Source organism: Brassica napus, chromosome C3, assembly GCF_020379485.1.
Source record: "Brassica napus cultivar Da-Ae chromosome C3, Da-Ae, whole genome shotgun sequence".
Lineage (NCBI taxonomy): Eukaryota > Viridiplantae > Streptophyta > Magnoliopsida > Brassicales > Brassicaceae > Brassica > Brassica napus.
The window spans coordinates 23,568,852-23,624,139 of NC_063446.1; the positions used below are offsets into that span (position 1 = coordinate 23,568,852).

General features: G+C 37.8%; 10 protein-coding genes and 1 non-coding gene across 11 annotated transcripts; 2 read left to right on the forward strand and 9 right to left on the reverse strand.

Annotated features, from left to right (window-relative positions):
* Positions 1-7,932: 7,932 nt before the first annotated feature.
* LOC106450344 (RNA-binding protein 42-like) lies at positions 7,933-12,034 on the reverse strand. The gene is made up of 7 exons (XM_022702429.2): positions 12,023-12,034; positions 11,888-11,941; positions 9,149-9,326; positions 8,938-9,035; positions 8,542-8,638; positions 8,315-8,400; positions 7,933-8,210 (listed from the first exon to the last, which is right to left on the reverse strand). The coding sequence occupies exons 1-7, from the start codon at positions 12,032-12,034 to the stop codon at positions 8,154-8,156; spliced, it is 582 nt and encodes a 193-aa protein (XP_022558150.2). The 3' UTR covers positions 7,933-8,153.
* A 539-nt stretch (positions 12,035-12,573) lies between these two features.
* LOC106447634 (protein LIGHT-DEPENDENT SHORT HYPOCOTYLS 2) lies at positions 12,574-13,815 on the reverse strand. The gene has a single exon (XM_013889606.3). The coding sequence runs from the start codon at positions 13,355-13,357 to the stop codon at positions 12,803-12,805; it is 555 nt and encodes a 184-aa protein (XP_013745060.1). The 5' UTR covers positions 13,358-13,815; the 3' UTR covers positions 12,574-12,802.
* Positions 13,816-14,895: 1,080 nt separating this feature from the next.
* On the forward strand, positions 14,896-17,989 carry LOC106447633 (tryptophan--tRNA ligase, cytoplasmic). Its single transcript, XM_013889605.3, has 13 exons — positions 14,896-15,138; positions 15,211-15,449; positions 15,541-15,660; positions 15,746-15,931; positions 16,026-16,077; positions 16,169-16,234; positions 16,327-16,413; positions 16,592-16,684; positions 16,797-16,877; positions 17,076-17,147; positions 17,350-17,418; positions 17,553-17,663; positions 17,753-17,989. Exons 2-13 carry the CDS (start codon positions 15,229-15,231, stop codon positions 17,801-17,803), a joined length of 1,209 nt encoding a protein of 402 aa, XP_013745059.1. The 5' UTR covers positions 14,896-15,138; positions 15,211-15,228; the 3' UTR covers positions 17,804-17,989.
* On the reverse strand, positions 17,892-21,070 carry LOC125583351. The gene has a single exon (XM_048750092.1). It carries the CDS (start codon positions 20,024-20,026, stop codon positions 18,008-18,010), a length of 2,019 nt encoding a protein of 672 aa, XP_048606049.1. The 5' UTR covers positions 20,027-21,070; the 3' UTR covers positions 17,892-18,007.
* A 541-nt stretch (positions 21,071-21,611) lies between these two features.
* On the reverse strand, positions 21,612-23,797 carry LOC106450346. The gene has a single exon (XM_022703086.2). It carries the CDS (start codon positions 23,795-23,797, stop codon positions 21,767-21,769), a length of 2,031 nt encoding a protein of 676 aa, XP_022558807.1. The 3' UTR covers positions 21,612-21,766.
* A 1,120-nt stretch (positions 23,798-24,917) lies between these two features.
* Positions 24,918-28,229, forward strand: LOC106447635. The gene is made up of 2 exons (XM_013889607.3): positions 24,918-25,079; positions 25,983-28,229. The coding sequence occupies exon 2, from the start codon at positions 25,995-25,997 to the stop codon at positions 27,354-27,356; it is 1,362 nt and encodes a 453-aa protein (XP_013745061.2). The 5' UTR covers positions 24,918-25,079; positions 25,983-25,994; the 3' UTR covers positions 27,357-28,229.
* A 412-nt stretch (positions 28,230-28,641) lies between these two features.
* On the reverse strand, positions 28,642-32,507 carry LOC106450347. The gene has a single exon (XM_013891997.3). The coding sequence runs from the start codon at positions 30,932-30,934 to the stop codon at positions 28,880-28,882; it is 2,055 nt and encodes a 684-aa protein (XP_013747451.1). The 5' UTR covers positions 30,935-32,507; the 3' UTR covers positions 28,642-28,879.
* A 221-nt stretch (positions 32,508-32,728) lies between these two features.
* On the reverse strand, positions 32,729-35,702 carry LOC106447636 (protein ACCELERATED CELL DEATH 6-like). Its single transcript, XM_013889608.3, has 3 exons — positions 35,037-35,702; positions 34,304-34,821; positions 32,729-33,451 (listed from the first exon to the last, which is right to left on the reverse strand). Exons 1-3 carry the CDS (start codon positions 35,623-35,625, stop codon positions 32,825-32,827), a joined length of 1,734 nt encoding a protein of 577 aa, XP_013745062.2. The 5' UTR covers positions 35,626-35,702; the 3' UTR covers positions 32,729-32,824.
* Positions 35,703-35,928: 226 nt separating this feature from the next.
* Positions 35,929-39,936, reverse strand: LOC106447638 (flowering locus K homology domain). Its single transcript, XM_013889610.3, has 7 exons — positions 39,729-39,936; positions 38,869-39,526; positions 37,483-37,729; positions 37,049-37,197; positions 36,679-36,957; positions 36,388-36,585; positions 35,929-36,307 (listed from the first exon to the last, which is right to left on the reverse strand). The coding sequence occupies exons 2-7, from the start codon at positions 39,514-39,516 to the stop codon at positions 36,137-36,139; spliced, it is 1,692 nt and encodes a 563-aa protein (XP_013745064.1). The 5' UTR covers positions 39,517-39,526; positions 39,729-39,936; the 3' UTR covers positions 35,929-36,136.
* A 590-nt stretch (positions 39,937-40,526) lies between these two features.
* On the reverse strand, positions 40,527-41,824 carry LOC106450348 (uncharacterized protein At2g34160-like). The gene is made up of 5 exons (XM_013891999.3): positions 41,510-41,824; positions 41,221-41,269; positions 41,070-41,132; positions 40,919-40,983; positions 40,527-40,845 (listed from the first exon to the last, which is right to left on the reverse strand). Exons 1-5 carry the CDS (start codon positions 41,663-41,665, stop codon positions 40,699-40,701), a joined length of 480 nt encoding a protein of 159 aa, XP_013747453.1. The 5' UTR covers positions 41,666-41,824; the 3' UTR covers positions 40,527-40,698.
* Positions 41,825-53,100: 11,276 nt separating this feature from the next.
* Positions 53,101-53,207, reverse strand: LOC125584689. The gene has a single exon (XR_007321599.1). It is a non-coding gene; the product is annotated as a small nucleolar RNA R71 (small nucleolar RNA).
* Between the last annotated feature and the right edge of the window lie 2,081 nt (positions 53,208-55,288).

The window sequence follows — 55,288 nt, forward strand, 5'->3', positions numbered from 1 at the left end:
TCCATTTCATGATTTTCTTTCGTTATAGATATATATGAATCTATTAGTGCAATTCGAGTCTCACGAGAGTCTTATGATTCTTATAAAAGTATATTCTGATTTGATCTCTTATTCCGTAATGTAAGACTGATTTGAAAGCGTGATTCTTATCTTTTAAATCATGTTAACTTAAGCATAATCTTGTTAATTTCGTGTAATGTCTTAATATGAAACAGCTCGACCTGATTGATACCTCAAAGACTCTGATTATGGTTGGTTCTTATAGCACTGGAAAAGAATGTGTTTGTCTAGCCATTACAAAAGTACTTGCCATCTGTATAGCTCGACCTGTTTATCGCAGTCATTCTCTTTTCTTTTTGCCATCTTTTCTGGACTTCGAAGTTCTAACCCACATGTGACTTCTTTTGCCTTGCAGTTTTTTTTTTTCCAAAAAAGGTTTTGACTAAACAACTGGTACAAAAGTGAAATACTGTCTCAGTTTGGACTTACTACGAGAAGATAGGTGAACATCTTGATCTGATAATGCCAACTTCTTGGGGGGAATTTACCATTTAGAGTGAGCTTCTTTTTCGTAATATAGATTCTGTAGCTGCAATGATATATTATGCACATAGCTCCAATCATCAGCATGGTAGATTTGTCTGACTATTTGTACTTCTTTATCTTTGCAGGGGTTCCATATATGAGCATTAAAGCATCAGAAAAGCGATCAATAATATGGTTTCGGAGGAGAGAACGAGATAGATGTGAATTAATGAGAGCAAAATACAGAGAGTGGATGTGGGTAAAATATAATGTAATGTGTTATGAAACACTGGATTCTTTGCAATGTGAATGGCTGCTTGACGATCACAAAATAAACGCATAGGTCAAGAATGAGGGAAACCAAAATGCAGCAGGAGACGCTTGAGCCACTTCAGTTCGCATGTAGCATCTGCCATGGACCGATATTCATCCTCAGCTGAGGATCTTGACACAGTCCGCTTCTTCTTCGTTTTCCAAGAGACAGCCAAATCCCCAAGAAAACCGACATATGCACTGAGAGATCGCCGAGTAATAGGACATGCTGACCAGTCGGAGTCAGAATAGGCGGTCAAGGATAAATCACTATTAGATGTAAGCATGATACCTTGATCCGGAAAACCTTTTAGATATCAAATGACTTTCAGTGCAGCCATCCAGTGATCATGTCGCGGCCGTTGCATAAACTGTGAAAGTATGTGGACAATGTAGCCAAGCTTCGGTCGTGTAAACGTTAGATATATGAGACGTCCCACAAGTTGGCGGTATTGACTGGGATCAGTAAGGAGATGAGATTTAGACAGAGCCAATTTATGATTCAGTTCAGTAGGCACCGAGCAAGGCTTCGCACCCAACAAGCCACACTCAGTAATGATATCCAAGGCATATTTTCTTTGCGAAACAAATATTCCTTCAGGACCACGGGCAATCTCGAGACCAAGAAAGTATTTGAGTTTGCCTAAGTCTTTCATCTTGAAACAGTTGTGTAGGTAGTTCTTGAAACGATGGATAGTAGATATATCGTTGCCAGCAATAATAAAATCGCCGACATATACCAGAATGTGAAGACATACATCACCTTGAACCAAGGAGAATAAGGAGTAATCTTCGTAGCTTTGAGTGAAACCAAACGATAACAAAGCCTTGCTTAGTTTGGCAAACCAACATCGGGGAGACTGTTTGAGACCATATAGGGACTTGCGAAGCCGACAGACCTTGGATAGATCAGTAGTTTTAAAACCAGGAGGAAGTTGCATATATATCTCTTCTTCAAGATCACCATGCAAGAATGCATTACGGACATCCATTTGATGAATTTCCCAACGTTTAGCAGCTGCAAGTTTGAGGAGAAATCGTACTGTATTCATCTTGGCAACGGGTGCAAATGTATCCTTATAGTCCAAGCCTTCTTTCTGGCGATTTCCACGTGCGACCAAGCGGGCCTTTAGTCGTTCAACCGTACCATCTGCCCTATATTTATTAGAGTAGATCCAGCCACAGCCGATAGCCTTTTTACCCGGTGGTAAGGTTGTGACATCCCAAGTGTGATTGTCTTCCAAGGCTGTGATCTCTTTTTTTCATGGCTCCATTAAACCATGGATCATTAGCTGCTTCTTTATATGTTTTTGGAACAAAATCCGTTGTTATCGCAGAAAGAAAAGCCTGATGTTTAACATTAAAGGCAGTAGTCGACATATAATCAGCAATAGGATACAGTGTCTTACCTGAGACCGTGCTAGGAGTACTCTGATCTTGTGCAGGAAAAACGTGAGAGGGGTGTGTAGTGGTTGCAGCATTGGTGACAAAATTCTTCAGTAGAATAGAAGGTTTCTTAGAACGGTGACCGCGCCCAAGTATCTCAGCAAGACCTGGAGACGGAGCTGACTGTAACTAATCATTATCAGCAGTAGGAGACGAAGATGGTGATGTAGGAGACGGCGTAGGCTGATGTTTTTCAGTCGGTATCGGGTTAGGATTAGGAGTAGTAGAACTAGGATAAGGATTAGTAGGTGTAGAAGGTGGGGTTTGTGGCGGAGAGGATGTTGAAGAGATGGGAGGAGGGTTATTGGTCGTGGCTATTGGTGAAGGTGTAGGTTGTGGCTCGGATGTTTGTAGAGAAACAGGAAGCAATCAATCATCAAACGGCAGGTTAGTATGAAAGTCTGGAGGCGAGACATAACCAGAATCCTCAATACGTGGGAATTTATCCTCAAAGAAAACCACATCTCTACTCGTGAAGAACTCATTAGATTCAAAGTTGTACAGACGCCAAGCTTTCTTGCCAAATGGTACCTTGTTTGAGCAATAAACTGGATGTATTGCAATCTAAACTCTCGTGCTTTCCAAATGAGCGTGAAACACACTAATGGGCCTACGATAGTTATAATCTTATACTTTAGAGATTTAGGTTAATACCTAGTTACCTTGTACGTACCAAGAGTATCGTACAAGGTAACTAGGTATTAACCTAAATCCCTAAAGTATAAGATTATAACTATCGTAGGTCCATTAGTGGGTTTCACGCTCATTTGGAAAGCACTAGAGTTTAGATATATCTATGGGGTATATCTATATATTCAAAATTCATGCATGTTCACAATAATGAACTATGAATATTGTGTATGTACTATGTAGAAGTTAATTAATAGTTTAGTTAGACTTTTTGGAGTCAGATATTTGGACATCCTGAAATCAGTAATGTGATTGGTAAATTCTGCAAAACTAAAATGGCATTCATGATAATATTTCAGAAAACTAAGCTTAGCATTTGGGTATTAAAAGTTTCTCGATAAAGCAAAGGGTTGATATAATGAATTGACCAATGACCAAGCTCAGATTTTTAGATTATTTGCATCGAATTTAAAGTAGTTTATCATAGGGTCCCTTATAAGTTATAATATAAAGGAGAATTCCATAACATTGCTAAATATGTAATTGGAAGAATAACAATCTGACGCTTAATTGTTGAACAATTAATTAAGTTAACCCAAGATATCCCTGATTTTGGAGAGCCAGTCCAATTTACTGATATGCAATTTTGGTTTGAGATACTTACAAAAATTATCTTATTGGTGTAACCAAAGTTAAATAAACATATATCTAGATTGTTGCATAGAAAAATGGTTACATTGTTAAATTTACTGCCTCAACACTTTCAACAATACATTATTTCAGAAACTCCATTTACATTATCGAAAGTTTCAAACGACTTTCATTACCTTAAGGGTTTTAGTCGGGTTAGTACTTTTTAGTTACAGATATAAATCTAGTTTATAATAAAAGAGTTATGTGGTAAAAAGGGTCAAATTCCTAATTTAAATAAGCAAATAAAGAAAAAGTATATATATTCCGATAAACCGTAAAATATGACCACTAAATAGTAAATTTTAATAATAAATACAAATTCAAAAAAATAATCTATATAATAGTTAAAATGAAAAATTCTAGTCAAATTTAATTCAATCCAATATAATAATAATATTAAAAAACAAAAAGACATAATAATAATAATAATAATAATAATAACATGCCATCTACATGTGTTCAGATTCTAAAGAAATCATACTATGCATTAAAAGGTTAATTTAAGTGATTTTTAATAACATATTAAATAAAATTTCATAAAAATATATTAATTTGATTAAATGGTAAAAAAATTATTTATTTTAGTCAAGAAAAAAATTGTAATCATATAACCAACTTATATCAATAACCAAACACCCCAACAAGAGATGATATATAGTAATTAATTGTAGAGACTATATAAAATGTATATTTTTAAATAAATATTTTCACAATTATGTAATTATATAAACTCTAGAATGTAAATATTTCTTAAACTCATACATAATTTATAAATAATTTATATAAAAATTAAAATATTTATGTAATTTTATAAATTCATTTATTAATATCTCTATATATAAAATCACTTTTAATTTAATAATGAAATTTCCATTAATTTCTTCAAAAAATTACTAAAAATCCACAAAAATGAGTAAAACGTATATTTAATAGAGTAAGAAAAATATTAAATTGAATAACACATTGAGGATCTTAAAAGAATGTTTAAAAGCATTGATGAATTTAAAAAGAATTGATTGAATAACACTAATTAGTGAAAACTGAAGTTCCTTCCAATTCAGCCCAACTTCTATATTCAATACCTCCATCTTAGTCAATTTCATATTAAAAAAATATGTTCACATAAAAGATAATAATAAATCGTATTGTAGTTTTCCATTTCGTCAAATTTTTAATTTGTGATACAAATGCATAAAAAATATTTGATCCTTTTAGTGGTTAATGATGTGGTAAAAAGAGTTGTGACTTCATATAAATCTTATACCATAGTACCATAAAATTATAACTACAAAAGTTTAATATGTCTTCTAAATCAAATTGTATTTATAAGCATTTTTTCATTGCAAAAACTTTGATGTGGCAAAACTTTAATAATCTATATAAGTAAAATTAATTTAAAATTACGCAAAAGTTAAGCAAAAATTAAGTAAAGTATAACTTTAGTTTGGAAAAATATAATACTAAAAAGAGAAAATTTTAGCTTAATTATTTAGCAAGATAGAAAATGAAAACTCATCTCATAAAAAATACTTAAAATATAAAAGTGTTAGAATTTTTTCAAAAAACAAAGATAATTCATAATCTCTTTTTTTCTTGGACAACAGATGTATAACATTATTAAACTTTCATGAAGTTGAGATATATATTGAAATTATCAGAACTTAAACTGATACATGAAAGTTACGCCCAAACTGTATCATTAAGAGAGATTGTTTTCCATTGTTTCCAAACTTTGTCATTAAACTGATACATGAAAGTGACGCGCAGACTTTGTTATTCAGAGTTTAATATATAAAATTACGTAAGGTCAAAAAAAATATATAAAAGTACGTGACACGTAAACTCTATAAATGTTTAAAATGAAACTCAGTCGCGTGTATGGCGCAGATTCTATTCTAGTAATACTTACAAGGGTACAATTAAATCCTCAGTAATTACAAAATAATTCAAGTTTCATTGTTTTCTAAATATAAAATGACAGTCTGGTGTTGACAAATCTTGATTTATAAAAGCATGAAAAAACTGACATGTCAAAAATAAATAAAAATTGTAACTGCCAATCAAAACTTTTTGTTTCTCCACGTCAGTTCATACAACTAAGTAATGTTTGGCTGATTCTCAACGTGAAAAAAGCCACAGTGCTCTTCTTTGTTTTTTTTTTGTTCAGTTTTATTCTCTATGAAATTGAAAGGGCACTCTAATTTCTAATTTCATCAGTTGGTTGTTTAATTTAAAATGAGATAGTAGAAAGCACAAAAAAACAAACATCCCTCTGAGAGCCATAACGTCGCAAAAAAAACAAACATACGTGGATTAAGTCAGTATCCATCCATACATAATCTGTCAATCTTAATTGCTGTTTCATCAAATAAGGGTCCGTGATATTAAGTCAGTATCCAAACACTAGTGCTTTAACAAAACCAGCGTAACTAAAAATGGTTACACTTGGACAGCTAAGGTCTCACCACTTAATAAAGTCCTATGACTAAATTCGTGAATATTTCTAACAAATATCTCAAGGGACTAGTCAAGTAATATAATATAACTTACCTTACGGTAAAAATTAAGCAAAATATAACTTTTAGTTTGGAAAATATAATACTAAAAAGAGAAAAAAAAATTTAATTAGTTTTTTTTTAATTAGTTAGCAAGATAGAAAATGAGATTTTTTTTTTTTTTTTTGAAGAATAGAAAATGAGAAATTCACTAACGAGAAAATAAGGAAGTGTAAGCAAAGCCCCCAAGATCCAAGGATCGCCAAGGCTAACTCTGTATACGAGAAGCTTCTTGCCTCCAAACTCAAGGAGCAGCGTGATCGCCGTAGTGAGAGTTTGGCAAAGATGTTGTTGATCATAAATTTAAGCTTTTCTTTGTGCTCTTCTTTTATGTGGTTATTATGTGGGTCACTTATTCATGAATATTTTCATACAAGTATCTTATAAGGACTTCGAGTAATTGTTTTCTAAATATAAACATACAGAAGCCAGTCCTAAAATTCTTAAGGCTAGAAGCCAAAAATGAAAAATTGGCCAAAAAAAAAATGTTGTTGGGAGATATCGAAAACCGGTTTGGATAGAAGTACAAGGTCTAATCAACCACTACACTGAAGACATATTGGTTAAAAATGTGGCCGATTTTATTGATAATAGCTGGCGGCCGGAAGCCATTGCTTCTATTGCTTGGGCCTAGGGCCGGCTACTTCGAGTGAAACGCGACCACACTTGTAAAAGTCTGAACACGACAACTGCACATCCCGCTGGATGAGACCAACCATCGAAACAAAAGATCTAACGTTGGAAAGTGTGGCTTCTGCTTTCATGATATCAAACAGAGTCATGCCAAAAGCATTCTTGATGTTAATATCGATCAATTTCACAGGCATGAGCACAGAGGCGGACCCACGTTGACCAATAGTGGGTCAGCTACATCAGGTTAAATATAACTTTCAGCTGTTCTGGTATGTTGTCAATAGGTTTTATTAGTTCATTTGGTTAACAATCTCCTCGTCTGACCCACCTAACCAAGGTTCGATTCCATGTTACACCTGCTTTACACTAATTTTTTTCTTAAAATTTTTTTCGTTCTGGACCAAAGCCCAATCTTTGACACCCCTTAAATTTAGGGTTAGGTCCACCACTGCATGAACATATAAATAAACTCCAAACTAACATTCTCCGGGTTTTCCAAATAAAAAATATGTCTGTCCCTTCATTGTTTCTATAGTTCACAACATCTTCGGAGGATTTCGAGGCAGCGGATGCGATAGAAAGTGTATGGAGTCTAGAACATGAGTCTAGATCAATTGGTGACAACTCATCCTGGAGGAGTGTTGTTAAAAAGTGAGTCATCCTGGAGGAGTGTTGTTAAAGAGTGAGGTCTTGGGTTTGAGTAACGGCAAGTGAACCAACAACGTAATTATAGAGTCAGAGATAACTCATAATGGAAGGGTTGGGGTCGGTGCTCTGCATGACTGTGAACCGGATTCCGAGGGTGTTGTCACATGCATTGTTTCTGACGGAGAGAAAAGATGGAGAGGGCGAGCAAAAAGTTCCATGAGATCAAGGTAGCCACAGTTGTCTTCCGTCCCAAGTTTCGAATTATCTCAATTGTTGATAATTATTAGGAACTTCAGGGTCATCTTCATGGGTAATCATCAGATTAGAAAAAGTTAACCATTTCTGAATATAGCTTTACTTGACTATAAGAAACACGTGATACGTGTGATACACATAAGATGACAAACCATCACAATGAATGAAGAAAACACATTCAGATAAGTCTTATAACAAATTACTCAGATATTAGGAAACACTTTTTTGTTTAACGCTGAATCTTCATTAGAACTCATTACAGTACAAACCAAGCATAACATTCTACTCCTAAAGTTAGTGTTACCAGCCACGCTGACCCAAAACATGAACTAAGTTGGTTAATTGTTGTAATCCAAATAATGAACTATGTAAAACAAAAAAAAAAAACGTAGGAAGTACAATAATTATCCTCTGTTTTTTTCTTCTCACGTACTCCTTCAGAATACCATGGATTTATTACTTGTGGAGTACGCTCTTCTTCTTCACCGTCTTTTTTTTCTTATTGTTGTGATGCTGCATTTACCATTCAAGTTCAAAATCAAAAGTTTAATTGCTCATCGAAGAATTTTTTTTCTTTGCAAATTTATCTAACAAAAAAATGAAGTTAAGTTACTTGCCTTTTGTCTTTCTGCAGCCTCCTGGTCTGTTCTCTCTTTCCTGCTACTCTTTCTTAGTTTTATGGGACGGTTCCCAACATACTTACCTGTGTATTTATATGAAATCAATTGACTTCAATAAAATGTTTCAATGGCAATGATTATGAAACAAAATCATATAACTAGTTCTGAAGAAAAACAGTGAAATAAGATATCAAGATGAATCAACACATCAAACAGATGCTTACCATTCATTTCTTTTAGGGCAGCAGCTAGATCCGCAGGATCTAAGAAACTCACAAACCCATAACCCTTGGTTCTACCAGTTCGCTTGTCTCTAATGACCTGTCACGGTAGATGAGAATTTTATGTTCTGTAAAAGCTTTTAACCACACAAAAAAAAAACTCACACTAAATACTTCTCTTTGTGATTCAACTAGTAATGATCCGTGTATACTCTAAAAGGTCAACCATGTTCTGTACATATTGCAAATGCATCACAGTTGACGTTTTTAGCAATCTAACCAACCAGAAGGGAGAACAATTATTGTAATCATATGACGTCTTTCTAAACATATGTTCATAGTAAACCAAGCATGAATCATCACAAAACCCGAAAAGGAGGAGAGATATACACACTTAACTTTGGCCATATTGAAGGTTGGGAATCGAGCAAACGCCTTGGAAAGAACATCATCATTTACTTCATTCCCAAGATCACCACAAAACAGGCGATAGTCATCTGACACAAAAAAAATGTGGAAAACAGAGTTATAATAAATCCATTTTCACCCAAAGCCTAACAGTGATAACAATCAGGAACTCAGGGTAAAGAAGAGGAAGGGCATTGCTTACTTTCTGGCCACTCTGCAAGAGTAGGATCCTCCCAAGACTGTCCAGCAGCTTTACGAGGAATAGCTCTCTTCTTAGTCTCCGCTTTGTGTTCGGTTTCGCTACTTGCCAAAGCAGCTTTCACATTCTCAAGCGCTTCTGGTGTGATAGTTTGTGCATCTCTCTGGAACAACTGATGTGCCTGTGTATATGATTGTTATTTACACAACTAGCAAATTCTGGAGAATGGGCTTTAAATATATGGACCGAGCCCACTAGTTTCTGAACAAAATCAATACTAAACAACTAAAGACCAGGTGGAGTAAGTGGCTAAACCGGTTTAGAAGCGATTACTGGAAAGGCCAAAACATTCTTGAATAGAGCTAACCGATTTGTTCGCGATTAGGTCTGGAGTGTTGACAAAAAAAAGGGATCTGGAGTGAATAAAGATAGTGAATCTGAATCAATCATGAGAAATGGAATGAGATTCTGCTAAATCTAATCAAATTACAGTATATTGACAACAATTTAAACGAATATTAATAGATTACGGTATATTGACAACAAATTAAACGAATATTAAGTAGGTTTATAGTGCTTTAGTTTTACATTTTGGTTTAAGTCTGTTAATATTAATTCATTATTATATTATAAATCATGATTATAATTATTGCACTGAAGACTTATATAACCCATAATTTTATTTTATTTTATTTTTTAATTTATATTTGATGTTTGTTGTGTTTTTATGAAAATTTACTTGTGACGATTTAAATCTCTATTAAGATGCAAAGTTTCATACAAAAATTAGTACATTGACGTGATACAATTAAGATCATCTCCAATAGTTCACCCTATTTTCCATTTTAAAATATAATAAATTCTTTGAGCTTATTTATAGTTTTGGTTATGGTGTGGTAGTTTTGTTTTTTTTGCCCTAGCTGGAAATTGATTGGTATTGTATCGTGACTAGTAGCTTGGGTTTAGTTGTTTATATCATTAATAAATCCCGTCTCTTTGGACTTTGTCTCTAGAAATATCATATTATTGACTTTGTTTTTTTTAAGTTTTACGGCATCTCTAACCTCATTCTATTTTTCACTTTATAATAGAATAAAAAATGAGTTTATTTTATATATATAGTAGTAAGTTGTTTTTTTTGTTCATCACTCTATTTTTCACTCTAAAATAAAGTACTATTGAAGTATAACTGTAAAAAAAAAAAGATAAATCTATCTAATCTAGTGGCTAAAAGACGAATACGCTTGAATTGTATTAAACTGCTATAAACACTTATTCCCAGATTAGATAGTTCTGTTGGTAGTTCTGTTGGTAGTTTTGTTGGTAGATTAATTGTATTAAACTGCTACCGGTAGTTTTGTTGTTTTTGCCCTAGCTGGAAATTGATCGGTATTGTATTGTGATTAGTAGCTCGGTTTTAGTTGTTTATATCATTAATAAATCCCGTCTCATTGGACTTCGTCTCTAGAAATATGATATTTATAGACTTTGTTTTCTTTTAAGTTATAGGGCATCTCTAACTTTATTCTATTTTTCACTCTAAAATAGAGTTTAGAGTAAAAATGTTCCAATGAACTCTATTTTTCACTTTATAATAGAATAAAAAATGAGTTTACTTTATATATATAAAAGAAAGATTCCAATTAAAATTTAATGCGATTTCTTATAGATACAAAACATACCTCGTACGGACGCACCTTGTCCACGTTGTTCAATAGCTATAGCCTATAGCCAATTTTAAAATTCTGATGGCTCAACAACACAACTGACTATTCTAGGAAGCTTTTAGTTGAACTCACATGTGACGTAAAGCAGCTACACGTTCCCATTCTATTTGATCCCAACCGTTTTTTAGAGTCAAAACATCATAGTCTTTTTTTATAATGCTTGAACAGAAGCAATCATTTTCAGATACATCTCCCTTGGATACTCGATTTGTTTTCCCTCTTTGTTTTCGTCACAAGTGCAATGCAATAGGGGCGATTCAATCATATAAGACTAGCTAATTTTGTTTCAAATATGCAATTAACAAAAATATTTTAAAAATAGATGCTATTTGTTAAACTTTTTAATTATTTTAAAGGAAACTGAAATTATGTAATAAAATTGGGCAGTGCCACAATAGTAACACGAGTTAATAAAATACATGGTAAAAATAAATAAAAATTGCTAGGGAATGGTAAAAGTTTAAATATTCTAAAAGTGTCAAATCCAAGTTCGGCTAATAAGAATTTTGTGTCACAAGATTAGCTGTCATCAATAATTGACAATATTATCATATTTTGTTCTTTTGTAATAATAGATCGGTTTTAGATTTACCTCTACAATTTTATAGTTTGTGTAACAGTTACACTCATGTTTGGTGTAAAGAAAAACAATTACACTCATGTTTGGTGAATATCAAAGTAAGGGTACGTGTCGCATGACAAGACTAAGCAACATCACATCCATGATTTGTTGTCAACTGTTCAAACGGTATGTCATGTATCGAAATGTTAGTAGGTTAGATCTATACGTCACTGTAATTAAATCCAATTGGCTATTGAAGAAGTACTTATCAGCATCACAGTTTTAGGACAGGTTCAAACGAAGATGAGTGTGCATACATTATTTCAACATATATACTTCGCATTTCGAAAATTTTATAAATGTCTTAGGGTTTTATATGTACATACGTGATACGTATCGCTTAACCTACTCCCGGGTTTTATTCTCATCTTCATGAATCATGGGTTTTTTTACCTTCGTTATATGGCACTTACACGTGTATTCGCTGTTAGCTCTAGACTCTAGTATCTGTTCGTTTAATAATGATGACTAACTTATTACTTTATATCTAAATTATCACTACTATATAAATTGTTTAGCTAACCTAACCGAATTCTTCATCTAATATCACTTAGGGTTAGGGTGTTACTGGTGACAAAAAATGTGGAATAGCATTAATCTTTTATCATTCCTAAAATACACCATTTATAAGTAACAAATTTCTATTTCTATTTATTGTTCTTTTTATATAGAATTATACAGCAAAAATGTTTCTTGTTATAAATAATTTTTCATTTCTATTTTTGGTTCTTTTTTGTAGAGAATTATACAAAAAAGGTTTCTTATTAAATCTAGAAAACAATCATCTCTCTATTTTCATTATTTTATTTGTGGTTATTTTTTCCTATTTCGTAAAGTTCTTATAATAGTTTACCAGTTAGATCCTTAATCACTTAATGTTCGAGAACCCAAAAGTTAAACTTTTCTAGATATAGAAAAATTTTAACGATTGTTTATCATATTTTTAAAGAATTGTATATTATAATCATTTTGAAGTTTGGATCCTTCTTACAAAGATTACAGAGTCAAACGTCGTGATCGAATTTTATAAACCGTTGATCATGTATCACCTAGAGAATTCTGATGTACAAAAGAGGCCCTAATTAAAATACTCGTATATAATCTAAGTTCATACGTTAAGACCAGATACAATAATCCAAGCTTATTCCATTTTTTGGTTATAAAAGGACAAAATGATAGTCTAATAACAATAGATAACGGTAGATGGAGTAAAGTAGGGATATTACATTATACAAATACAAAGGCTGGTGCGTATAAATAGCTACAGATGATACGAGCGTACTTATTTGTCGAAGTTATATGACATCATTAAGTTTCACTGTGGTGATACTTAGCCATCATAGGCTGACCTTGCGCCAGTGCGGCTGTATGTTGAGGCGGCTGCAAACACGATTGGGTTATTTGCTTGTTATTGACCCTTTTCCTCTTCTTCTCGTAGCTAACGCCACGTGCTTTAGCCTGAAAATCTCTAACCTCTCTTAGGAAAATCCTGACTGAACTTGAGCCAAAAGGGCTGATCTCGGGAGCTCCACCATTCTCCTCGTAGGCGGCACGGAGACGACCGATAAGAGCGTCAAGTGAGCCCCAAGCTTGTCGGAGAGGACAAGGACAAGGCTCCGGAGGATCTGGGAGGCCAAAGAAGGCGCAGTTTTGGTTGTGGACTTTGGTTTTCCCAAACTGGTCAAGGTAACGCAGAAATTCTATGACGTGTGCGCCGCTGCATGACGTTAGAGAGAGCGTTGGACAATGGTTTCTGAGGTATTGGCAGAAAGTGTTCCAATCACGGCGTTTCTGGTTCTCGTAGCGGCTAGTGGTAGTGGTATTAGGGTACTTGTTCTTGTGATTTTTAGAAATCAAATCCATATTTTTTCTAATAAAATATCTAAACTAGGGTTCGAGAGATTAGGTTCTTTTCTGGATATTGAAATATTTAGGGCAGCATAAATTAAGTTTTAGTACTTTGTAAGTAAGATGGAGTGGATGGATCTAACTTCTTGGCTTACAAAATAGTTAAAAGAGAGAGACAGAGAGATGACTTAGATACTTCCTAGTATTATTGAGGTAGCGCTGCTACAGAAAGATGGATTCAGAAGATTGATGGTGATCGTGATGGTGGATGTTGCACAGAAATGGTGAGGCAAAGAGGACAAACCTGAGGAAGAGATCTATCTCCTGCTTCTTAATTAATTTGAAGATGAGAGATATAAGTGGAAGAGATCAAAAGAGAGACTTCTTTCCTTTACTTAATTATTCTTTTCTACTATTGTTTTGTTTGTGTGTTTCCTCTTTTCTACTATAGAGAGATAGATAGCAAAATGCATTCACAGTTGTCCATATATATAGCTGCAAAACACCACATGGTCATTTATATAGAGATAGGGAGAGAGAAATATAAGTCGTCAGACTGATCATCATACATCATGATTTTTTCTATTTAAGACAAAACAGGAAGAGTAAATAGGAGAAGAGGACTCATTGTTACACAATGTATAAAAAGATAAAAGGACAAAAATTTGTTATGATTTTCATATGTCCACATTTTCAATTCTTTTTTTCATATATATTATAGTTGAATTCGGACCAAAGTTCACATATGTGGAATATTGTGTATTTATCTGATTAAGATTCACATTTATTTTCTGCAATTAATTAACTGTGTTATATATTCCTGAAAATGATGTTTGATCCACATTTATACAAAGATAGATTTGGTTATACACTCGCTATGGATGCAGTCGATCCGAACCTATCCAAGTATTGGAAAATCGAAAAGTATTCATAGATTAATAGTTCTTGACAATATATACTCAAAAATTTTTTTATCTATATTATAGGATAAAAGAACAATATACTCTTTTTTTTATACTGTTATTTTTCAAACAATTCTAATATTGATATTCATGTTTTCAAACAACTCCAAAATTTCAGTTATACACCGTGAGGTCACGGATGCTCTTAGGGAAGCTGTCTTTCAAGTTAACAGACTATCGTATAACGACGTTCTCTTTTGTGGAGATTCTGCCAGTTAACCTCTCCAGGAAGCTAAAGAATTTTGTTCCATTCCCAAGGAACAATCAGTCTCTCAAAGATGCTCATATCCAAACTCAGTTGGATGATACCATGGAGCTCATGAAAATAAAAAATTTCGTTTCCGATATATCAATAGACTAGATAACGTTTTAGCTGATAGGTTAGCTAAGGAAGCTCGTGTAAAAACTAAAAAGGCCCTCTTATGTTATTTTCTGGTGTTAGCTCTCTTATGTACAAACTTTCTTTAGTAAATAAAATTTTCTGATGATAAAAAAAAAAATACACAGTGAGGCATAACCATTATCAACAACTGTTTCATGGTGAGAGCCATTATGAAGGGCTATTTGATAAATCAAAAACTTGATGGTACAATTGACTAAAAATAAAGACTCTTGACTCCGAAGTTGTAAGAAACATAATAATTTGTTTTTCCCAAGGGGCTGTTTGATAAATCAAAAACTTTGATGGTGCAATTGACTAAAAAGAAAGATTTCGACTCCCAGATTGTAATAAACATATAATAATCATTTAAAACTCATTTCTCTTCTTCTTCACACTCCCAAAATCCAGTCATCTCCGCCGCCGTCATACCATCATCGGAAACTCTCAAATAGGTACTTTCAGACGACAATGCCTCCACCCCTCTATCCCTCTGTCTTCCGAATCTGACTTCCTTTTTCTCATAGGCTTCTTCCTAGCGCGCGATGGACGTCGACAAGAAGGACTCGATAGCGTCCGATTCATCGGATCAAGTGGTGAATCCATGGGAAGTCTCCGCCAAAGACGGCGGCAAAATCGACTACGACAAGCTCATAGACCAATTCGGCTGCCAGAGACTCGACGCTTCGCTCATCGATCGCGTTCAGAGGCTCACTTCTCGTCAGCCCCACGTCTTCCTCCGCCGCGGCGTATTCTTCGCACACAGGTTCGAAACTCGTGTTTGACGGTTTAGCTATGCAATTGCGTTGATGGGCATGTAGAAAGTTATGTCCTTTATGGATTTTGATTTGAACAAGGGACTTCAATGAGGTGTTGGATGCGTATGAGAGAGGGGATAAATTCTATCTATACACTGGAAGAGGACCTTCTTCGGAAGCTTTGCATTTAGGGCATTTGATTCCTTTCATGTTTACCAAGTAAGTTAGATCTTGAAAGCTATTGTCTTTACTCTTTTAAGGTAGATGGGTGGGTCAATGCTTGTTCTTTATACTCTTTGTGTAGATACTTGCAAGAGGCTTTCAAGGTTCCTCTGGTTATACAGCTTACGGATGATGAGAAATGCATGTGGAAGAACTTATCCGTTGAGGAAAGTCAGAGACTTGCTAGAGAAAATGCTAAAGATATCATTGCTTGTGGGTTTGATGTCACAAAGACTTTCATTTTCTCCGACTTTGACTATGTTGGCGGGTAAGAAAACTCATTTGAATCCCATTTAGATTGTTTTTTTTTTTATGTTTACTGATGATGATGATGTGAGAAACCCCTTGTGTGTGTGCTGTAGTGCTTTCTATAAGAACATGGTGAAGGTTGCAAAGTGTGTAACACTTAATAAGGTGAGTTTACTTACTCTCTATCTCATTGAATTGCAACAACGTGGCTGGTATGCTTTATCTTCATTTTTTTTTGTATCTCCTTATCTGCTAGGCTATGGGAATCTTTGGCTTTTCTGGCGAAGATCATATTGGAAAACTCAGCTTCCCTCCTGTGCAGGCATGTCTTTCTGTACCTGTTGGCATGTGCAAGTGTAGTATTATAATGCATAATAGACTGTTTGATAAATAAGTTTCCATATGCATCTGCAGGCAGTTCCATCATTTCCTAGCTCATTCCCACACTTGTTCCCTGGCAAGGACAAGCTCCGTTGCTTGATCCCTTGTGCAATTGACCAGGTGTGCTGTTTTCTTACTTTCGATCTTGACCCGTTTGTTTTCTAGGATAAACAAACTGTTTGCAAGCCTAAGACATTTCTATCAATAACATGTCTCCTTTTCCATGATCTCTGTGTGTTATTGTATTATGCTGCTTTTGTGTGTTTATAATCAATCCTTTCTGTTTTGTTTTACTCAGGATCCTTATTTTAGGATGACTCGCGATGTTGCACCTCGGTTAGGCTATAGCAAGCCTGCACTGATTGAGTCATCATTTTTCCCTGCTCTGCAGGCAAGTGTACTTTCTTTAGTAGTCTTTTAACTGAAAGTGATAGAAGGTATGCTTACACCAAGCATTCACGCTTTCAAACTATTGAATGCCTTGGTCATTTATTTTCTCGCAGGGAGAGAATGGAAAAATGTCAGCCAGTGATCCTAATTCAGCGATCTATGTGACTGACACTGCAAAAGAAATAAAAAACAAGGTATATTCAGTTCTGTATTTTGGTAGTAAACCTTGTTTCCACACATATTCATTGTCTGGTTGGTCGACGCCTGAGTGAATACTGAGGGCAGTCACTTATGCTGTAAACTACAACTGAGTTTCGAACGTAAATTAGAACTCCAATCATAAACCAGATGATTGCTTCATGTATCTAACTTGATGAAGTTTCTATATACAGATAAACAGGTATGCTTTCAGTGGTGGTCAAGACTCCATCGAAAAGCACAGAGAAATTGGAGCAAATCTGGAGGTACTAACACAAACTATGAGCCAGTTTTTGGCATATATCTTCCCTCTGTTGGATACTAACTTGGCGTTGTTTGATAACTACAAACCATTACCCCTTATGGGGATTTTACCTAATTGCAGTTGAAATGACTTTAAAATTTTTCTATACGTTTCTTGATACTTTAAAATCTTTTTATAATAATCTTTTTTTTTTTTTCTCACAGGTGGATATACCGGTCAAGTATCTTAGTTTCTTCCTAGACGATGATACTGAACTTGAACACATAAAGAAGGTAAATTACGTCACACTTTCCTCTAGCTCTTGTTATTAGAGCATTACAGAGAATGAAAGGATGCTTATAGCTGTCGCAGTGTGAGTATGCGACATTAAAAAAAAAATGTAATACTCATTGTACTTTGTTTTAAGGAATATGGAGAAGGGAGAATGCTAACGGGAGAAGTAAAAAAGCGACTCACTGAAGTTTTGACAGAGATGGTTGAGAGACACCGCATGGCTCGAGCTGCTGTTACTGATGAGGTGAACACATCTATTTTAATAGAGACCGGTCAATCAGGTTTTGTTTTGGTTTGTTCTAACGAAAGAAATATAATAATAATAATAATCAGATGGTGGATGCGTTCATGGCCGTGAGACCTCTTCCAAGCATGTTCGAGTAACTCAATAAAACCCCTTTTTGGCTGCTCTGCTGCAACTTCTCATCAGAGACTTTGAATTATTCTTGAAAGGACGAATCGATTCTTGAAATGTTCAAATAGACGTTTTATAAATTTATGTATTTACAACGAGAACTTTTTTTTTTTTTTTTGGTGTTTAAAAATATGAAACAATATCACTCTCTATTACATTTCGGTCGTTGGAGTTTAACAAAAATCTATACACAAATAACTCGATAAACATGAAAGGGAACAGATGTATCTATTGTCTTCACCATTATCCTTGAAGATGACGGGGGCCTTGCATCGAGAGCGACAATGGCTGCAAAATGGCCGAGTGTAGAGATTGTTAAGGACCACTTCGCATTCTCTTTCCCCGACGGTATAGAGCTTTCCTGGCATGAGACGTGAGAAATCTCCTAGTGCACATTGAACATGTAAAGCTACTTCACAATCAGAGCATGCAAAGAACCATTTACTTGGATCTAACTCCACCTCACAAACGTCGCACCAGTTCTTGCCGTTACCCTTTCCACCACAGTATAAAGTGAGAGGGTGCTCATCGCTCATGTGGCGTATCTCCTCTGGCAAAGTAGCACAATACAAACACAAAGAAAAGTTACAAGTATCACAAGCGAGCATGTAGTCAGCTCGAGCTCTCTTACATGCATCACAATAATTATCATTTGTTTCAAGAAAATATAGTGGATGCAAATGCCGATTATGGACCAACGGCTCGGAAAGGGAAGCACAGTGCACATCTACATAGTGATATTGCATTCTAATTCCTTGCGATGTGTATCTGAAACCATCATTTAACATTCCACATAGGTTGCAATATATTATTGTATTATCATATCTCAACGTGTATGGTGCAGGATCAAAGAAAAGTCTTTTCTCCATAGGAAGATTAGCACACTTTTCATGGAGAGAAAAATAACATTCCGTGCAACTGTAGACAGGGCCAAATTCCACCAGAGGGAAGCAAGCTTCACATTGTATGAACTCGTCATCATGAATGACGTTATCCTTGAGGAGCCTTAAAGTATGTTCGCTATGGCTGAAATGACGTATCAAATTATGTTCCACCACCTTGAATGGCGCGATATCTTCGATCTTCTCATGTGTCCCTTCCAGTTCCGCAAAATTCCATATAGTATTATTTATTGCGCAACGTGTGTGAACTGTGTAGTTAGGGCAAACCGAGCAAGAATAAGCTCCATAGTACTGACTTACATTTGTCCGACAAACTCCACATCGCCCCCCACGACTATGATGATATGTGAAAGAGATGCGATGATCATGACGATTGATGTTTATGACGTGGGGAAAGCCGATACAACTTCCATGGATAACAAAATCACACTCTAAACATATATAAGGCCTTCTTTTGTAGCCATCAATTCCACAAACCTTGCAAGTAAAGGCGAGTTTACTTGAAACGAGCCTAAGTGTATGAGTGTGAGTCTTGGAATGATCAACAACAAGAGGTGGTGGAAGCTTTGTACAACTAAGGCACAGAGTGAAATTGCAAATAGAACAATGACAAAGCATCTCTTCTGGTCGTGTTGAACATAAACGGCAATCTTTTTCGGCATGATCATCATTTCTAAGTGACTCATAGGCAATGATCTTAAGAGGGTGATTAGAGTGACAAGGATGATTTACCTCTTTGGAGAGATGAACGCAATCCAAGTGAAAGTATACATTGTTGCATTCAGGACATGAATAAGAAGGTCCACTTATAGATTTCTTGCATACTTCACAGTGGACCTCTTCCTCCCTTCCTTTCTTCAAAAACACGAGTTGATGGTCATGACAGACCGGGTGTTCAATAGCCGAAGGTGAGGGTTTAATCCCACAAATGAAATCCACTTTGAACTCACATGTGGGGCATGTATAATATGGGGACAAAAGCTTTTGTCCACAAAAATCACATGTACCATCTTCCGTTGGAGAGTCATTAGTGAGCAAGAGGGGATGCTCCGGGTGATAAGGGTGGTGATTGATCTCTAGTGGAGCTTCCGCACACTCTTTATGGAGCCGAAACCTACGGGAAACCATTTTATGAAATAACCTACAGGAAACCTCGTCGCAAACGTAGCTGCTGTACATGATTCCTTCTAGGTGGCACCAAGCACATACACTAACGGTAAACAGAGCTGTATGGAAAAGAGGATGCTCGTGAACAGGTAGCTTATTTATTGATGATCTTGTGGTATCCATGGTGTATGTATGTGAATAAAAGAGATTTTGTTTGGTTAGATTGATAAAATGGGAGGTGAAGACATCGTCAACATATATATATATATATATATACCATTGTAAAAAAAAAATTATTAATACCCTTTTATCTTTTGAAAAAAGTAAAGAATCTGCAGATTTTTTTTTAATGGAATAAGTTAGATTTAGAAATCAATTTTCTATAGCTTTTATTTAATGTTTTCAATTTCTTTGATAACTTACGTAAAATATTAAAACCACATCCAAAAGATTTACAATCTAATTTTAAAGAAAAAAATAAAATTACAACACCAACCAATCAATCTATTTTTCGGAAGTTCAAAAAAAGAAGAAGCAAAGAATCAGATGATTCTTCCATCAAGACACGACAAAGGAAGGAATGTCGTGGATCATAACTAAAACCTACCTTGTACTCTTACTCTTTGCTATTCTTTTCTTGGATTTTAAACCCAACACACATAAAATTAACTTGTAGTTTTTCAATCATAGGATTCTTTCCTTTTCTTTTTTTTTTTTTTGCTAATTTCTATTCTCCTGAAAGGGAGAACAATATTTTATATTCTCAAATAACTATTTTTAAGTTTTTGTCACAAAAATTGATTTCAATAAAAAAAAATGACCAAAATAGTTCATTTTTATTTTGAAAATTTTAATATTTATATTTTTTTTTTAAATTTTAAACTATATGCTCAAAACTTTTAAGACATTAATATAAATATATATATATATATATATTTTATAAATAAATATATTTTTATCTTTTAATAAAATTTATTTTAGTCATTTTTTTTTATTCAAAAAAAAATTAAAAAGGGCTATCAATGTCTTCATGTCGCACGACTTCTTAGCATTAAAGCATGATTATCGCGGGAGATTAGTGGATTTCTTAACAAACTTTACGGTTTCAGCTCCACAAAAACTTCTAAAATCGGTCGCGAAATAAGGATCAACTTTGATCTTGCGGCCCACGATTGATGCGCTTTTTAATTTTTTTTTTTTAATCAAACAAAAAAAAAAAAAAAATTGAGCTTAAAAAACCGTGCAACAGTTATAGCGATAATCATGGTCTTACACCACTGAATCTACATAATGATAGTTTTTGGTTTATCTATACTTATGTCCAAAAACAAAACAAAAACAAAGTTTACTGTTGGATTATCTTTCTAACGCTGTGTATTAGTGTGGAAAAGTACTCCCAGAGGAGATACACAGAAACCAAACAAAGATGTTTGCGAAAGAAAACATAGAGAACTGAAAAACAAAATGAATTACGCAGATGCTACAACCACAAAGGATAAAAACGTCGGCTAGAGCCACAGCAAAATTTCTCAGGCGCGAAGAGTTTCATCCTGTAACAGGTGGTGGAACCATCTAGGACCCCCACGGGCAATGTAAGAGGACACTGCAATTCCTGCAGAGTTTCAGAAAATGAAAGATGCTCATAGCTGTTGCAGTCAGATTATTTGAAATGTTTAAATAAATGTTCTAAATATCTACAAGGAGAGAATCCTTTTTTCTTCATTTATGTTTAGATGTATGAAGCAACATATGAATTGAGATTCGGAGATGAATTGTCAACGTAAAAACTCATTTATATTGCAAAAGTCAAGAAGTTGCAACCCAGATTTTATAAGTGTAAGTTAATATATAACCAGTCCCCCTTCAGTACTCTTCACTAGAAAACAATATATACCACTCTCTATTACATTGGGGTCCTCTTAGTTACACAAATTTTATACCCAAACAACTGAATAAACATGAATTGGAACAAATGTATCCATTGTCTTTACCACTGTCCTTCAAGATAACTGGGACCTTGCACCGAGAGTGACAATGGCTGCAAAATGGCCGAGTGTTGCGATTGTTAAGGACCACTTCGTATTCTCTTCTCTCAAATAATGTATAGAGCCATCCTGGTTTGAGACGTGAGAAATCTCCTAGTACACATTGAACATGCAAGACCACTCCACATTCAGAGCATGTATAGAAGAACCATTTTCTTGGATCTAGTTCAGCCTCACAAACATCACACCAAATTCCGCCGCTCCCATTTTGGTCACAAGATAGAGTGAGAGGGTGTTCATCGCTCATATGCCATATCTTCTCAGGCAAAGTAACACAATACAAGCACAAATCAAAGTCACACTTATCACATCTCAGCATGTAATCATGTGGAAATCTCTTACATGCATCACAATAATTATTCTCTGATATAACAAAATATAGGGGATGAGAATGCGCATTATGGGAGAAGGGTTCGAAAAGGGAACCACAATTTACATCTATATAGTGATATCTCAACATATCTCTTTCCGATGTGTACCTGAAACCAGCACACAACATTCCACATAGCTTGCAATATGTAGCTGACCTATCACATTCCAACATGTATGGTGCGCGGTCAAAGAGAAATCTTTTCATCATAGGTAGATTAGCACACTTTTCATGGAGAACAAAACAACATTCCGTACAACTGTAGATCTGTCCAACCTGGACTGGATGGATGCATGCTTCACACCGTATGCACTCGTCATCTTGAATATCAACATTATCTTTGAGAAGCCTTAAAGTATGTTTGTTATGGCTGAAATGATTTATCAAATTATGACCCACCACCTTGAATGGAGAAATATCTTCGCTCCTCTCAGGTATCCCTTCTAGGTCCACACCATCCCATGCATTATAATTAAATGCACATAGTGAGTGAACTGTGTAGTTAGGGCAAACAGAGCAAAAATAAGCTCCGTAGTACTGACTTACATCTCTCCAACAAAATCCACATTGTGTACCCCGACGGCCAAGGTGTTGCGTGAAAGAGATCTGATGATCATGACGATTGATGTTTATGACTCGAGGTAAGCCGATACAATCTCCATGGACAAGAAAATCACACTTGACACATATATAAGGCTTACTTCTGTAGCCTTCAATTCCACAAACCTTGCAAGTAAACGCGATTCGGCTTAAAAGAAGCCTAAGTGGATGCTTGTGAGTCTTGGTATTCTCGATAACAAGAGGTGGTGGATTTTTGATACAACCAAAACACACGGTGAAGTTGCAAACAGAACAATGATAACACACCTTCTTTTCTGGTTGAACTCCACAGAAACAACAAATCTTCTCGGCATCCTGATTATCTGCCAATGACTCAGATGCGACGACTTTGAGAGGGTGACTAGGGTGACAAGGATGATTTACCTTTTTTGGGAGATGAACACAATCCAAATGGAAGTAGACATTATGGCATTCAATACATGAATAAGATGGTCCACCTATAGATTCCTTGCAAGCTTCACAAGGAACCTCCACTTCTCGTTTCTTCAAAAACACAAGTGAATGGTCATGGCACATCGGATGTTCAATAGCAGGCGGCGAAGGTTTCATCCCGCAAATCAAATCCACTTTGAACTCACATGTGGGACAAGTATAACACGGGGACAAAAGATTTTTTCCACAACAATCGCATGGACTATCTTTCGGCTGAGAGTCATTAGTGAGTAGGAGAGGATGCTCCGAATGAGAAGGGTGATGATTAATCTCTGGTGGAGCTTCAGCGCATTCTTTATGAAAGAAACCATAACAGTTAAGCTCATTGCAAATGTAACCGCCGTAGATGGGTTCTTTTACATGGCAGCCATCACATTCAACATAACGAAACATAGCTGAAGGGAAAAGAGGATGATTGTGAATGGGTAGCTTATATGCTCTTGTTATATTCATATTGTATGTGAATAAGAGGTTTTGTTTGATCATATTATATAAAAGTGGAGCTGGAAGACATCATCATTATATATATACACATTTGTAAACTAATAATAATTATTGTAATTGTTAAGATTCTTCTTCAAACCCCCTTTTTATCTTTTCAAGAAGTAAAGAATCAAATTCTTTTTCCATTTAAACATGACAATGGGCAATGACGTATATCATAGCTAAAACTTTATGCTATTTCTTATTCTTTTCCTCAATCTCAAACCCAAACACATAAAACTTGCAGTTCAAGTCATAGAATTCGATGGACGAAAATAGAGATCAATTTCTTTTACATAAGAATACTCCAGTCATACCATCCGCACTAGGTGCGCTTGAAGGCTTTATAGCAAAGGCATCTTTCCTTATTTCCTCTCTGGAGACTTCCCTTGTCAAGTCTTCATTCATTCTCCTAGTAACTACGGCAAAAAAGTAAAAGCACAATGCTTACTAATCATACCCAGTGTGTTAGAGCGTAAATATCTCTGGTTTCTAAAGGAGGTTTTTGAACTGTTTTTGGGTTCCACCGACACGAGAGTCCCACCAAAATTTTAAAAACAGTTCCCAAAATCACGAAATAAGGATCGGTCTTTGGGGAGTTTTTGTACTGTTTGCGGGCCCCACCGACACGTGGCGGTCCGCGACTGATTTATTTTTTAATTTAAAAAAAAAAAAAAAAAGTAAAGGACCTCATTTGAAGTTTTACCGATAATTATGGTTTTAGTGAAGTTTTTAATCAAAAAATAAAAAAAAATCTAAAATTTCATAATTTTAGATGTGATTTAGTAAATAGTTCAACTAAAATTATAGTAACTTTGATAAATCCATTTAAAATCATCTAAAAACTCAAAATCATTCCAGAACTGAAAAAGTTAATTAATATGTTTGTAAAAAGAATTATTCACTCTTGGGCTTTTGAATAGCTGAAAATGGGCCTTTTGTGATTGGACTCTGTAAACCCGTGATGGTAAATCCGTAAATAGGAGGGAGTCGGAAGGGTATAATATAAAGCGAGAGGAAGTGAAAGAAATAAAAGAAAAAGACAGAAATATCCCTATTGTCGGAGAGAAAGGGCATCACCACCATCTTCGAAACCTAATCTCTGCCTCTTCTGCCCCTTCTGTAATTCCCAATCCCTCCCTTGATTTCTCCTTCTTTCTTTTTTTTACCCGCCAATTTCAACTTTGTCATCTCCAACGGCTCCTTACTCTGTTCGATTCACTCGTTGTTCTTGGATTCCTCTCTTCTCTCGAGTTTCTGTTGATAAACCCAGATTTTGATCCTCGTGAGTTCTCTGTTTCTGAGTTAACAGTTTCAACTTTTTTTTTTCTTGATTCGTTTTAGTTTTAGCCAGGCCCGGGCTTGATCCAAAACGTACAATACAAACGTATGGGGCCTATTATTTTTGTCAAAATTTTAGGACCTATTTTCTTCAATGTCATTACTTATAATTATATCAATTTGATAATTTGTTATGTGTATATAAACGATAGGAAAAGAAAGTTGTGGGACATCAGTATAATACAAAAACAATTAAAATTTATATATTCTGTGTTATTAAATATGAGTGGATTAAAAGGCAAAAAAAAAAGAAGAAGAAAAATGTGACGACAACCAAAAAAGAAAATAATTGATTTTGAATAATTATTTTCTAGGTTAAACTTTTTTTCTTCATAGACGAAAGAAACTTCTCGAAGCTGAAGTTGATAAAGTCTTACCTACGGTCAACTATTTCATAAGAAAAGTTAAATAGTTTAACTATATTGTCGATTGAAAAAAATATAATCAAAAATCTTGATTACGAAAATTTGATAGATGATTTTGCAAGAAAAAATACAAGAAAATCTATATTTAAGAACTGATAATTTTTCTTAGTTTTGAGGATATTGTATTTTTTTATTATAAACTTAAGTTTTTATCGATATTTTTTTATATATTATCTAGGGGCCCTCAGTTTCGTATTTCGTATGGGACCATAAATATCTCAGGACCGGTACTGGTTTTAGCTCAGTTCAGATCTTTCTGTTGGTTATGGAGTGTACACTGATAAGGATTTGGAATGTTACTCACTTCAAATTGTTTTTTTTCTCAATTATGTTTCGTTATATCTTTTGCTTCTTTAGTCATTTCGAGTTTGTATAATTAGACCTTGTTGGTGTCTTTCTACGAGTATGTTTTCTTTTCAAAGGTTGCTTCTGCAATGGCGAATCGCGATTTAGTGCTTGGACAGAATCAATCATTGGTGCTTGGTCACAGCCACACTCTAGACCTTGGTCAAAACCACGATATGGATTTAACACAAGCTCATCACGATCATGAAATTGACTTAACACACCAACACGACGATCACGAGCTAGGCTTAGGAAACATCCAAAACCAAGATGAAGAAGAAGACCATCATCATCATCACGATTATATGAATGAGAACGATCAAAAGCCTGGACACCACCACGACGACGAAGATGTTGAGTTCTCCTTGTCAGACAACAATCAGTTAGTAGTAGTCGGAGGAGATAACGAGAACCTCGAGCTAGCCATCGACTCAACCCACGAGCTCGAGATCGATCACAACGGCGAGATGGTAATGGTCACCACTCTAGTTCAAGCACGCGCCCTCTCCGCCGAGCTAACTTACCAGCTCACGGTCGGACAAGAGTTCCCAGACGTCAAAGCCTGCCGCAGAGCGTTGAGAGACATGGCCATCGCGCTCCACTTCGAGATCCAAACGATTAAATCCGATAAAACACGCTTCACAGCCAAATGCTCCAGCGAAGGATGCCCGTGGAGAGTCCACGCGGCTAAGCTCCCCGGCGTGCCGACGTTCACCATCCGGACCATACATGAAAGTCATACCTGCGGAGGGATAAACCATTTGGGCCACCAACAGGCCTCGGTCCAATGGGTAGCTTCCTCAGTCGAGCAGCGGCTCCGCGAGAATCCAAACTGTAAACCGAAAGAGATTCTTGAAGAGATACATAGAGTCCATGGGATCACCTTGTCTTACAAGCAAGCGTGGCGCGGTAAAGAAAGAATCGTGGCGACTATGCGTGGCTCTTTTGAACAAGGGTATAGGCTGCTTCCACAGTACTGCGAGCAGGTTAAGAGGACTAATCCAGGAAGCATCGCTTCTGTTTACGGATCTCCAGCTGATAACTGCTTCCAGCGTCTCTTCCTCTCCTTCCACGCCTCGATTTTCGGGTTTTTAAACGCGTGCCGCCCGCTTCTCGGTCTTGACAGAACGTATCTGAAGAACAAGTACTTGGGTACATTGCTTCTCGCGACCGGGTTCGACGGAGACGGGGCTTTGTTTCCGCTAGCGTTTGGGGTTGTGGACGAAGAGAGCGATGAGAACTGGATGTGGTTCCTTTGCGAACTTCATAACCTCCTCGAAACCAACACTGAGAACATGCCGAGGCTCACTATACTATCCGATAGACAGAAGGGGATAGTCGAAGGAGTTGAGCAGAACTTCCCAACAGCCTTTCACGGCTTCTGCATGCGTCACTTAAGCGAAAGCTTCCGCAAGGAGTTTAACAACTCATTGTTAGTTAACTACATTTGAGTTTGTTGTCTTCTATCAACATTGAGTTATCATTCTGGGGGATCTGAATCGGACGTCTGCGCTCTGGTTTAGCTGAGTTCGAGGGCCATTTTCCTTTCTCCATTCTTGAGTATCTATGAGCCATACTCTCTTGTAGAAGCTACAGTAGTTTTTTACTTTGCCAAGAAGATCCTCAAACTGAGGTAAAATGCGAGTAACCCTGAGAGAAGAAGCTGTCTAGTTTAAGCTCTTAGTTCTTTGCACTGCTGAAAATCTCCAAGCTCTGTTTCCTTATCTTCTGTGTTTCTTGGGTATGAGGGGTTTCCTCGAGGGGGAAGACACAGTAGGTGAAGCACCATCTCGAGATCTATCAACTGATCGGAGTAGATTTTGATTTGCTGAGAATTAGGTCATCGGAGAAAGGTGGTTGCGGCGGGGCTCTTCTTTTCTTGCGGTGGAGAGTTGTAGGTGCCGTGGAGATTTTTAAAAAAACCAAGGTTAGGTGGCCGGACATTGGTAGTCGTGCCTGGGAGAGATCGCAAAAAAACAGGTGAGAATGGAGTAATGAGATGATACAGGTGGAGTAAAACACATCGGTTTTAATAGAGACTGAACTATCGGGTTTTGTCTTGTTCTGAACTATCGGGTTTTGTCTTGTTGATTCTTATACAACCTGTCTCTCTCAGAACATCTCCAATAGCTTCTTATCTTCTCATTTTCTGAAGCTTTTTGCATTCCAAAAGCTTCTTATCCTTTCAAATTTTAAAGGGTGAATTGAAGGTATACTATTCAACCCCTTAAAACACTATTTACTTTTTGCTTTTGTCCCTACAATTATATATGTTTGACAATAGCATGAATAACTTTTTATATATCATATTTTAGCACGTATCGTTATATTTTCTTTAAATTATTTTGATTTAAATTATTTTATTAACTTTTTTTGTATTATTTAAAGTTATATTTGACTAAATGTTTTTATATTTTCTCAAAAATATTTTATTTTAAAATGCTTCAAATAGTATGTTTTATTGATTTTTGAAAATTTAGTAATTATATTTAATTATTAATAATTTAAAGAGTAAAGTGTAAATTGTTACCCATTCATCCCTTTATTTTAAGGATGGACCCCGTTAAAAATGAGAGGGCTTGTTGGAGATGCTCTAATCTCAATAAAACTCTTTTTTTTTGGCTGCTCTACTGCAATTTATAGTCAAAGACTTTGAATTGTTTCCTGTTTTATTTAGATATCTTTGAAAAAGATGAATCGATTCTTGACATGTTAAAATAAATGATTTTTTTAATATTTACAAGGGGATTTTTTTTTATTGCAGAAGTTATAGAAGCTGGAACCATAATTGATTCTCAATTTGTTTGTAAATATATAAATAACCAGCCCTCTTCACTAGGAAACAATATCACTCTGTATAACTTTTCGGTCCTTGGAAGTTAACCAAATTTTATACCCAAACAACTTGAAAAACATGAAAGTGAACAGATGTATACATTGTCTTTACTCCATTGGGTCTAAATATCTTAAATATCTAAGATCCTAAGGATTCGGACCCACCAAGATCCGACCTGGATCCGAAAAGGCCCGATCCGAGGAACCGAATATTGCCCAAGCCTATTGAAAGACATGAAAGGGAACAGATGCATCCATTGTCTTTACTTTTGTCCCTTAAGATGAAGGGGACCTTGCATCGGGAGTGACAGTGGCTGCAAAATGGCCTAGTGTTGCCACTGTTAAGGACCACTTTGTAATCTCTTTCTCCAAAGTTATAGATGCGTCCTGGCTTGAGACGTGAGAAATCTCCAAATGCACATTGAACATGCAAGGCTACTCCACATTCGGAGCATGTATATAACCAATAACTTGGATCTAGTTCACTCTCACAAACGCCGCACCAGCTCGTGCCGTTGCTCTTTTCACCATAGTATAAAGTGAGAGGGTGCTCATCATCGCTGCTCATATGCAGTATCTTTTTTGGTAAAGTAGCGCAATACAAACACAAGAAAAAATTACAAGCATAACAACCGAGCACGTTGTCATTGGAAAGCCTCTTCTTACATGCACGGCAAACAATATTCGTTATTCTACGATTAAGTAGGGGATGCGAATGCGCGTTATGAACGAACGGCTCTGGAAGGGAACTGCAATGTACATCTACACAGTGGCGTGGCGTAACTCCTTGGGATGTATACTTGAAACCATCGCATAACATTCCACACATCTGGCAATATATTGCTGCGTCATCACCACATTCCAACATGTAGGGTGCGGTGCGAAAGACGAGTCTTTTCTTTATAGCAAAATTAGCACACTTTTCATGGAGAAAAAAATGACATTCCCAATTCCCACAAGCGTAAATCGGAGGGCCAAACCCGACCGGACTTACGCATGCGCCGCATCGTATGCTCTCGTAAACATCATGAATATTGACAATATCCTCGACGAGTCTTAAAGTGTGTTTGCTATGGCTGAAATGACGTATCAAATTATGTCCCACCACCTTGAATGGTGCAATATCTTCGCTCCTCTCGGGTGTCCCTTCGAGGTCCACACCGTTCCATACATGTAAATAAACTGCACAACGCGAATGAACTGTGTAGTCAGGGCAAACCGAGCAGACGTAAGCTCCGTAGTACTGACTTACAGCTCCCCAACAAAATCCACAACGTGTACCCCGAGGTCCCCGACGGCCAGGATGATATGTGAAAGAGATGCGATGGTCATGACGATTGATGTTTATGATGCGAGGAAAGTCGATACAATTTCCATGGACGACAAAATTGCACTTGACACATATGTAAGGTTTAGGGTCGTTGCTTTCAGTTCCACAACGATTGCAAGTAAACGAGATTTGGCTTGCAAAAAGACTAAGTGGGTGCTTGTGAGTCTTGGGATCCTCAACAACAAGAGGTGGTGGATGTTTAGTACAACCAAAGCACACACTGAAATTGCAAATAGAACAATGATAAAGCACCTTTGGTCGAGCTGCACAAAAATAACAACTCTTCTTGGATTCTTCGGCAACTTCGAGAGGGTGACTTGGGTGACAAGGATGATACATCTCTTTCGAGAGATGAACACAATCCAAGTGGAAGTACACATGGATGCATTCAAGACATGAGTAAGACGGTCCACCAATAGATTCCTTGCATGCATCACAAGGAACCTCCACCTCTCGTTTCTTCAAAAACACAAGTGAATGGTCATGGCACATCGGATGTTCAATAGCAGGCGGCGAAGGTTTCATCCCGCAAATCAAATCCACTTTGAACTCACATGTGGGACAAGTATAACACGGGGACAAAAGATTTTTTCCACAACAATCACATGGACTATCTTTCGGCTGAGAGTCATTAGTGAGTAGGAGAGGATGCTCCAAATGAGAAGGATGATGATTAATCTCTGGTGGAGCTTCGGCGCACTCCTTATGAAACCAACCATAACAACAAGGCTCGTTGCAAATGTAACCGCCGTATATATGTTCTTTTACATGGCAGCCAGCACATTCACCAAGAAAAAAACGAGCTGAAGGGAAAAGAGGATGCTTATGAATGGCTAGGTTATATATTGATCTGTTTGGATCCATATTCTATGTGAATCAGAGGGCTTTGTTTAATCATATATATAATAAAAGTTTGAGCCGGGAGACATCATTATATATATATATGCCCCTTTTATCTTTTCAAATGAAGCAAAGAATCAAATTCTTCTTCCATCAAAACACGACACTGGGCAATGACGAATATCGTAACTTAAAATCTTACACTATCTCCTATTCTTTACCTGAATTTCAAACTCAAATAACATGAAACTTGTAGCTTTACGTCAAAGAATTCTTTTCCTTCTACATAATGATAGTTTTGGTTTATCTATATTTATATAAAATAAATAAAATAAAACATGTCAGAATAACTATACTGTAGTCTTCTGCATGCACAACAGTCCAACCTATTTTCTCTTTGTCTATGCCAATAATCAACAATTTAATACTATCCTTAATCTATATGCATAAATGCATAATGTTTGTGTCTTAGTTGGATTCATGGATCTAATTAATGTGTGGATATTTCTCTGTGACAGGAACCATACTGTGAGTTACTCTGTTAATTCTACTATAGAAGATCAAATCGTTCTTGATGAGTTTCAAGATTTGAAGCAATAGATGGAAACAAACACTTAAAGAAATATTACCTTGTTTGTTATTTTCTTTCTCCATTTATTTTATGTGCTCAGATCGAGCAGTGTTTTTATGCATTCTGTTGTCGCTTAATAATTTTTGGGATTCAAGTTTGTAATCTCATTTGGAATGTAATTTTTATTCAAGTTTAATTTTATCACAAGGTGCAAAGTATATTGTGTAATTCTTACTATTTTCCCTCATGTTCTCGACATCTGAAGTTACATCATATGATCAACAAGCACATCAAAACTTGAAAGGAATCTAAAAAAGTTGCATGTGCGTCTCTTTGTGTAGTGTTCGAGCGTATGAATGGGAGACAGAGCATGTTCTTCTCGTTGATTACAAAACATTTTTAAGAGCAAACACCCCTCCGTTCCACAAATATACATTTTTTTGTGTTTTCACGCATATTAAAAAATACATTAACTTATTATTATAATAAATATATTAATTTTTGTAATTTTCAATAACTTTTAACCAATGTTAATTCAATAAGTTTGTTATTTCCTTTCTCTATTTATTTGAAAATGCTCAGCTCGAGCAGATGCATAAACTCTTTGTTTTTGTTTAATAGTTCTTGAGATATTATTTTCACTTGGAATGTATTTTATCTAGGTGTGATTTATCATAAGGTACAAAGTTGATATGAGCCAACCTTTTCTTGACAAAAAACAATAATATTTAGGCTAAGCTTTCCCTTAATCTTAAGTTTTCTTGGAAATTAAATTTAACTATTGAAAGTTAGATTTCACAAAGGTTGGTGTCTCATATGACCCTTTTAAATTGAAGGTAAGCTTCTTTTCAAGTTTTTGAAGATTAAAGTTGATGTTAGTTTATTGTTCACTATATATGACAATTTTTTATAAAGATACAACTTAATGATAAAAAACTGTTATAATGAAAAATTGTCGAAACTTATAGAGGTGTATTCAATTTAGAATTTAAATGATTTGTTTTTTAGTAAATTCTAAAACGATTTTAGGTAAATTAAATTTTTATTATAAACTTTGTTAAACGACTTAAATTTAAAACTATAAGATTTAGATATTAAATTCTTATTAACCAAAAACTGTACCAAAACATTAAAATGACTACAATAATTTTAAAACCCACATTTAAAAAAAAATTAAGAACAGTAAATTTCAAAGTAGTTTATCAAATAACAAATTCAGTAACATTGAATTTCAAAAGAATTTTAAATTCATATTTAAATAGCAGTATATTATCATTTTAATAAAAATCATCTCAATTTACAAGTGTAAAATGTTCTAATTAATTTCTAACAATGGTCACACATCAGTCCCAAACAAAAACATGAACCATTGAGTTTCTAAAGACTAGTTTCCTAAAAAACCGGCGAGGTCGTTCAAGACCTCGGACATAGCTGCCTCGTGGATCAATAAACCAGTAGAAGAAACAGTGCAACACGAAGAGACCAACCATCAAGAAAGGCACGATGGCTAATTCTCTACACTTGGACGAGATGAGATACATCCCTGACACAAAAGCAGAGGCCATTGCGATCAGCGACACAACCATTAGCAAAGTGGACATGTAGAGCAAAGCTGAGCGTGCGCGAAACATGTCTCTCGAAGCATAGAACAAGAGGTAGACTGTGGCTACCGAGAAGATAAAGGCGATTGTGTCAAACACCAAGAAACATGTGAAAGCTACTTCTTCATTCAATACAGGTGTACCGTCTGGTTTATAACCGCCGGGTAGTTGGAATGCCGCGGCAAATGCTACGGTTGCGACAAGAACCGCGACAAAAAGATGAACCTCGTACATTGCACAGTCATGTCTTGCGTTGCTTTCTTCAACATCTGCTTTTTCTTGCTTCTTTGTCTCTATGTTCTGTTGCTGAGAGGGTTGTTTGTAGTATCTTTGCAGTGCATAGTATGCCATCGCCACTTTAAAACTTATCTGAAAAAGAAACGAAATGATGACACATCGGTTAAGAGAGGCCTATGAGTTCGGTTTAGTTTGGTTCATCCAAATTTTTGCCAAATTGAACCGAACAAAAACTTGATTTGGTTCGATAATCAGTTAGTTCGATAAACAGTTAGTTCGATTTTTTGTTTAAAAAAAATTATTAGTTTATTGCACTAAATTGAAGTTTTCAATTTTCGATGCTAATTTGGTTAAAATATTGAGTAATTTCAATTTAATGTACTTAGTTCAATTTTTATTTTGAATATGATTTTTGGTCTAATTTGGTATAGTCAGTATAATTTGGTCATAATTATTTTACAAACAAAATGTGAAAACCGAACTAACCGAATACTAAACCAAATTTATTTTTAAAAAATTACAAACTCACCAAAAACCGAATTTCTGTTGTTTGGTTAATCTGCAGGGCTCAAAACAACAGGAACTTAAAAACCGCACTAACCGATTATTTATTACTGAACTGAACCAAAAACCAAAACATTTTTAAAAATTGCAAAACCGAACTAACCGAATACTAAACCAAATTTATTTTTAAAAAATTACAAACTCACCAAAAACCGAATTTCGGTTGTTTGGTTAATCTGCAGGGCTCAAAACAACAGGAACTTAAAAACTGCACTAACAGATTATTTATTACTGAACTGAACCAAAAACCAAAATATTTTTAAAAATTGCAAAACAGAACCAAACTATTAACCCAACTCTAACAGAAAAGTGAATTTTGGTTCGGTTTGGTTTGGTTAATTTCTGCAGGGCTCGTGAACAACAGGAACTTGATAAAATACTATGCTCAGCACACATAAAAAGTAGGTAATGCAATGTTACCTCTTGCTTCTGAGAATAAAAGAGCTCAGCAGCTGTTAAGTGATTACGGTTCATAACAAGCTTATCCACTCGCTTGTTACGCAAGAACAGCACCAGAATCGTGTGACATTTGTGAACAACCGAGAGATGGAGAGGCGTGTTTCCATCTACATCGCTTTCATTCAACAAATGAAGAGAGATCTCAGGCATATCTAGAATACATTGAATGATTCCTCGTTGTCCTGATATGACAGCAGAGTGAAGAGATGTTCTTCCTTTACCATCAACTAGTTCCCAAACATAAGGACAGCTGCCAACAAGCTCTCTATAAGCATCAATTTGACCAGTAGATGCCGCAAGATGAAGCGGACATTGTCCTTCCTTGTCTGATGTATAAGCAGCCGAGCTATCTTGTTGAAGCAAAAGTTGAGTTATCTCGATTTTTTCTAGCCATACTGAATAATGAAGAGGTGTCCATCCGATAACATCGACTTCTTTGATCATTTCCGACCTTGTCTCCATCAGTTTTCTCAAGAAATCTAACCAAAACAACAACAAAAATCAATAGAGCTCTACACACAGAAATAAACTTCGAACGAGAAAGAAATATTAATGAATAAATAAAGTCTCACATCGGTAATTGAAAAAAATATTTAACTAATATATAAGAGAATAAATCCGTTACACTTGTATCCAATTGGTTTTAAGATGAAAGTCCATGATAAATTCGAATGTAACAAGAAAGAAATTTCACCTGTAGTGACAATGTCAGAATCCACAGCAGCATGCAGAGCATTCATACCTTTAGGCCCTTTACCAGAAACCAAAGGAAACCTTTCTAAAATGTGACCAGCAACGTCGAACAGCCCTCTCTCAACAGCTAAATACAAAGGAGATTCGTTGTTGTTATTAGCCATTTCTAGCAATCCTGCGTCTAGTCCAACTATGAGCTTAGCTACATCGCCATGTCCATTCTTTAATGCAACATGTAACGCTGTATCCTTCTGCTTATTAGTAATCCTCAATAGCTGCTTGGTGGTTACTCCCAGGTTCTCGATATCTAAAGCAACTTCATTGACAAGAAGTTGTAAGATTTGAAAGGATCCTACACTTGCAGCAACGTGTAGAGGTGTGTCTCCGTTGTTGTTTTCTCTAAGGAGGAGAGATGGGCACAGGTCAAGTATGGCTGCAGCGAAACCACGCCTCTGATGCTTAGTTGCAATGTGAAGAAGGTTGTTGTTATGTGGCGTTACCTTGTTGAAATCTGAATGGTGCAACTTGGAAAGATCAAGGAAACTAGTATCTCCTTTAGCTGCAGCTTTGAGCAATCTCCAGTCCATCATGGGTTTGCACCAAACACAAATTTATAAAGCCTCGAGATATTTTTTTTTTTGTTGATCAAACGCCTCAAGAATTTATCTTAAGATCTAATGAAGTAATATAATTTCTACAAAAATCTGCAAGTAAATAGGAGTTCTTGGAGAGAAAGGAGAGCTGTTTGTTTAGTCTTCAAGCGTATGGAGGGGAGAAGAAAGGTCATCTAGTCTTCTAAACTTGTGTCATACGTCAAGGGTTGAATCATCTAGTCTTCCTAAAATTGTTTGATAGCTGATTTTGTCTTACGTCAATGTTTGTGAAACTGGAGATTTGAAATTTTGTTCTAGATCAAATTAATAAAGACAATAGTGAATGGTACACAACACCATGTCTGGAAAACAAATGATAACTGATTTCAAGAACCAGGGTGCTTGCTAATAAAAACATTACTTGATTAGGTATCATCTAGTGTTCTCTCACTCTTGCTTGACACTAGTAAAACATTCTAAACAGAAGTAACTTGATAATGATCCTTGATCAGTAACCATAGCCTGAGCTGTAATCCGTAGCGTATCCTCCAGGCGGGTTCGTAGGAGCCGCTGCATAGACTGAGCCATGAGTTGCGTAAGGGTTATAGCCTTGCTGCTCTGGTGCTACTACAGTTTGCGGTTGTGCTGGTGCCGGCGCTCCAGCTTCAGCCATGAAGTTCTGTCATCATCAACACAATCAACGGTCAGAACTCAAAGCTACAGAAGTGTATGGCTGCAAAGTTTAGTCGCTATAGGTACCTGGATAAGCTGAACAGCGGTTTGGACTTGTGAGCCAGTGCCGCTAACCTCAACAGTCATTTCACCAGGTACTCCTCTGGTTTCCTGAATGGTTACTGTTGCGCCACTAAGACGACGAGTGTAGCTTATGTTGGAACCTGATGTCCCAATCACTGCATCTGCGTAAGACAGTTGAATCTGCAATTGCTGCGTAACTTGCTGAAAAGACAAAACAAAAAAATCCCAACCAGTCGGATTCTGTGAAGAGGCTAAAAACATATCACAACATGTGGAAGAGATGGGGAAGAATACCTGAGCGGCCATAGGTGGGGCGGCTGATACATGCACATTCATAGGAGGCTCCCTTCCATATGCAGATATACCTTGATGAGGCTGTTTCTCCATTGGAGGTTGACGCATCTCAGGAGGAGGATAATAATTATCATGCCTTGGAGGTGGTTGCTGCATATATGGAGGTGGGTTGTGGCCATAGCCAGGACCTCCACCACCACTTGGGGCATGGCCTTGAGGTGGACCCCAGGCCTGGTGTGGCGGTGGCATATGATCCATCTGGCGAGTTGGCTTTTGCATCTGTTTCAGAAGCAGAGTAAGTAGACAAGTTGATACATGCTATGCAATTGATAAACATTGCCAAAGATCCGACGGAGAAAAAGAAGATAACCTGGCTTTCAAAATATGGGATGATGCTACGATCAACCAGAAACTTTCTGAGATGTGATGCAATCAGCTCCAACGATTTATGAACACTTGTTGGTTCCCCCACAACTTCAACAACCCTATCGTCTTGAAGAGCAAAAACAGGCAAATCCTCTACAAAAAGTCCACATAACAAACTTCGGTAAGAACTACCATTAAACAAGGAATTAACGAACCACACCAAAAAAAAAGGCCAATCTGAAATAGATAAACATAGAATCACTAGAGAGATTTAAATCAGGTTTTCAACTGGTTCATGTTATTTGTATCAACTAAGCATGAGCCACCAGTGGCCTTTTATCTAAAAGAAGGAATAATTGCATGTATGAAAGTTCACTGAAACCAAAAGCACCGAGCAGAAAACATGATTTCAGTATGTAAAATGTGAAGAGAAGGAACCTGATCCGAGGACTCTCACTATGCAACCAGCTGCTTCTTGGATGGCTTTAACTGTAGCTCCCTGTTTTCCAATCAAACTTCCAGCCTGAGATGCTGGAACCAGTAATCTTGTTGAAACCTTTGTAGGCGGAGGGGCCTGAGAAGCTTCACCATCCAGACCATCAACTATCCGCATGTGGACTCTCAGAAGGCCATCCATAGAAGGAGGTAGAGATGATTCAGGCTCTTCTTTTCCAGAAACCATAACCTGCCAACAAAGAGGAAACAAATAGACAACATCAGCAAACAACTTTAAACATGCCACAAACAGCGATCTTAGTATCTATACAAATTATTCATTTTGGTGCCATCATTCTCAAAGCATAAAGAAAATTCCAAAGAGTAAAGATTCTTATGCACTTTGACCAATTAGATGTTTATTTCCTCTTATGACTTCATTTCAAGTTTTTAACCATGGTAGTTAGGTTATCGGGTTTAGGATGCCATAGCAGCCAATACCAATCTTCTAGACTTATAGAAGCTTTTTATAGAGCCTCTTTCATGTAATCTTAAAACTTCTCTTTACTTAATTGTTGCCTAATCCATAATTTCATCTTCCACATATTGTTACATCCGGTTAAGCAGGTCCTTGCATGCTGCAGAAAGTCTGCAGCAAGACATCAACCATCCAGGTACTAAAGTTACCCGAAAGGACGCGGAGCTTCAAGGCACTGAGCTTTAGACAAGAAGAACCTTGCCTATTCGGATAAAGCTATCGGCACTATGTAGTGCCTCAAGGCTGAATTCCTTGCCATCTGTCTTTGGTTCTTCACTTTGAGACCTTACAGATGATTGATTTGTTGCCATAAAACTTGCAAGATGAAACCTGCACAGATTCATGGTGGTCACAGCAATAAAGGGAACCCTACTCACATCTTTTGATTATCTTCCTCCTTTCACTTGAAGGATATCTGCTAAGCAGACCTGCTGATTACTATACCCGATTTAAGCTTAATTTACTTACTAAGGTGGTATCTCTCGATGCACTACATTCTTCAACACATTTTCAGCAGCTCCAAGCCTTATCAATCATCCAACTAAAACACGTTTCTGGGATGACGTTAATTATAACTTCTTTCAGTTGGGGTGTTTAGTTTCCTATCTGTTTACTTAAATCTTTATTAAGATTAAGGGAAAGTATGCTCAAGTGTTGTCTTTTAACCAAAAGTTCATGGCCTTTACATTTTTTAACGCCTAAAATTTCAGATCAGTGAATTATACGGCAAAAAAAAGTGTGCATCTTCTACTATACTAGTTTCCCTATAATTAAGATTTTAGTTTTGTTTCAAGAGCATTTACTAATAGCTGCAACTTATATAGCATGAAAAAAAGGATTTAGAGACTCACAGCTCTTTCGGTTGTGCCTGGAGGACCATCGAGAATCTTTATACGAGCCCTTGTCTCCTCAACTATCTTCTTAATGACATCCCCCTTGCGACCAATGATGCTACCCACTTTCTGTGCAGGAACCAACATACGGAACACCGTCTCTCCAGGCCATCCTGGCCACCTCTTCTCCTCGCCTCCAGCTGTTGCATCACCTTCAGGCTCTGACTTCTCTAAATCCTCAACACGCTCAGGAACTCCTTCCTCGCCTTCACCTTGACCTTGCACTTCATCACCATCCTGATCTCCTGCCTCTCCTTCCACCTGATACTCAGCCTGTTCTTGCAACTGATACTCCTCCTGATCTTGCGGCTGATACTGCAGCTCATCCCGCGGCTGGTCTTGGACTTCTTCACTAACCTGGTCATCCTGCACCTGGTAATCATTGTACTCTAACTGACCAGCGAACTCCTGAGGCTCAAAACCCGGATCTTGAACCTCGTACTGCTCCGGTTCAAGAACCGGATCTTGAACCTCGTACGGTTGGTGACCGAGAGTCTCATCATCGACCTGGTACTGCAACCCGTTATGGACCTCATCCAACCCATCCTCTGGTACCTCGTCTCCATTGTTTGCGACGAAATTTTGCTGATCCTCAGCTTCAGCCATGACTACAGCACTTAATTAAAATAAAATAAAAAATCAGAATACACACACGCAAATTAGTAAGCCTAGCTTCTACTCACACATAGAGCCAAACTGCGTGAAACGGGAACCTAGAAAAAATCGATTAGAGCACTAAAGACTTTACGAACCCTAGAATTGCCAATTGAGAGAGGCGAGAACTACAGCACAGAGATATGACGGTGTGTACTACTTACGTGGTATCGGTAGAACCTTCGACGGGATTAGAGAGTAAACCGGAAACTCGCTTTGAACGAGGTGCGGCGGAGAAAGAGAGAGAGAGAGGGTGAGAGATTCCGGCGGTTATGGAGGCGCTGGTGAATTATCTTAAAGTTGAGATCCAGGAGTATTCAACTTCTATTTTATTACACTTCACACCTTCTGAATTTCGATAACTTCTAATTTTGACCAAAGTTTCTGGGTAATGATTATAACTGTAAGCCCAATATTATGGGCCTTTAGTCTGTTCGGCCTTTATGAATTCCTGTGTTACTAATTTAATTTTCTTTATAGCTACTTGTATTATATAAAATTGTAAAATAACGTTATACTCTCTCCGTTTCACTTTATTTATCGATTTAGGTTTATGTACACAGATTAAAAAAATAATTAATTTTGTATATTTCCAAAATAAAAACATCATTAGCTATACATCTAACCATATTTCAACCAACAGAAAAATGAAATAGAGAATATTGTTGTTAAATTTTGCATCGAAAACATAAAACGACACTTAAAATGAAACAAAATTTTTACTCTAAAACGACAAATAATATGAAACTGAAGGAGTATATTATATGGATTTTGCAAACCCATACAAAGTTTTTGTCCAAAAATACTTCAAATTTTGAAACATTGATATAATATTTGATTTTTATTTTGTTTTATATTTTTGGTTTGTTCTCATCTCTGAATGATTGCTTGTCACGAAACAGCTACCATCATTTTACTTATTATATTCCTCTAAGAAAATGAAAAGAATCAAATCACTGGAATGTTTTGAGAAAGAAAAAAAATCATATATTTCTCATACTAAACAACTACTATCATATCTAGAGTATTATGTTCATTCGATATGTCACACAAAATGAAACAAAAACAACAATGCACAATAAAAGAGTGATATCGATCTTTCTCTGTGGTGTGTTTTCTGAGACAGGCTCCTTCCTAGGCCTCGGTGGCTGCAGCAGCTTCTTCTTGTGCTTCAATAGCCGCGTCGGTCTCAGCTTTAGCTACCTCCTCGGGAGTTTTGCCGTTGGTCACAGGTGGCACCAAAGAGTCAAACTTGTCTGATTTGCCCAGCACAATCTCAATCTGCAGCAACAACACCCATATAAGAATGTAAAATTAACAAGTCACAAGTTCTTAAAAGGAGATGTACACTCGCCTTTGCCTTCTGAACCATCCTTCCTTTAGTCTCGTCTTTCATTCCCACAGTCGATGTCAACACTTCTGAACAAAAGATTAAAACAGTTTCTTGAATCAGACGAAAGCATTTTTTTCTTAATTCATAAAAAGAGAGACTCCTCTGTACTTACTCTTCTCTATAGCTAATCCATTGTTCTTCAAGATCTCAGAGATCGTTACCACAGTTGTGATCGCTATGCACAAACCACACAGTTCAAATAAGATTACACAAAAGAGAAAGATCTTGTAAATAATCCTAAGTAAATACTTAAAAATCTATACCCATTCCAAGTGCAGAGAGTTCGACCTCGTTGTGTTGCTGCATGTACCTCTACACATCAAACAATAAAAGAATCAAACGCACGAGATTGCATTCAGATTAGGAATACGAACAAACACTTGGTGTGCAGAGATCAAGACCGAAGATCTATTGTAAATCATTACTTCTACAATAAGATCAAGCAAGCAAAACTCAAATTCCGAATCGATGTTCAACTATGTAACGATCTACAATCAAGCGGATCTCACGCTTCCGTGATCAAATCGTAGATCCGGTGAGAAATTAGCATACCTTGGCGAGATTAACGTAGAAGAACAATGGTTTCTTCGTGTTGGAGACTTGGATCCTGTTCTTCTTGTGACTCTCGGCGGTGGCCTTCACTGACGGCGGCGCGAGGACGATGTTTCTCTCCGGTGCCGGAGCCGGTGTTGATACTTCCATCGCCATCTTCTTTCTTCGATCACTCTCTTCTCTCTCTCTCTCTCTCTCGTTAGCGGGAAAAGTTCTCTCTGATCGTTTCGGTTCGTTACTCGGGGAATTAGAAAACCGTTACGACGCTTAACGGTATTTATATAGCACCCGGTGCGTTTCTCGTAAGGCCAATAGAAATTAAACACGTGTTCGTCTGTGAGTGGTTTGTTGACCGAGTAAGAGCGAAAAACGGATTGGTTGATCTCGTTTCAAGTATATTCAATTACGAGATTACCCCAAGCTTTGTAAGGTTAGCGGATGTGCCAACCTAAATGGGCCAACAATATGCTAACCTAAATGGGCCTGAGGTTCTTTTAGTATCTACTTTCACGTATGTTACAAACAGTATGTGCGTACAAATACTCTCACTTTTGAACGATAAAGATTCAGATGGAAGTGTTATTAACTGCATTACAAAGACAGAGACTCCAAACTAAATTGGATTTTCCGGACTATAATCAAATCATATTGATATATTATACACAACATTATTGAGTGTGAATGATTTGGTTACATTCATTCATGTTTGACGAGTCAGTGAACATCCATCGTGTCTTTGTTTATCATAGTCTCCATTCTCCAACGTCAATGGAAAAGAGATGGTCCACTCCATATCCACAATACACAGACCAATCTCGTCGGTTGTTATCATTTTAATAGGCAAAATGTTATTCGGGACCATTTGTTGGACCAACCCACCGATTTGTCTTTTGTTTTATGTTTTCCTATCAATTTTGCCGCCAAAGGATAATCTGATTTTGAGTTGCGACGTGGGTGGCGGGTCCTACGCAACGTGGACGTCGTTTATCAAAAAGTTTTTTTTCTAATTAAATTTTCAAACAGTTGAAATAAACTCACTTTGTAAAAAGTTTTGTTATTACGAGCATTGAAATAATTAAAATTAAGAGCACATATAAGCAGAGGGGTGCCTACCCTTTTGATTTTGAGGCATTGGCCTCAGGTCCCTTCTCGTATTAGTTCATTTTGGGGCCCCGAATTTATAGATTATGACATAAACAACGTGATAATTAATATGCTTTCTTTTAATAATCAAACATCAATTTCTATTCTTTTTTGAGCATTAACTTCTGGTTTTCTTATTAATGTTGAAAACTTTTTGTCTATGTAGAATTTAGCTTATAACAAGACATATAATGTTTTCAATATAAGTTTTCAATAATTTTTTTAAGCTGTTGTTTATTTGTCAACGTATATTAAAATACTATTATCATACTAAAATTACTAGATATTTTTATTATTAAAACAAGATTAGCTATTTTGCCTTAGGCCCCTATTATGCTAAGCACGGCACTGCATATAAGCATACGTGTGTGTGTATATTAAAATATAGTGTATTGTCTGAGCGTATCAATTCACACCATGCTATATTCAAAAACAACACTTTACTAAAGCTGTAAAATTTAAATATAGTAACGAGGGAAAGCATGAACACTACTCTTGAAGTTTGAACTGGAAAAGGCAGGAAGCATTTTAAAGCGTTTTTCTTTTACGTTACAGAGTAAATGAAATACGTAACTTAACAAGATTCGAATGTTTTCTTTTTCTTTGAAAAACGTTTATTCGATTGATTTTTGTTTATTCTATGCGAATACATATTTGAACAAATTCAAATAAGCAGTTGTAGTAAGTAGCCGTATCACGTTTGTGGAGAGGTAGTTATTATCAGAACGAGTAACTTGTCGCATTGGTATTTATTATTGTTATCATAAATGAGGTACTTGTCATATTGGTGGTATTCAATCTTGTGACTTTAAAGGCCGTGTGATGGTTATTGAATACTGGATAGTGATTAGTTTGAATTCCTTTTATTAATTTTTGTGTTAGTTTGAAGTTGCTGAATGCTAAAGAAAACACATTTTTATTGTGATTGTTTACTAACCAAACTCAAAACTAACTGACGAGAAGTTGACTGCTGAATATGATTTTTGTTTACATCTCAAGTATTAGATTTCTATTGGTAATAAATATTATATTTCGAACTTTACCATAGTAAATTAATTTGTGATAATGATATCATTGACAAATTAATCTGAATAACACTTCAAGATATGATATGAATTTTATGTTTATTACTCCATTTGTTCCCGAAAGTAAGATTTTCTAAAGTGTTAACACTTATTAAGAATTCAATAAATGTTTATAATTAAATTTTTTTTACTTTATTATACACTTTCCAATAACTTTTCACCAATGAAATTTAGTCAATTCAAATATTTTCATTTCATGTTTCTTAAAAGTATAAAAAATACCTTAAACATATAGAAAATATATCTTTGTGTAACAAGTAAAAAATCTAAAACATCTTACTTTCGGAAACGAATGGAGTAGTATAATATGTATGGTCAATCGAAGGTAGTCATTTAGAATTAGCAACTATACATACACCTAGACTAGTCATTGTTTTCTTAACCAAGTACAGTTTTTAGATTTTTTTTACAAAAATTAAACTTTAGGAATTAAAAATAAAACAAAAAAAGTTTTGGATCAAAATGAAAATCATTCTAGAGAACGTGTTTATTACTTACCATCCCTGTTCGGAAACTCGTTAGGCGTTACGCGTGCGCTCGGCTTACGCCTAGCGCCGAATGAAGAAATCGGGGATTTTGCGGAAATTAATCGGTGATTTCTTTTGGTTATATAGTATATAGTTGTAATGTAATACATCGAAGTTTACTTAGTGTAGTGGTGGAGACTTCTTTTAAGCAGGAGATAAACTCGGGTTCGATACTGGGAAAAGGCAATATTATACAATTTTTAATGTTTATGTTAAATGAAGGGTAATTCTATCATTTATATATCATCTTCTTCTTTACACTTTAGGTTTTCTGCAATTATAAGCTCGACGGCTCTCCCATTTTGACGAGCTATAGATCATCTTTCTTTATTTTTTTGTTGTTTTCATGTAAACTTTACAAATCATATGTATATTTGTCGATTCAAAGGCCGAAATGAGTAATAACTTAAGATTTTTCAGAGATCCGATTTTTTCACCAAATTGACGAAATTCGCCACGCTTGATGGCCGGACTACGCTTTTCCGGCGAGTTTACGGTCCTAGGCGGCGCGTTTTAGAACATGGCTTACCATACATTATACAACAAAAGACAAAATAGTCAACTGAATAAGGTAAATGAATTACAATCCACTCATTACAATAAAGTGATAAACTGTCAAAAAACGCTAAAGAGAGAGAGAAAAAAGGAAAAACGCTCTCAGGCACCCCTTACAAGAAAAGTCCTTAACCTCTGGATCTTCAGTGGATCTACGAAACTGACCTCCTTCTTTTGGGCCTTTCTCACCTACCACTGTATTGCCTTTTCAAATTACCTTTCCTTTTCGGAAATATCCACTGGGTAATAAACGACCCTGCTCTTTATTCATCGGGTTCTTCCCCCCGACCATGTCGGAGAGACAGTCGTCGCCGACCTTTCTCACCGGAGAACCGTCACGCTCCTCAGCTATGTGCCCTCTCGCCAATACCATGAAGGTTCAAAAGTTCAATACTCAGTCTCCAACCTCTCCCCGTTTGGAATTGGGTGTTCTTAGCTACTAGAAAGTTCTTCTACAAGCTCTACCACCCTGTGTGGTTTTTTACTTCTTCTGTGTCCTGTGCTAGGAAGCATTACTCCTCAGAAAGCTCGGGCATCGGTTCAGGCTAAATCTTGAAGAAAGCAGGAGGTGGGCTTGGAAGCAACCATCCTTTGAGGAGACTATTGGTAGTGAGAGAAATGTCATCTAAAGAAAGTCTCTGACTTTGATTCTTATTATTCCTACCGGATATCGGTTCCTATCTACCATTGGTGGTAAAGCGAGAACTGCGAGTTCCTTTGTCGAAAGCCAGAAGCACATATCGCAGAAAAATGAGCAATCATTCCGCCCTTCGGTAAACATTCTGCAAGTATTTGACTACACCAGTTTCTTGCATCTAACCTTACTGTTACTACACCGTTGTAGTTGTTACGGCAAGACCATTGGCTTCTAATCTGCTCGTGATTGTGGTTCTTAGTACCGCTTGAGATTATCTAGCATGTCTCATCGCTACACAAGGGCCGAGAAAGGAAAATTGGAGGATGAACGGCTCCCCCTAAAAAAGCCCTTTGTGCGCATCCCGGCTTCAAATGTATCAGAACTCATTGAGCGCAATAAGTATACGCTCATTGGTGGAGTTACAAATCCCTCAATCCAAAAGACTAGAGCTCTGGTCGATTTCTTCCTCCAACATTGGAACGTAGTAGGAAGAATCACTGGAAGGGACTTGGGGCCAAATTTGTTCCAGTTTAGCTTTGAGTCTGAGAAAGATCTGTAAGTCATCCTCTCGAAAGCGCCATTCCATTTTTAAAAAATGGATGATGATTCTCCAAAGGTGGGAACCCATTGTATCTGATAACTTCCCAGCTCGCATCTCCTTTTAGATCAAAATTCATGGTATCCCTCTCCACTATTGGACGGATGAAACCATTGAAGCTATTTGTTTGGCACTTGGACCGATTGATACTAGGGAAGTTGATAAAGCAAGACTTAGAGTTCAGGTAAATGGTCTGAGGCCACTGATTATGCGCATGGATATCGAGCTACCATCGAAGCACGTTCTAGAAATCGAACTGGAATATGAACACTTAGAGAAACATTGCTTCCTCTGCAAAGCTCTATCCCATGAAGCGAGTAATTGCGTTCTGCGACCTCCCGATAGACGCAATAACGGTGAGAGAAGACACACTGACATCTCTCAACAGAACACTCTATAGAGTATTGAAGAAGGGAAACAAAGACATGCAGATAGGAAATTTTCCCGTTCTCAACAAGCTAATCATCAAGGTGGAGCACGCTGGACAAATTACAGGTCAAATGACCTAAGGAACGCTCGCTCTGATGACCCAAGAAATGCCCGATCAGAGGCTAGAGAAAACTCATACCGATATGGTTCGGCGAAAAGCTCTGGCTTTGAAGAGAACCGACGTCGGTATGATGAAAGGCTCATACATAATCTTGGGAGTTCATCTCTCTCACGACGCCCACTCCCTGCTTTGGCCTCCCACGACCAAGCAGCCACAGGACAAACTGCTCAACATCGCGACCAATCCATACCAGAGGTCACAAGACAGCAAAACTCACCATCAAAGGAGGCAAGTTCACAGTCGATGCACTCTCCACAAAGGACCATATCGGGTAGTCAGCGAAGGGGCATCCTTGCCTCTCGTCTTTCTGACCCACGCACTGATCATGGAACAAGTGAAGAGCGTAAATCAGCTAAAGAACATTTGTCTGTTCATATTTCGAGGACAAGCAATGCAAAACAAGGTGAATCAAACACCTCAGGAAGACTACATGATGTCGAAGTGCAATATTTGGAAGAAGTTAAGACCCCACAGGTCCAACCTGCAGCCATTACTCGTCCATCGAGTTTAAATGTCTTTGATTCAGGGAGATTAGGTTCATTTGAACGCTCGCCCATCAGAACCCTTAGTGAAGACAGACTTCATGTGTCTTTACGCCATGGACCTTTGGTTTCAGAATAAGAATTTGGAGACCAGGAGGGAGAAAATCTCCCTGACCTGCCGATACTCTCCAAGGCGGAAGGTAAAAAGAAGATGGTGAAACCGCAAGGACGTAAACGAGTAGCACGCAGCCCTCCACAAGGAGTGAACGTTAAGAAAAGAAGGATCACTAAGCCTCCAACCCCTCCTCATCGAAAGCTCCTGATGGATGCTATTGTTGCTGGTGGAAGGGGTTTGTCAGGAGTTTCTCGAGGTATGCCGAAGTCGTCAAGGATCATTCCACCAATGGCCAAAAAGGGGAAGGATTTTCACCCTCCCCAACCATCTCTTCCTTAGCATGTATCAGCTGGAACTGTCAAGGCATTGGGACCCCTTTGACAGTCCAGCGAATACGGGAGTTCAGGAAACGAATCTCCCCCGCGATCTTGTTCCTGATGGAAACTAAACATCAAGATGAAGACCTCTTCAAGTTTTTCAGGAACTCCGAACTATCAAATCACTTCACTGTCCCTCCAGTTGGTCTTTCCGGAGGTCTATCTCTCTCCTGGAAGGATGATATACAGGTCGATATCTCTTCTCTTCAACTAATATTATTGATACTTACATTGAGGCACATGGCACTACTTCCTTCGTTTCTTTCATATACAGAGCATCTCTAGCGGTAAATCGCCCAGCCTTCTGGCAGTAGCTGATGGAGATAGGGCAAGACAGAGATGACTCATGGCTAATCACTGGAGACTTCAATGATCTCCTGGATAACTCGGAAAAATTTGGTGGGCCGGCTTGTTGGGAAGGCTCCTTTCTGTCGTTTAGGAGCTTTTTAGCACAGATGGGACTCTGGGATCTCAAACACTCGGGGTACCACTTATCATGGAGAGGGACCATATATACCCACTTCATCCAATCAAGGTTAGATAGGGCCATGGCGAATTGTTCTTGGTTCGAGCGATTCCCAGCAGGATGGAGTGAGTACCTTCGGTTTGAAGGCTCCGACCATCGGCCCATTGTAGTCCATTTTGATATCTCCAGGAAGCGGAAAAATGGTCTCTTCCGCTTTGATAGGCACCTTAAGGATAAGCCCGAGATCCGACAGTTGGTAACGGAGCAATGGAAGAAGGAACCTATGGAGTCCGTACTGTCGAAGATAGGAAGAGTCAGGCATAAAATCATTCAATAGACGCGGGAACAGAATTTAAATAGTAATATTGCCATCAAACAAGCGCAAGCAGAGTTGGAAGCAGCTCTCTCTAGTCAGGAGCTATACCACATCGCCATTGCGAAGTTCACAACATCGTTAGAGACAGCATATAAAGAGGAGGAGCTTTATTGGCATCAAAGGAGTCATATTTTATGACTACAGAGCGGAGATCGCAACACTGGATTTTTGCATGCATCCACGCGTGGCCGGAGAGTTGTTAATAAGATCTCGGTTATAGAAGATGGTGAAGGAAAAGCGGTGTATAAGGAAGAGGAAATAGTGAAAGCCATCACTGATTTCTATTCTCAAATATTCACAGCACAAATGTTTAATTCCTCTCTACTGGTTCAGGAAGTTATCTCCCATGTTATTACCGATGAGATGAATCAGACATTGATCGCCCCTCCCCCACCTTTGGAAATTAAGGAGGCACTTTTCTCTATCCATTCAGATAAGGCCCCGGGACCTGATGGATTCTCGGCCTGTTTCTACCAAACTTTTTGGGACGTAATCGGTGAAGATGTCTCTCGAGATATACAAGCCTTCTTCGAGACAGGGGTCATGGATGCTCGACAAAATGCTACTCATGTACGACTAATTCCGAAGATTACTGGCGCACGCAAGGTAGCGGAGTATCGACCTATAGCCTTGTGTAACACACACTCTAAGATCATTGCAAAGCTCTTTACCCGAAGACTGCAACCCCTTCTCCCTGGTTTGATATCTGACCAACAATCCGCGTTTGTAAAAGGTTGGGAAATATATGATAATGTGATGATTACCCACGAAGTACTCCATTACCTGCAGCAGTCAGGAGCCACGGTTCGATGCAGTATGGCTATCAAGACCGACATAAGTAAGGCCTATGACCGAATTGAGTGGAGTTTTCTTCGACACGTCTTAACTTGTTTCGGTTTCCATAACGTTTGGATAACTTGGATAATGGCTTGTATCTCGTCAGTATCCTACTCATATCTAGTCAATGGAGAAGCACAAGGAAGTATCATTCCGTCGAGAGGATCAGACAAGGTGATCCGCTGTCACCGTATCTGTTTATCCTATGTACGGAAGTTCTGTCCAGCCTTTGTCGAAAGGCACAACTACAAGGAGAGGTTGTGGGAATCAAAGTAGCCCGCAACAGTCCGACCATTAATCACTTGCTCTTTGCGGACGACACAATGTACTTTAGTAGGACGGATCAGAGAAGCTGTGCGGCGCTGCTTGAGATCCTAAGGAAATATGAGACTGCTTCCGGACAAAGCATTAACCTGGCTAAGTCGTCCATTACCTTTTCTTCAAAGACACCGGACGAGGCAAAGCGACGAATCCGAGAATAGTTCCGCATACACAATGAAGGAGGGGTTGGCAAGTATCCCAGATTACCGAAACACTTTGGACGCCGTAAGAGAGACATCTTCGCAGCCTTGGTGGATCGTCTGCGTCAAAAGGCCCATAGCTGGACCTTAAGATTTCTCTCAGGGGCGGGTAAACTGGTCCTCTTAAAATCGGTACTGGCTGCGATGCCAGTTTACTCGATGTCGTGCTTTAAGCTACCCCACTCGCTAGTTAAACAACTCCAATCTGTCCTCACGAGATTTTGGTGGGATCTCTCACCGGAAGTGCGAAAGATGTGCTGGGTATCGTGGGAGAAACTAGCAGTACCAAAAAACGTGGGGGGACTTGATTTTCGAGAGCTCGCTCAATTTAACGATGCCATGCTAGCTAAGATCTCTTGGAGGATCCTGAAGAACCCATCCTGTCTTTCAGCAAAGATACTCCTTAGAAAATATTCTCACAAGACACTGTTCTTGGAAACACTCACAGAAAGTGGCGCCTCCCATGGATGGAGAGGCATCTTGATAGGGCGAGGTTTGCGGCGAGAGGGTCTTGGATGGGCACTGGGCTCAGGTCACAATGTTGGTATATGGAACGAACCTTGGTTATCTATAGAAGCTCCCGTAGCCCGATAGGCCCTCCGACTTTAGAGAACCAAGCATGGACGGTCAGTAAGCTAATTGACCCGGTAACGAAAGAGTGGGACTCTTGCAGTATCAGAAATACATTACCTCATTATGAGGAGCAAATCTGTAAGCTGATTCCAAGCTACTTCACACTGACGGATGAAAGAGTGTGGCTCCTAAATGCCTCTGGTGAGTATACAACAAAATCGGGCTATGTGGTGGCAAAACTTTGCAAAGGGGATCATGTTACCCAGATCTTCAACTAGAAGACCTGTATTTGGCAAGTCCAAACATCGCCGAAAATTCAGCACTTTCTCTGGAAGGCTAATAGCAAAGCACTACCGGTTGGTGCGCTGCTAGAGAGTCGAGGTATCTCTGTTTCCCTTGTTTGTAAACGTTGTGGCGCAAAAGAAACTGAACTACACGTACTTCTCCAATGCCCGTTCGCGGAGAGAGTCTGGGACTTAGTCCCCTGCCTCAACAAACCAACTTCTCTTGGCATCAACTCAATCTCATCTATGCTCCAACATTGTTGCAAGATGATTTCCCTCCCACCCTTGGGACTGGGAACGACACCACTTGATATCTTGCATATTTACATTGTTTTATCCATTTATTCATGTGTATTTTCATCATATAGATTAGGATTTAGCCATGTATAGGTTGTATTTTGCATACATATGTCTCTATTAGGTATTGGAGTACCACATGGAGTTCCTGGAGACATTTGGGTGCATTTGGAGCTCAAAGGAGGTGATTAGAGTGATCTTTGGACGAGCACTGCCTGGAGCAACAAGCCCAGAGCGACTATCTCAAGTCGCTCCACCCAGAGCGACCTACCGGAGCGACGCCATGAACTCGCTCGCCCTATACGCTTTGGAGCGACCTCCTGGAGCGACCTCCTAGAGCGACAAGGCGAAGTCGCTCCAGCTCCTAGAGCGACCTCACCACAGCGACGTCTTCAGAGCGACACAGCCAGGTCGCTCGCGAGGAACGACCCGGGAGCGACGTCTTCGGAGCGACACAGCCAGGTCGCTCGCGAGGAGACGACCCGGGAGCGACGTCTTCAGAGCGACACGGCCAGGTCACTCGCGAAGAAACGACCCGGGAGCGACCTCTCGCAGCGACGTGCTGAGGTCGCTCCACGTCTATTTGTTTGGCCGAATTCATGTTTTCTCAAGGGCCTTTTGGTCATTTCATTATGCACGTTTTTACTTTTCAAAACCTATGTTTTAAGTACTCTTGGCCGCCACCAAGAGAAGAATCTCTCTTTTCTAGAGAAGAACTAGTGAAAACTTCTTTTGATTCAGATTTGATTGCTCTCGTCTTGTGTTCTTGTTGATTTCTTATCTATTTCTCTACATGATTAATCTGAAATCCACCATGGGTTTAAGAGGAATCATGGAGATTAGTGAGTAATCACCTTTTGAATTCATGGGTTAGGGAGATCAAGGGTGATTAGGTTAGTTCTAGGATGTTTTAGTGTAGATCATTCTTGTTCCTTGCTAGTAGAGTATTCATAATGCATCTTTTGAGTTGGCCACTCAAAAGTTGATCTTTAGGCATTTTCCACCCACAAGGTGTTTGATGAAATGCCTGAGACAACTCTCCTAAGCTTTTAACATACTTTACCAAAGACATTTGTTGTTAAAGGTGTTAAGATAGCCAATAGACTTGTTAGTAATGATTGCTTTCATATTATTCAACCAAAGACATTTGATGTTTGAGATATGTTAGCAAATGAGCATTCATCTAGATATAGAGCTTGTTTAAGATTGTGTCTAGGCTTAAGGTTGATAGTTTGATTGATCGTTTGCCATCCTTAGTTCGAAACTTGATCACCCAAGGTCTAATCCCTATGCCCATGAGTTCTCTTTTCCCTTAGTCAAGAAAGCATCATTCTGTAATTGCTTTCTAGTATTAGTAGTAGTTAAAACCCCTTTAAATCATCGGTTGCACTTAGATTAAGTGAGTACTTGCATTCTCAGTGCTTGAAATCCCTCAGAACTGGTTCGACATTCACTATACTACAACATTTGTCTTAGGAGCTTGAAAACTCCTAACATCAAATTGGCGCCGTTGCCAAATTCTGAGAAGATTTAAACATTGAGATTTAGTCACTTGCTTGAGACTAAGTCATTTTAATTTTGTTTTGTTACTGATTCTTCTTCTTCACCTACCTTTCACTTTCAGGTGTATGAACTTGAGGAGCATGGGTCCATCAAACCTAATTCCAATAGTAGCAGACATCAGAGCTTTCGAGAGGGAGTGTGCTAGAGCTAGAAGAGAAGAATAACAACAAGCCCACTTGCAGAGATTGGATATTGATATGGCAGATCAACCGCAAGGGGCAGAACACCAACCGCGGGCAGCTCGACCCATTGGTACTTATGACCGACCCAACATTCATGGTCATAGACTGGGAATCCGAGCACCAGCTGTAGCAGCCAACAACTTTGAGGTCAAGTCAGGACTCCTCAACGTGATCGAGAACAACAAGTATCATGGCTTGGCTCTAGAGGACCCATTTTATCACTTGGATAGGTTCGACAGCTACTGTGGGTTGTCAAAAACCAATGGTGTGTCTGAGGTCGCCTTAGAGCTGAAGTTATTCCCTTTCCCTTTGAGGGATAAGGCACGTCAGTGGGAGAAGTCTCTACCCAGCGACTCTATCACTACTTAGGATGAGTGCAAGAGAGCATTCTTGGAGAAATTCTTCTCATCCTCAAGAACTGCTAAGCTGAGAAATGAGATCTCCAGTTTCCAACAGAAGAACTTGGAAGGATTCAGTGAAGCCTGAGAGAGATTCAAGGGCTACCAAGCTCAATGCCCACACCATGGTTTCTCTAAGGAGAGCTTGCTGAGCACATTCTACCGTGGTGCTCTTCCTAAGTACAGGGCCAGACTGAATACAGCTAGCAATGGGTTCTTCTTGGGGAGAACTAAGGAAGATGCAGAGGAGCTGGTTGACAACATGGTAAAGAGTGATGCAGTCTACAGTGGAGACCACGTCAGAAGCAGTCGAACAGATGATAAGCAGACTAGGAAGGAGTTGAAAGCTCTATAGGATAAGATAGACATCCTCCTTGCTGATAAAGCCACACAAGAGCAGCTGCACTTTGTTGGTAACCCAAGCCAAGAGACATCACATGTTGTCCATGAGGTTGAGGGTTTGGAAGGTCAGGAAGAGCTGTGTTTCATCAACAACAATGGTAACTGGTACAAAAAAGAGGCCAACTTTCAGTACAACAACTACCAACAGAAATCATATCCCAACAACCAACAGAGTGGTTATCCGCCTCGAAACAACCAGCAAGGCAGCTATCAACCTCAGCAAAACCCCTCATCTGGTTCCTCTGCTCCTCAAGAGAGCAGCACTGACACCCTGCTGAAACAAATCTTGGAGTCTCAGACTAGAAGTGAGAAGCATGTTGGTTATGAGTTGAAGAACCTTCATTCCAAGATTGATGGGAGCTACAATGAGCTCAACAACAAGTTCTCACATCTTGCTTCTACAGTCAAGAATTTAGAGAATCCGTTTGCTTCCATGAACATTCACCAGACTCGCCAGCAAGGATCTCTACCTGGAAAATCTGACCAAAACCCCAAGGAGGCCAAAGCTATCACCCTTAGGAGTGGTAAGCAGTTACCTCCTACAACCCTCACCAGGGATGCTGAGAAACTAGGTGAGGAGGTGGCCATCAACTTAGATGATGAAGTGGTGATTGTTGATGAGAAAATCAATGATGAAATCTTGGAGAAGATTGTGGAAGCCAAGGGTAAAGGAAAGGTTGGGGAAGAGAAGAAAACAGTGAAGGATGGTGAAGTTCTTGCTCCAGCAAGTGAGAATTCTTTTGTTCCTCCTCCCTATGAATCCAAACTACCATTCCCTGGTAGATTCAAGAGGCAGCTGCTAGAGAAGTACAAGGCTTTGTTTGAGAAGCAAATGAGTGAAGCTCAGGTTGCAATGCCCATCATCGATGCTTTCATGTTGATTCCTCAATACAACAAGTTCCTGAAAGATGTTGTAGCTGCAAAGAAGAAGGAAATGGAAAGCATGATGATTCTTACCCATGAGTGAAGTGCCATCATCCAAAGGCTTGATGTTCCAGAGAAGTTAGAGGATCCAGGATGCTTCACACTACCTTGTGCTCTTGGACCTATGGTATTTGAGAAATGTCTCTGCAATTTGGGAGCTAGTGTCAGCGTGATGCCTTTGTCTGTTGCAAAGAAGCTTGGATTCACTCAGTACAAGAAGTGTAGACTCTCTCTGGTGTTAGCTGATCGTTCAGTGAAGTACCCTGTGGGCATCTTAGAGGACCTCCCTGTGAAGATTGGAAGGTATGAGATACCTACAGATTTTGTGGTGCTTGAGATGGGCGAGGAGGCTCAAGACCCATTGATTCTTGGAAGGCCATTCTTAGCTACAGCAGGAGCAATTGTTAAGGTGAAAGAGGGCACAATTGATCTCCATTTGGGTAAAGGGCATGTTCTCCACTTTGACATCAAGGAGAAAATTAAGAAACCAACTGCGTTCGGGCAAGCCTTCTACATTGAAGAGATGGGCACTCTTGCTGATGAGCACCTTGAAGAGTTACCACCTGAGGACGACGAAGAGGGAGCATCTCCCTCTACTCATTCCCCATAGAAGGTAACCCACTACTTTCCCTTGTATATACCATTTCGTTTTTGCATATTAGTTTTCTCTTTTTGGGTATCTATCTCTCCTTGACAACACAGAGACTGTGTCATTTAAGTTTGGGGGAGGTACCAAGTATTTGATCACGTTTGCTTTGATGATTTTGAGTCTCATGCATTGCATTATACATATATATTTGCATAAAAAAATCATTTACTTTGCATCATTTGCATTTCTAGGAGAGTCTAGAGCATATAGTTTGCATTTACTTGCATTGGGAGCAATG

What these genes read in the sequence shown, in the direction of transcription:
- LOC106447636 (XM_013889608.3), bottom strand. Translation starts at nt 35,625, where the DNA reads ATGATGGACTGGAGATTGCTCAAAGCTGCAGCTAAAGGAGATACTAGT. An exon ending in TTCTGACATTGTCACTACAG is followed by an intron (nt 34,822 to 35,036) that starts GTGAAATTTCTT and finishes TGTTTTGGTTAG; the next exon opens with ATTTCTTGAGAAAACTGATG. An exon ending in TTTATTCTCAGAAGCAAGAG is followed by an intron (nt 33,452 to 34,303) that starts GTAACATTGCAT and finishes TTTCTTTTTCAG; the next exon opens with ATAAGTTTTAAAGTGGCGAT.
- LOC106450348 (XM_013891999.3), bottom strand. Translation starts at nt 41,665, where the DNA reads ATGGCGATGGAAGTATCAACACCGGCTCCGGCACCGGAGAGAAACATC. An exon ending in TGGATTAGCTATAGAGAAGA is followed by an intron (nt 40,984 to 41,069) that starts GTAAGTACAGAG and finishes TCTTTTGTTCAG; the next exon opens with AAGTGTTGACATCGACTGTG. An exon ending in GGATGGTTCAGAAGGCAAAG is followed by an intron (nt 40,846 to 40,918) that starts GCGAGTGTACAT and finishes TTGTTGCTGCAG; the next exon opens with ATTGAGATTGTGCTGGGCAA.
- LOC106447633 (XM_013889605.3), top strand. Translation starts at nt 15,229, where the DNA reads ATGGACGTCGACAAGAAGGACTCGATAGCGTCCGATTCATCGGATCAA. An exon ending in TCCCTTGTGCAATTGACCAG is followed by an intron (nt 16,414 to 16,591) that starts GTGTGCTGTTTT and finishes TGTTTTACTCAG; the next exon opens with GATCCTTATTTTAGGATGAC. An exon ending in CAAAAGAAATAAAAAACAAG is followed by an intron (nt 16,878 to 17,075) that starts GTATATTCAGTT and finishes TTCTATATACAG; the next exon opens with ATAAACAGGTATGCTTTCAG.
- LOC106447635 (XM_013889607.3), top strand. Translation starts at nt 25,995, where the DNA reads ATGGCGAATCGCGATTTAGTGCTTGGACAGAATCAATCATTGGTGCTT.
- LOC106447638 (XM_013889610.3), bottom strand. Translation starts at nt 39,516, where the DNA reads ATGGCTGAAGCTGAGGATCAGCAAAATTTCGTCGCAAACAATGGAGAC. An exon ending in CAGGCACAACCGAAAGAGCT is followed by an intron (nt 37,730 to 38,868) that starts GTGAGTCTCTAA and finishes CTTTGTTGGCAG; the next exon opens with GTTATGGTTTCTGGAAAAGA. An exon ending in AGTGAGAGTCCTCGGATCAG is followed by an intron (nt 37,198 to 37,482) that starts GTTCCTTCTCTT and finishes GACTTTTTGTAG; the next exon opens with AGGATTTGCCTGTTTTTGCT.
- LOC106450347 (XM_013891997.3), bottom strand. Translation starts at nt 30,934, where the DNA reads ATGGATCCAAACAGATCAATATATAACCTAGCCATTCATAAGCATCCT.
- LOC106450346 (XM_022703086.2), bottom strand. Translation starts at nt 23,797, where the DNA reads ATGATCAAACAAAACCTCTTATTCACATACAATATGAATATAACAAGA.
- LOC106447634 (XM_013889606.3), bottom strand. Translation starts at nt 13,357, where the DNA reads ATGGATTTGATTTCTAAAAATCACAAGAACAAGTACCCTAATACCACT.
- LOC106450344 (XM_022702429.2), bottom strand. An exon ending in GTAAGTGCCATATAACGAAG is followed by an intron (nt 9,327 to 11,887) that starts GTAAAAAAACCC and finishes TCATATACACAG; the next exon opens with GCACATCAGTTGTTCCAGAG. An exon ending in CAACCTTCAATATGGCCAAA is followed by an intron (nt 8,639 to 8,937) that starts GTTAAGTGTGTA and finishes CTACCGTGACAG; the next exon opens with GTCATTAGAGACAAGCGAAC.
- LOC125583351 (XM_048750092.1), bottom strand. Translation starts at nt 20,026, where the DNA reads ATGGATACCACAAGATCATCAATAAATAAGCTACCTGTTCACGAGCAT.